This window comes from Bidens hawaiensis, unplaced genomic scaffold (assembly GCF_021521415.1).
Source record: "Bidens hawaiensis isolate Kalapana, Puna unplaced genomic scaffold, B.hawaiensis_p1.1 tig00001440_1, whole genome shotgun sequence".
NCBI classification, from domain to species: Eukaryota; Viridiplantae; Streptophyta; class Magnoliopsida; order Asterales; family Asteraceae; genus Bidens; species Bidens hawaiensis.
The window spans coordinates 1,720,814-1,792,902 of record NW_027491081.1 but is presented as its reverse complement, the minus strand read 5'-3'; the positions used below and the strand labels follow the sequence as shown (position 1 = coordinate 1,792,902).

Below are 72,089 nucleotides of genomic sequence, written 5' to 3'. Positions count from 1 at the left end.
GCGTCTGTCGCACCCCGTTTACGTTTCCGCTGCGGTTGCGGGGTGTTACAGAACTTGGTATCAGAGCCATTGGTTATAAAGAATTAGGATGTCTTTAAAAAGATACCTAAAATATAACCAGTAGCTCAAGTATTATAGGATCTGAATATCAACTAATAATTTATAGTGACGATATCTGGATGAACTTGGATGGACAAGTGAGTTATTATGGTCCGGAACATAATTACAGACTTGTCTGCACGAGAGAATTCAAGGGAAGTCACGGGGGACTTTAATAGGTAAAATTGGCAACATATGTGTAAATATATGATAATATTGTTATGTGGTAAAGTTGTATAAGTAAGTGTATATTAATTTGATTATGGTTTACACTATGGAAAGAACTATATGTTTGATTAACTTGTGTGCAGGTAAGAATGTCGAGAACTCATAGTTTATCGGTGGAGGAGGACCCGGAGGAAGTCAGCTCCGGGAACTCTGGGAGTCTACGCATATCATCCAGCTCTGAGCCTAGCGAGGCTAGTTGTAGGAGCTCTAGCCAGTCCTCCCCAGTCAGGATTGTCAGATCCCCCACCCCACCCGCACCACAGGCCACCCCTATCCCTCCCGGATACGGACCCCGCCTCACGGCGCGGATCAGTGTCCCGCATGTCCCACCTACCTCTCCCCCACCCAGACCTGCTACCCGTCGGGGCGAGTCCTCCCGCTCCCAGCCCGAGCCTGTGACTCCACCTGTGTGGGGTCTTCCTAGGCAGGAAAGGGACGCGGCGGCATGGCTTCGAGTGCTCACCGAGCAGGTGAATGAGCACTCCGCCGCCTTGACAGTGGGAGTGCAGAGGCGGATGTATCTGGGGGACTGCATACTAGACCACCAGTATGCGATTGCGCAGCTAAGGAGGGAGTGCTCATACTCCCAATTGATGATTGGTCGGTTAGAGGCGCGGGTCCGGGGTGTGTTGGCAGTGATGGTGGTGTTGGTGGCAATGATGGTGTGGTGGGTATACCACCGTGTTTAGTGATGTTAGGATGGTAGAAGTCATGGACCGCTTTTTGATACTCTGTGTAAGCAGTTAGTGGTGATGCTAACATAGAGTGAATCTTGGGTAGTTATAATACAACCACTGGCCCTTAGGGGGTCTCTTTTGGGGTATATCATTATAGATACTTTTGGGTATCATTCAAGCACTGACCCATTGCGGGTTATGTCGAGATGATGCCGACATAGGCCCTATGTATGAAAACTTAACCTATGTAATGATGACAGGAAAGTATGTGAACTGACGTTGATATAATATGTACTGATGTTTATTAATGAATGGAATGTGGGTTGTGTGTTATGATTGGAACTTGTATTAATTATATGTATTTTCTTGATGTTGTGTAGAATGGCACCAAAACGATCAGCTCAAATGTCGGAAGTAGATGTGAGCCGTTTGATTGCTCAACAGTTAGAGGCGGCGATACCGGATATAGTATCGCGCATCGCCGCCAGTATTAACAATTCGACCAATCCAACCCCTCCGAGCAATCAAACGACCACCAATAACGACGGGGAACAAAATGCTAATCCTCCACAGAACGATAACACGATTCCGAGTAATGACGCACCGCCTAGGGTGGTCGTTACGGACAGTAATGGCCCTATACCAACTGTAGAAACGAACCGCAATGGGCCGATTCCTGCATCCAGGGGTTGTTCAATCAAAGACTTTATGTTGTGCAAAGCCCTAGAGTTTAGCGGGTCTGAAGGACCAAATGGGTTGGTTAAGTGGATCGAGAAAATAGAATCCGTTGTGAATATCAGCAACTGCCCCGAGGATTGTGTTGTTAAGTATGCTACCTGTACATTCACGGACCATGCCTTGACATGGTGGAACACGATAGTGCAGACTCGCGGTCAGGCGGCGACAAACCGCATGACCTGGACAGAGCTCAAGGCTCTTGTACTGGGACATTTCTGCCCGAAAAATGAATTGCAGAAATTAGAAAACGAATTGTGGAACCTGGAGATGCAGGGGGCAGACCACTTGGGTTATACAAACCGGTTTAATGAGTTGTCGCGATTGGTACCATGGTTGGTCACCCCAGAGTCGAAGATGGTTGAGCGTTATATTTGGGGACTAACTCCAGTAGTGAGGAGTATAGTCAACGCTGGGGGACACCAGACGTTTGAGGGTGTGGTGACGCAAGCTGGTATCGTCACCTACGATTTCGTGAGGAGTGGGTCACTGAAGGTGGCAGGAGAGTCTGCTGGGGGAAAACGGGGTACGTATGACCATAGGATCCAGAAGAAGCAGCAAGGTAAACGTGCTAAGCCCGCTGCCCAGAACTACGCCATGACTAGTTCAGGCGGAAGGCAGGGACCGCAGACAAGGACGTTTCCTAGGTGTGGGAAATGTGGTAACCAGCATGGTGGCGAGTGCAGGGGGTAGTGTGCCATCGGTGTGGCAGGGAAGGGCACTACGCACCGAGATGTAGAACAGACCTGAACAATCTGAACCGACAACCTCAACCTATCCGTGCGCAACCAGTTAGGACCCAACCAGCCCGACAACAAAACCCACAAGGAAATCAAGTGATGACCACCAGCCGTGCTTGCTTTGAATGCGGCAGCACTGATCACTTCAAGAGAAACTGTCCGAAACTGAACCAGGGAGGAAATGGGAGGCAAACCGCTGGTCAGGCATCGTCGTCCAACCCGGCAAGAGGCCGAGCATTCGTGATGGGGGCGAGCGAGGCACGCCAAGACCCCAGCGTAGTGACAGGTACCTTCCTCGTCTCTGATCATTACGCTTCTGTATTATTTGATACGGGCGCCGATAGAAGTTTTGTCTCCGTTAAGTTCCTATCGATAGCAAACATTCCAATTGGTGAAACCATAGAACCTTATACCGTAGAAGTCGCTAACGGTAAAACCATGATAGTTAATCGAATAGTTCGGAATTGCCCTTTTATTCTAAACGATCAATCCCTTCCGATTGATTTGTTACCGGTAGAATTGGGTAGTTTTGACGTGATAGTGGGAATGGATTGGTTAGCACGTAGCAAAGTAGAAATAAACTGTGAAAAGAAAATCGTCAAGATCCGGGTGTCGGATGACGAAGAGGTATTAGTGCAAGGAGAAAAGTCAGGCAATATGATACCGTTTATATCCCACCTCAAGGTGTTAAAATATATACGCCAGGGATGTGTGGCGTATCTAGCGAGCTTGACTGCCACAGATTCTGAGGAGAAACGAGTGGATGATATACCAGTGGTGCGCGAATTTCCACAAGTTTTCCCAGAAGAACTTCCTGGATTACCGCCAACCCGACAGGTCGAATTCAGAATCGACTTATTACCTCAAGCTGGCCCTGTTGCTAAGGCACCCTACCGACTTGCACCATCCGAGATGCAAGAATTATCCAACCAGTTGCAAGAATTGTTGGATAAAGGATTTATACGTCCCAGTTATTCCCCGTGGGGTGCACCTGTACTATTCGTGAAAAAGAAGGACGGGAGCCTTAGAATGTGCATTGATTACAGGGAATTGAACAAGTTAACAATCAAAAATAGGTACCCTCTTCCCCGAATTGATGACCTGTTCGACCAACTACAAGGTGCGAGCTACTTCTCAAAAATAGATCTTAGATCGGGATACCATCAGGTTAGAATTCAGGATGAGGATATCCCAAAAACCGCATTCCGGACTCGCTACGGCCATTACGGGTTCTTAGTTATGCCTTTTGGGCTAACAAATGCGCCAGCAGTGTTCATGGATCTCATGAATCGAGTCTGTAAACCCTACCTCGACAAATTCGTCATCGTGTTTATTGACGATATTTTGATATACTCGAAGAGTAAAGAAGAGCACGAGCAACACTTAAGATTAATTTTAGAACTTCTTAATCAGGAGAAGTTATATGCAAAATTCTCCAAGTGTAACTTCTGGTTACAAGAGGTGCAATTCCTCGGTCACGTTATAAACCATCAAGGAATACACGTTGATCCGAGTAAGGTTGAAGCAATTAAGAATTGGCAAGCGCCTAAATCTCCAAAGGAAATCCGCCAATTCTTAGGCTTAGCTGGATATTATCGTCGATTTATAGAGAACTTTTCCAGCATCGCCCAACCTTTAACCCTTCTGACCCAAAAGGATCGAAAGTATGAGTGGAGTGAAGAGCAGGAAACGGCGTTTCAAACGCTAAAACAAAGATTGTGCCAAGCGCCGATCTTAAGTCTCCCCGACGGAGACGATGGTTTTTTCGTGTATTGTGACGCATCCCGTAGAGGGTTAGGATGCGTGTTGATGCAGAATAATAAGGTCATAGCCTATGCTTCCCGACAGTTAAAAGTACACGAGAAAAATTACACTACTCATGACTTAGAACTGGGAGCGGTTATCTTCGCACTTAAAATCTGGAGACATTATCTCTACGGTACAAAGTGCACCATCTTCACCGATCATAAAAGTTTGCAACACATATTCGATCAGAAAGAACTGAATATGAGGCAACGAAGATGGGTCGAGTTATTAAGCGACTATGACTGTGACATCCGTTATCACCCCGGCAAGGCTAACGTCGTAGCCGATGCCTTGAGTAGGAAGGATCGGGTTAAGCCATTGCGAGTGCGAGCGCTGGGGATGATAGTCCGGTCGAACCTTTCGGACCTGGTTCGAGTCGCTCAACGCGAGGCGTTGAAAGAGGAACAATTGGAAAAAGAGGGACTTTACGGTAACGAGAAGAATTTCGAACAGCGCGTGGACGAAATTCTCTATTTCAAAAATCGGATTTGGATCCCGACCCTCCATGACCTTCGTGAATTAATCATGGACGAAGCGCATAAATCGAAATATTCCATACATCCGGGATCGGATAAGATGTACAAGGATGTGAAGGAGTTCTACTGGTGGCCGGGTATGAAAAAGGATATAGCCACATACGTTGGCAAGTGTACGACGTGTGCGAGGGTTAAGGCGGAGCACCAGAAACCCTCGGGGATGTTACAACAACCGGAAATTCCCGAATGGAAATGGGAGCAAATCACGATGGATTTTGTGACACATCTCCCTAAGACGTCTCGTGGGCACGATGCAATTTGGGTAATCGTGGATCGATTAACCAAGTCGGCACATTTTATTCCGATTAGAAATAATTATAACACCGAGAGACTTGCGCAGATTTATATAAATGAAATTGTGTCTCGTCATGGGATACCCATCTCAATCATCTCCGATCAGGATAGCCATTTCACCTCCAAGCTTTGGCAAGCTGTGCAAGAAGCGCTGGGAACGCGCATTGATCTAAGCATAGCTTACCACCCTCAGACCGATGGTCAGTCTGAGAGGACCATCCAAACCCTGGAGGATTTGCTTCGTGCATGCATACTGGATTTTAAGGGAAATTGGGATCAACATCTCCCACTCGTTGAATTTTCCTATAATAACAGTTACCATAGCAGTATAAAGGAAGCGCCTTACGAAGCATTGTATGGACGGAGGTGCCGATCACCACTCTGTTGGACTGAAGTGGGCGACACGCAGGTTATTAGATCGGACCTGGTCCAGGAAACGACCAGCAAAATCCTTGAAATTAAGAACAATCTGAAGGCCGCACGGGATCGGCAGAAGAGTTATGCCGATACCCGTAGAAAACCGTTATCATTTGAGAAAGGTGATAAAGTGTTTTTAAAAGTATCACCTTGGAAAGGAGTAGTCAGATTTGGAAAGGCGGGGAAGTTAGCCCCTAGATACATTGGACCATTCGACATTACTGCAAAAATCGGTCCTGTAGCATACCGATTGGAACTGCCTGATGAACTGAGTGCAGTTCACAATGTGTTTCACGTGTCGAACTTGAAAAGGTGTCTGTCGGATGAGACATCGGTGTTACCCTTAGAGGGTGTCCAAATAAGTGATAAGCTTAATTTCGTAGAGGAACCCATAGAAATAGTGGCCGGGAAAATCAAGCAACTTAGACACAATAAGATCTCGTTGGTCAAAGTTAGATGGAATTCGCAACGAGGCTCAGAATATACATGGGAGCGAAAGGAGGAATTTCGGAAGAAATACCCCCATCTATTTCCTCAAAAAGAAGTAGTTGACGCGTAAAATTTCGAGGACGAAATTTTTGTAACGGGGGAGAATGTAACGATTCCGGCAAATTCAGGTATACCCTAGCCGGTATATACTATTTACGTGTTATTTAATACTGCATATATGAATTATAATGTGTATATACGAGTATGTATGATTCACGGTACGATTTTTACTCGATTATACCGTTAATCGTATTGGAAGTACGGTTAACCGATTGACGGTTATTGAAACCCGAATGAATCGGAGATTACATTATAGACGAAATATATAATGTTTAGTGATGTTTACGAAGTATTAAAGCTTCGGGATAAGTGAATTAAAGCACAGAAAAGAGATTTCGATTTAATGGTACGTCGGCACGTTAAACGAAACCTTTAATACCAAACCGAGCAAGAGACGATCGATCAAGCCGAAAAAGATGCACAATTATTAATACTATGATGTTTTAAGTAAATAAATGTCATGGTTTAAGTTTTTAAAGTTTTAAATCGGTTTTATATAAATTTTATTTTTAAGCCGAAAAACGACCGTTTTGGCCTCGTTTTGAGCGGAATTAAACGTTTAACCGAAAAACGAACTGAACCAGATTATCCACAACATTATCCAGATCACGTAATCCGAATGTGTGGCCAAGAATGAAGGAGTGGGCCCCACCCCACTCCTTAATAGTTCCGATCGGCTAGGGGTTTTCCCCCTTAGCCTTTTATTTTCTTTTTTCTTCATACATTCAAGCTCCAAACCTTTCCCTCTCTTCAAATCTCAGCCAAAACCTTGATCTTTAACCAGGAACCACAAGGTAAAAACATGTTGTAATGGTTGAATCTTGGTTTTTATTCCATAATCTTGAGTTATTGCAAGAAAATGAAGTTTCAAGTGAAAAATGGGTGAAAGCCCGAGATGAAACCGATTCTTGCATGATCAAGTGATGTATACAAGTTATACAAGGGATCTTGGTCCAAGAAAAGAGTTAAACGAGCTAAAAAAACCAATTTTTACGGTTAAAATCTTTGTTTCTTTATCATAACCGAAACCATGAAAGAAATGGCTTGATTGTGGGTGTAACTTGCTTGGTGTGGTGTTGTTGTGCTTGTAGGTGTTGTATCTAGTTGCTAGCAAAGGCTAGAAAGCAAGATCTTCGCGATCTAAAGCTAGAAACACAAGGTAGTTCGGTTTTTCATATGATTTTTATGATTTGGACAGATTGTGATAAACTTAGTGTTGGGTCATGAAATTTCACAGAGATGATCTACACATGAAAATATGAGATCTGTGAAAATTTGGTAATTTTTGGATAAAGGATGAATATTTGGTGAATTTAATGCTCGGTTTTGGCTAAAAATGATGAAAAATAGTTAAACATCATGAAAAATTCTGGAAAATTCCAGATAAGCTTTTTATAACATATAAAAGTCACACACAAAATTTCAGATCCGTTGGAGAAGTCTAAATAGGCTTTTCGGTAAAACGAGTTCTAGGGTTTTCTAGCTCGGTTTTGGTGAAAATGGCATGAAAAATGAGATTTTGGTTCTGGAAAAATTACAGGGAACTATGTGGATGGCAGGGGTCATCCCAGAAAAATTTGGGATTTTTCTAAGGTCGTTTGGTATTTTCGATATATTTGTTGTTTAAATGACGTTTAAAAAGAGATAAATAAATGTTAAATATAAAAATTAATTCTGGAAATATTTTTATAAAATTCCTTACTGTCACAAAGTGATTTGTGCAAAAATTCAAGATCCGAGACTAAACGGATAATTATTTGTGCTAAAAAGAACATAAAAACAAACTTTTAAAGCTTAAAACGCGTAAACCGGCAAAGTTCGCCTAAGCGAGCTGACTGGTGTATAAAAACCTTAAAAATGAACTATTTTCATGAAACTAAGTTAATCAAGTAAAAATAAATCATCCGAAAATAATTCGGATGATTTGGGTATTTTTATCCGAAATAACAGTTTCCGGCACCCTAAAGACGGAAACGGGTCCCGCGGCCAAACGGGGCGTCTAAACCGAGCTCTAAATTCACGGCTTTAACTAAAATATCAGTCAAACACTATTTTCGGGTCGTGTGTGACCAAACTCATTTTTGAAACATAAAAACGGATAACCGTGCTAGGCACGCAAAACGGGGAAAACATAATAATAATAATTTTGACGGTTAAACTCTAAGAAATATCACAATCTGAGTCCTGAGAAGTGTCTCTGGGTTAACATTGTTCCCGGATCGTGTACGGTACTGGGTTAACAGTGTCCCCAGACGTACCGGTTAACACGAATTTAAGTTATATTAATAGAAATTGTATAGTAACGACTTAGGGATCGTATTACAGATCCGGACCGGTAGCCGTGCACAGTGTTACATATTTGCTCACGAAAAGGTGAGTTTCACGAGCCCCTTTTTACTGAACTGTTTTAAATATTTTCCCGGGGCGGAAAGCATGTTTCTATCAAAATGTTTAGTACATGCTGATAGCATGGAAATGAATGTATTTATATAATGTTTATTGTACGGGAATCGTACGGTAATGTATTAAGATGGTAATTGTCTGAGTTGCTAACATTGTAAGGCCCGAAACAGTGTTCTGGGTTAACAGTGTCCCCAGAGGTTATTAGATGTGTTTCTGGGTTAACAGTGTCCCCAGAGGTTATTAAATGTGTTTCTGGGTTAACAGTGTCCCCAGAGGTTATTGGATGCGTCTCTGGGTTAACAGAAGTTTCACTTGTGGGCTCAGCATAATTTCATCGCTAATATATGATTTCTATAATGATTTGTCATGGTTTATTTAAATTAGTGAAACTCACCAACTATTCGTAGTTGACCCGTTTTCTTTACATGCTTTCTAGGTACACCCAAATTGGAATGAGTGATACGTGCTTGATGATGTGTGCTATTTTGTGGAAGCTTAAGGATCTTTATTTTGTATTAAATATGTTAACGTATTATCGGTAAAACTTATGTGTTAACGCCTAGACGGTAACGAAACTCGGAACAATGTAACACGATGTAAATTATTGTAGTGGTGTTTTCTTTATAAGCAATGCTGTTGATATCAGATGCGTCTGTCGCACCCCGTTTACGTTTCCGCTGCGGTTGCGGGGTGTTACAACTTCGCCTAAAGCCAAGTTCGCCTGATGACAACTTCGCCTAAAGCCAAGTTCGCCTGATGACAACTTCGCCTAAAGCCAAGTTCGCCTGATGACAACTTCGCCTAAAGCTAAGTTCGCCTAAGGTTTAACTTCGCCTAAAGCTAAGTTCGCCTAAGGTTTAACTTCGCCTAAAGTCAAGTTCGATTAGAGAATAGATTAAAACGATAAGTAAAAGTAACTAATACTAGGCCACCAGATTAGATCAGGCGAGTATTGATACGTGTAACTTATACAGTCAGCCGAGCTCAGTTAAAGAAGGGATTTACAACTATCAGAGGAAGAAGCAGAGTTCAGGTGAGTTTCTAGCCCCATTCCTTGTTATGTTTTCGGGGCTGTGTTCATACTCGATGTGTTGTTAATACATTTATCCTAAGTGATAAGTGTATGCCATATGTGATATATGTGATGGATATGAATGATTGCTTGTCGGTACGCGAACGATCTTCGGATATTGCGCGTACTGTCAGGTTAAAAATAAAGGTACGAATATTATATATCGAGGATGTATGAATATTACAAATGAATACTTGTCGGGGCGTGAACGATCTTCGGATATTGCACGTAACGACAAGGGGTATGGTTGTTAAATGAAGGATGTAAAGAACGCCTAGAATGTTTTTATGCTATGATGTAATTATTGTATATGTGAAGTATGTGTATACAGGTACACGAATGGTATGTGAGTTCTACGTTCGACATAGTAAGTTAGGATGGCAAATCCCTCTAACTTCTGTTGGACATAGACTTGGCAGGTGATGGCGTAGTTAAGGACCGCGTGCCTTATACGTGATGTAGATGATAGATGTAAACGTAGATAGAGACGGTAGGCCTTAGACGTGTTATAGGAGATAGACGCCAACGTAGATAAGGACGGCAGACCTTATACGTAACGTAGATAAGGACTGCGGACCTTATACGTAATGTAGATAGGCGTCAGCACAGGAAAGGACTGTGGACCTTATACGTGCTTTAGCATGGGGGAGGACTGCGGACCTCGTACGTGCTATGAATTTAGGAGATAGACGCCAACGTAGATAAGGACGGCGGACCTTATACGTAACGTATATAAGGACTGCGGACCTTATACGTAATATAGGTAGGCGTCAGCACACGAAAGGACAGTGGACCTTATACGTGCCTTAGCATGGGGGAGGACTGCGGACCTCGTACGTGCTATGAATTAGGTTGCAACATAGGGAAGGATCGTGGACCTTGTACGTGTTGTGGATGTATGATGGTATAGGGAAGGATCGCGGACCTTGTACGTACCATGAATGGTGAACATAGGTAAGGACGGCGGACCTTTTACGTGTTCACGACCTTGAGTACAGGTATAGACGGCGGACTATGAACGTACTCTCGGTAGACTGAGGTTAGTGATTGTAGATATGTATGTATGTATGGTAGTAAGTATGTATGTAGAACAGAAGGGTAATTGGTTATGTATGGATATGTATCTTCGGATATGTATGTATGTGTATGTATTGTGTGGCGTCCGATTATCTAGAACTCACTCAGCGTAGCTGACTTTTAGTATGCACGCAGGTGAGTAGGATGAGGCAGCTCGCTTGAGGGGACACGTGGCACTGAATAAGAGGCTGGCATCGGAAGACTCAAGACGTTTAAGTTAAATGTTTCGATTATTTTGAAAGACAAAATGATGTTTTAAGACAAGACGTGTTTTGTTATGAAATGTTTTATGAAAGTTTTTATATTCCGCGAAAGTTTTAATGAACTCTGATTTGTACGAACTGTGTTTATGAGTAAATCCGACGTTAAAGTAGGGCTACCGGGTTCGGGGCCTTACACGAAGGCGTGGCAACCGAATTAGTATGTTTTAGTATTAAACTTTTTAAATCATGTTAAAGTCAATTCATTGCCTTATATTGGTGTCAAAAAAACTTGAGTCTGTATAACTTATCTCAACACTTTATGTGGATACATAAGCGTGTTACAAGGTTATTAGAATATTTGTTTTCTTGTAGGTTCAGCATGAGGATCAGATCGCCTCCGGAGCCCTGGCACTTGAACCGTGCACAAATGCCGTCACCTTAGTGCTTGGCAAAGAGAAAGGTGGGTTTTTAAAAGGGATTGGGTACAGATTGTCAACAGGTAAATATTGGGGTGTGAGTCGGGTAAAAGGCTCGTTTAAGCAACGGATTGCCCAACTTGAGTATGAGGCGGTGCAGAGAGATGTAGTGGTGAACAGGTTGACGTCTCTACTTGAATCCACGAATGCTATGCTAGCAAGTCGTGAGAAGGAACGGTTCAGACATCTCAAAGGATTGTTGCCGGAAATGTCGGCAAGTCAAGTAAGTGACGTATGCTACATATTAATTAATGCATTCGACATACATAATTGGCACTGTTTTTGTCACAATTCGTAGGTAAATCATGTTCCCAACCAGGTTGGTTCTAACAAAAGTACTAGTGCTGTGACGCAAAATAAAATGCCAGGACCAGTAAGTATCTAACAGTTTCTTCGTTTTTTACAACTTTCCATGTGATTTTTCATTCTCCATAACCTAATTAATTGATTTGTAGGCCAGTTCTGTGGGAAATATCTTAACCTTAGGTGAGGCTGTGCAACAAGAATCCGCTTCTCAGGTAACCATTTGACAGTTTGATTGATTTGTTTTAATAATTAACTTTCCATGTGAGTGTGCTGATTTTGCATAAGTTAATTGTAGCCCAAGTCTGCGGATAAAATATTTGTCGAAACGGTACCCGCTACCCATATCGCGACATCAGTAAGTATTTGACAATTTCAGTACTTTTTATAATTCGTTTCCAATGTGAGTGTGCTCATTTTCTATTACCGAATTGCAGGCCAAGTCTGTGGAAAAAAGTGTTGACCAAACGGTACCCGCTCCCCGTATCGCGACATCAGTAAGTATTTGACAATTTCAGTAGTTTTTATAATTCGTTTCCAATGTGAGTGTGCTCATTTTCTATTTACCGAATTGCAGGCCAAGTCTGTGGAAAACAGTGTTGACCAAATGGTAGTCGATCCCCATAGCACGACATCAGTAAGTATTTGGCAGTTTCAGTTTTTATATTTTATAACCTAATAAGTCCTAACAATTCCAATTTCTGTTATATTACCAATGAAGCCTGTAGAGAACAATGTTGACCAAGCATCAACACAACTACACCACACTCCGGATAGTAACGGCTCGAAAAAACCATCAGTAAGTATTTGGCAATTTCAGTTTTTCCTTTAATTGTTGATTGATTCATTGAATGGTTTTTAGGTAAAACGGAGAAGCCGTAAAAGAAAAGTTGATGTATCTACGGATGAAGCTTCCCAACCTGCTGAAATAAAGGTATGTACTGCGCGAAACATTGTTAATTTCCCACCAACATGGGTATGTAGTTATATTGACTTCAACTAAGCCATCTTAATTTCACATGCTGGTTTATAGGTGTATGAGTGTCATTTGTGTGTGCATGACAAGCGTAACAAGGTGGCAAATGGTAAAGTTTATTGGTCACCGGTTCCACAACAGTTGCATGGAAAAGCAATCCCGGAGGGTTGCTATAAAGTTAGTATTGATGGAGCCATAAAGGAACAAGCAATTATTCCATGTGAGGCAGGTGAAATTACGATTGTTTGGCAACGCAATTGGTACTTTTGTTGCTTGGCCATAACACCTAATCGTATGTGACCAGGAGGTTTGTTCCCTTTTAACTTAACCGAACAAATATCTATGTTCTTTTTCATTTAGTTTAAAAAATGAACACTTGTGTTTGTTTATGTTCGTTTGTTTATAATCTAAACTAACGTAATTGAAAAAGATAAACGAACATAAACGAACTTCCCGCCGAAAGGTTCACGAACAGTTAAACGAACGTTCGGTATGTATGTATGCATACTATTTTGTTCTATTCAATTACAAAATACGACATTAATTATACATATTTGTTTTTCATATTCTGTTGTTCCAGCTACCACCACTCCCGTCCTCAAAAGAACCAGACAGAGCTGGCAAGAAGGCAAAGGCAAAGTACACAATGATAGACCGGGTGACCAAACAGAAGACAAGGAGCAGTGCCAAGAAAACCGACGCCTTAGCTAGTATATAAGTAGTCGTTATTTTTGTATTTTGTAAGATATTTTGCATATAGATTTTCTTAATTGAATATTATTGCTAATATAATAATTTTGTTTTGTTTCTTATAGCTGTTTTATATTACTGCACAAAAAATAAAAATAATTATATATTGCTTAATTACACACAATTTGGCCACATAGAACACATTAAATAGGTGTGGCCAAAAGTAAGACAATAGCCACACCTGAAATTACAAAAATTAGAGTCTATAAATGACCATTAGCCATAACATAAACATTTTTGTGTGATGAAAAGTATGATAATAGTCACACTTTATATTACAAAAGCATTATGTGTGACAAACGGTAAAGACAATGGCCACACCACAAACACAAACTACAAAAGAGTATTTGAGTAGCAACTTCACATTTTTAGCCACATTGACAACAACCTCCAGTGTCTATATGATATTATTAGCCACACAGTACCTCACTATGTGTGACGAAAAGTTTGACAATAGCCACACTTTAAATTAGGAAAAGCATTATGTGTGACAAACGGTAAGACAATGGCCACACCACAAACTACAAAAGAGTTTTTGACTAGCAAGTTCACATTTTTAGCCACATTGACAACACCCTCCAGTGTCTATATGATATTTTTAGCCACACAGTACCTCACTATGTGTAATGAAAAGTTTGACAATAGCCACACTTAAAATTAGGAAAAGCATTATGTGTGACAAACGGTAAGACAATGGCCATACCACAAACTACAAAAGAGTTTTTGACTAGCACTTTTACACTTTTAGCCACATTGACAACAGCCTCCAGTGTCTATATGATATTTTTAGCCACACAATAGATCACTATGTGTGACAAAAAGTTTGACAATAGCCACTCTTTAAATTAGGAAAAGCAATATGTGTGACAAACGGTAAGACAATGGCCACACCACAAACTACAAAAGAGTTTTTGACTAGCAAGTTCACATTTTTAGCCACGTTTACAATAACCTCCAGTGTCTATAAGATATTATTAGCCACACGGTGCTTCACTCTGTGTGACGAAAAGTTTTACAATAGCCACACTTTATATTAAGAAAAACATTTTTGTGTGACAAACAGTAAGACAATGGCCACACTATAATCTACAAAGGAGTTTTTGAGTGGCGTGTAAACATATTTAGCCACTTTTAAGGTAATAGCTAGTGTCTATATCATATAATTAGCCACCCTATTATTAAATTTAAGTGGCCGTTTCTTTGATATATTCACACGGTATATGTCACAATGTAAGCTTAACAAAACCCTATTGGCCACATTAATATAATTTCATGTGGCTGAAACATAAATTCATGTGGCTATATAGATGTAATGGTCACTCTTAGTAAATTGACATGTTGCCATTTTCTACCATTTAGCCACACTTATTGGAGAGTCTTCTTGATGGCCAGCAACTAATATCTGTACCCTTTAGCCACACGTATTACCACATAAGGCCACTAAAAACTCTGTGTGGCCATATCATATCCACGGTGTCGCGACCTTTGGCCACATATGTCCTGAACCAAATGTGTGTGGCTAAAGGCCTACGGCCACACTTTTTTCGTGTGGCCGAAGGTCAATTTTCACGTAGTGAGATTGCTCAAAACACATGTGACAACTTTTAAAGAGGCAATATTATCATTATCATATTAAATCTCAAGTACACAAGTTTGAAACAGAAATAACATCAAAACAAAACAAACTAACTATTACATCTTTTAATTTAAGTAACCTAAAGGCAATCTAATTGTCTTCGATCTTGGTAAATGTATCAAACTATTGTACCCGTAGCATATAAAAAAATGACTATGAATAGTTGGTGAATTTCCCACTAGTTTAACATAATATAATATAATATAATATAATATAATATAATATAATATAATATAATATAATATAATATAATATAATATAATATAAGGAAAACTCCATTCAATTCCGTGAGACAAGTATACGATAATTCTAGCATAGATGAAATATGTAAAAACAACAAATTAGGCCATTTTCTGTTTTACACTTAAGTCGAAATAGTAAATGGAGCATATGATCATACTTACTGAGGCTACTGCGGCTATGAAGCAACAAAAATAAATAAATAACACAAACTAATAATCATTCAATGAGGCATAAAACATCAAGCAAATAATTAACACACAAGTTCATGTATGAACTGTACTTTTGAGGAAATGAGGCTAAAATAAAGTGTTTTTCTGGTTATATATGATACCCCCAAAATATGTTAAAGAGTAAAAAGGGGGTGTAAGAAACTCACATTGATTGGTGAGTGAAATGAGTGAATGTTGGTATGACTTGGTCAATCCTAACCATGAAGCCCCAAACCAAAGTTTAGAAATATGTTTTATGCTAAGGATAAGGAATACTAAATCTAATTGAACAAATGATAAGATAAAAACTAGAAAAAGATCAAAAAGGAAGAAAAAATACAAAATCAGTTTTTGAACAACAAACTATTCTGTTTTGTTTTAGGTATTTAAAATATTAAAAAAAATTATTAGAAATCAAACCTTTCCATCCTACTAAATTAAAATGTTTATAACAACTTTTATTTAGAAAAACTCTAAAAATTGGACCCTAAATATGCCAAAACAGCCATGTAAATCAGAGGGTATGAATTTGTGCATTATTAATATTGATTGCTAATTTATACGAATGAATTAAAATGCGTAAAATAATGCATAGGACCCTATTTCAATGAAAGTTTATCATGGAATTAGGTATTGCACTTTTTCAGTTTGTAATGACAATATATGTCCTTTCATTGACCGCTAGATCTAATGTCAAAACTGAAAACTTGATAGAAGCATTGTTTTAACGATTTTATAAAGTATATCGATGAAATAAAATTATGGACTTTTAAGGATATTATAATATAACATTTATGAGAATATATCGTCAATAATCCTTGGGTCTTTTGAATAAAATATAACGACTTAAAACAGAAATATAAAGATGTAAGAACATTTCAAGTGTGATATTCGTGTAATCGATCATCTCCTTGTGTTCTTTGCCTCATCCACCCTATACACCATGGTTTATAGATTTTGTGGATTCCTAGACATGATTGTGTTATGGTCATATAAGCATTTGATTAACTAGTATGAACAATTATTGAAGTAAATAAAAATAAAATGAATGAGACTTGAATAATTAAAATCCTACCTTTGAAATGAAAAATAAAGAAATAATTATCTTTAACTTGTCAAAGATTGGTGCAAAAAATGAAAGGTGGGAGTAGTCTCTTATTTATACTAAAATGGGAATGTTACTCTTAAAAATGATTTAATGATAAAATTTATTAGGAGAGTGCTTTTGGGGAGGAGATTTGACCCTTTTAAAAGAGTTTAAAGTAATTGTAAGAGACTGTGTAGAATCGTATAACGAACATGTAATGGCATTCACAATGATATCTACTCTTCAATGTTACATGAGGAATCCATAACAAGGTGAAATACATAAGAAATCTCTTTATTCTTCTTATATTAATGATAACATTCAAAGAACAAAGGTGATATAACAATATTACAAAGCATGTACTTCTGGATCACTAACTTTCAACGTATAAGTCTTACCAATTATTTATAAACATGACTTACCACTTATAGGATGTGTTTATGTGTCATGTAACTACATACACGCCGTATAAGGCTTATCCATTCTAGACATTACAAAACACATCCAATGGTTATCTAAGACATACAAGACCTAAGCAATAGACATTTAATCAATAACAAACTCCCCCTTGAATGTTGTGTAGTCCTGATCTTCAAAACGATCTTAAAAATCTTCAAACATCTTGTTCAAAGACCCATTTACAATACTCCCTTCTAGTTCTTTCTTCACGTTCTGCTTTAAACTCTGTTTCCTCCTTATCTTGTTCGTCACCTAGTTTCCTCGACTTGCTCTCCCAAACTTTCCCATAATGGATCTTATAGAAAAAGCACACATTGATCACACGTTGGTATTGTTGTGCTTAATCCATATCTCTATCATTGTGAATCTGAATCTTATTGCATTGTAGCACTTCAATATCATTCTCTGAGCAATCCATCAGCCACATAGGATACAACACATTAGAGTATCACATATCTTGATATCATTATCATTCCCGGGAGAATCTTCATAGTCAACTTTCTCCTTATCATCTTCTTCTACCTCAATCACTTTTTCTTCAACTATCGATTCAATAACAGGTTCCTCAACTGTGTTAGACGTACCAACAATATCAAGCATAACAACAGGCATATCAAAATTTTCAACTATGCTTTTGCCTTTTCCTTCAGCTTTTCCTTATCAAATATTGTCTTAAATGCCAACTCCTCTAAAGAAGCAACACCCTGATCAAACTTATTATTAAGTCTTTTTTCAATACATTTTGATCCTTTCACAAAATCAATTTCCAATTTATCTTCAATAACCAAAAAATTCTTCATGTATTGATTTATCAAATCAGCTTGAACCTTCCTCCTCGCTTCACTTTCCTGAAACTTCTTTTGTGTTTCTGCATTCTCCGTACCTAAATGATCATTCTCCATTGTAATGCTTTCAATAAGCACATCTTGATCCTTCACCTTATTTTTCAACTCATCAAATTCTTTCTTCCTACGAAAATCTTCAAACACGTAGAACTTAATGTCAGAATGTTCCAAACAATGGTGATTTTTGTGGAACTTCTTTTTGTTGTTGAGATTGTGGGATATCCTGAACACTAGGAGTCTTCATAACATTATCATCCTTGCTTAAATCCACAACTGGTTCTTGATCAATGTTAAATTCTTGTACAAAAGGAAAATCAACAACTTCAGTCTCCCCCTTAACTTGTACAGGCTCATCTTTATCCACTAAACGTAACACGGGAGACCTCTTTCGTTTAGCCACATGTTTTTCCTGCTAATAGATTTCTTCTTTGGAGGAGCTTTCTTTACAACTTCTTGGGCACATAAGTTTTGTCAACACATCAACAAATTTCTTTTGCTTCTTTTGTTGTTTCAACTCGTACATGGCTCGAGGATCTTCAAGCAATTTCCTTCTTTCCTCATTGTCTAATTCAATATTGATGCAGCGTACTATAGAGAACAAAGGCTAATCACATTGATTCTATGAATACCCGTGATGATCCTTGCCCAAACCCCCAAATTCGACCCAAAAGGCATAAATTTGAAAAGCCAAAAGTTTTTTATTAATTCTGATGAATGATCAGTCATAATACATTCATAACATATTAATAGAGAATCCAAAATAGGCTTGGGCCAAAGCAAAAAACCATAGGCCCAACAACAGCCCAAAACAAACCCGAAAAGTAGACAAAAAACATAAAAATGCCTCAAAAGTGTATCTAGAAGGCTTATTTCTCAAAACTAAACAAAATAGCCCAAAACGTGGCCCATGTTCCAATGATCGTTTTAACTGATAGCACGCCTGAAATGGAGGAACGTAGCCCAAGTTAAGCCCATTTTCGTGCAGCCCCTTTTGAAGCACGATATTAGGCCTCCAAAAACATCATGACCCGGTCTTCTACACTTGGGCCCACATCATTCTCCCCTAGATAGAAAAAACTAGACCTCAAATCAGCAGCACCCTCATTATCAGAATTGTCTCCGTAATAAGGTAGTAAATGTTTCACATTAAGCACATCAGAACAACGAATGTGACTCGGCTGCTTTAGACGATAAGCATTTGAGTTTATCTTTTCCACAATTTCCACGGGTCCAATCTTCTTAGCTGATAATTTGTTGTATTCCCCAACAGAAATACGATATTTTGTCATAGCAGCCCAAACAAAATCACCTTAATCAAAATCAACATGACGTTGCATTTGATCAGCAACCTGCTTGTAATTTGAATTGGCTCGAACCAAGTTTTCATGCATATCTTTATGAATCTCATGTAGCTCTTCAAAAAATCTTTCACCTTCTTGGGGACAGAACTAGGAATAGGAAGCGACATCATGTCAAGGGGTCCCCGTGGCTGCGCAGAATAAACCACTAGAAATGGACTAAACCCAGTACTTCAATTGGCAGCATGATTATGAGCAAACTCGTACATGGCTCGAGGATCTTCAAGAAATTTCCTTCTTTCCTCATTTTCTAATTCAATATTGATGTAACGTTCTAATAGAGAACAAAGGCTAACCACAATACCCGTGATGATCCTTGCCCAAATCCCCAAAAGGCAGAAATTTGAAAAGCTAAAAGTTTTTTATTAATTCTGATAAATGATCAGTCACAATACATTCATAACATATTAATAGAGAATCCAAAATAGGCTTGGGCCGAAGCAAACAACCATAGGCCCAACAACAGTCCGAAACAAAACCCGAAAAGTAGACAAAAAACATAAAAATGCCTCAAAAGTGTATCTATAAGGCTTATTTTGCAAAACTAAACGAAATAACCCACAACGTGGCCCATGTTCCAACGATCGTTTTGACTGATAGCACGCCTGAAACGGAGGTCCGTAGCCCAAGTTAAGCCCATTTTCGTGCAGCCCCTTTTGAAGCAAGATATTGGGCCTCAGAAAACATCATGACCCAGTCTTCTACACTTGGGCCCACATCATTCTCCCCTGGATAGAAAAATTTAGACCTCAAATCAACAGCACCCTCATTATCAGAATTCTCCCCGTAATAAGGTAGTAAATGTTTCACATTAAGCACATCAGAACAACGAATGTGACTCGACAGCTTTAGACGATAAGCATTTGAGTTTATCTTTTCCACAATTTCCACGGGTCAAATCTTCTTAGCTGATAATTTGTTGTATTCCCCAACAGAACAACGATATTTTGTCATAGCAGCCCAAACAAAATCACCTTATTCAAAATCAACATGATGTCGCTTTTGATCAGCAACCTGCTTGTACTTTGAATTGGCTCGAACCAAGTTGTCATGCATATCTTTATGAATCTCATGTAGCCCTTTAAAAAAATCTTTCACCTTTTTGGGGACAGAACTAGGAACGGGAAGCGACATCAGGTCAAGGGGTCCCCGTGGCTGCGCAGAATAAACCACTTGAAATGGACTAAACCCGGTACTACGATTGGCAACATGACTATGAGCAAACTCAGCTTGACATAATTTTTTATCCCAGGCCCTCACATGTTCACCCACAAGGCACCGCGGTAAATTTCCAAGTGAACGAAAGTATTTAATTAACTTTGATATTTAGAAATGTGTTTATGAGTAAATCCAATGTCCAAAGTAGGGCACCGGGAACGGGGCCTTACAAGTTGGTATCAGAGTAAAATTAGAGAGATTTAAGCATCCTACATGCTTAGACTCAAACAGAGAATGAGATTTAAGTAAGAAAAGAAAGAAGTTGCCAGTTCAAGATAGCCATGTGTCACTCAAGCAAGCTAAGTAAAGGTAAAGTATGTGATTAACTTCACATGTAAAGTAGAATGATGTATGAATACCAGCTTAATTTCTAGGGAGAGGAGTATATGATGATAAGAATTGTTTGATTGTCAACTATTATAAGTAGAATTAGCACAAATAGACTCATAAGAGTAAGTGTATAGGACACGGAAAGTAACGTGATCAGCTAATCACAACAGGCCACTGTTATTACCTGTTAGTCTTACTATCCTTGTACTAAATAGTTCCTTGAATGATGACGTTTGTGTTTCCTTATAGAATACGTATGGCTGGAGCGAGAAGGGTTGTTGGTCAAGGAGGTCACATGGGGCGTCATGGTAGGCCACGAATTACCCGGGAACCTTCTGTAGAATCAGTTACTAACACGAGAGAGAAGATGAGTGAAACTCGGTGAGGACCAAGCAACAATGGAGGGTATCAACTGGATCCTGTGGTCCAAGCCACCATTGCTCAAGCTGTAGCTGCTACAGTGAAGAAATTACAACCTGGAAAGTCTGCTGAAAGCCATACAAGGACCACTGAGGGGGAAGGGGAGGATGGTAAGAAAGGTGATGATAATAAGGGGGAACGAAAGGAACCAAACGGTCTGTAGCAATGAAGGAAAAGAAGGAGAAGAAATGGGCTACCCCTTGCTAAGAGGACTGGCGATATGGTGACAACAATTGATGAGGGGAAGAATAAGGTTGGAAACATGGATGCATGTAAGATGTGTGGGCAAGTGCACCAGCGAGAGTGCAAGACTGGGACAGACAGGTGCTTCAGGTGTGGAAAAGCATGACATTTCTCTTGGGAATGCAAGGATTACCATAGGTTTCACAACTGTGGAGGACGTGGACACCTAACAAGGGACTGTAGGAAGCCGAAGGAAGGACATGAAGTAGAGAAGAATGCTTGAGGTTTAACAGTTCCCTGTGTATCCTTAGAAAAGACCGCTCAAGAAGGCTAGTTACTAGTCATATGTTTTAAATCAATGTGTAAATTATTACGTGTTTTTTATATTCAAGTTCAGACTGGTGTTTATTAATTATGATATGAATTGTCTTGAACGCTTGTTGGTTATGTGAATGATGTGTTATGATAAAGCGCCGTCTTAGGCGTTAGCGTTAATATAGTATAAAACAAAGCCCCTTGGAAAGATGAGACGAGACTTGGTGCATCGAGGGCCTCATGGGCAAGCTACCTTGAATAGCTAAAACACATGAACACCACTCGGTGACTGCAAGAAGGATAACCCAGAAAGCAAGGATGTTTCAATAAAGTATGTGAATATTAGAAGTGTTCCCTTTTACAAAGAGTGAGCTAGGTTTCGGGGACGAAACCTCTTTAAGGAGGGAAGACTTGTAACATCCCGAAATTTCCAAGAATAATATTTTATATATTATTTATTTATGAAGGAAAAGTTTACTTAAAGTAGTAGAGAATTAATAAAATAATAATTATGGAAGGATAAGTAGGATATTTGGTGGGGTTAATTATGGACCAAAAATGAAAGATGGGCCTTAGGTACATGGGCTTAAGGAAGTATAAATACCCATAAAACCCTAATCCTTTCCATTTATATCAATCTCTACACCATAGCCTCCCTACACACTCTAAAACATACACATACACCACCCTTCACGGCCGCAAGCTACAGAGAAATCCAAGAACGAAACCAAGCCTAGATCTTGTTATATCCTTGATATACAAGCAACATACAAGATTATTGTTCATAACCAAAGCTAACTGTAGACTAAAAATGCATAAAGGTATGTTCTTTACATATAAAGGTTATGTTTTTATGAACGGTTTGCCCTAAAACTACCCTAGAGTAGATCGGGTCTAGACGAATCATAAAGTTACAAACTTGATGTTTAAAATGGACTTAACAAACTTATGGTTATAAACGGCTCATAAATAAACCCTAGATTTAGCTTTGAACAATTTAGCAACAAAGTTCAAAGCTTTATGGTTGCACGAGTAAAGTTTTGGCCGAAAACGATTAGGGAAACATTTATGGGTTGATACCGAACCATAACAGGGTGTTAAGGCAAATGCAGTAATAATGGTGATAAACGTACCCTAACGATTCAGCTTGTTCGATTACATGAAGCTCATTCGAATACAAATGATAAACTCGATTACATGCCTTATGTTCGAATACATTGGACCCATTCGCATACAATCCTAAACTCGAATACATTGGACCCATTCGCATACAATCTTAAATTCGAATATATTGGACCCATTCGCATACAATCCTAAATTCGAATACATTGGACCCATTCGCATAAATCTTAAATTCGAATACATTTAACCCATTCGCATACAATCTTAAATTCGAATACATTGGACCCATTCGCATACAATCTTAAGTTCGAATACATTGGACCCATTCGCATACAATCTTAAATTCGAATAAATTAGACCCATTCACATACAATCTTAAACTCGAATAAATCTTAAATTCAATTACAATGACTCATTCAATTACAATGGATCATTCAATTACAATGACTCGTTCAATTACAATGGATCATTCAATTACAATGACTCATTCAATTACAATGGATTATTCTATTACAATGACTTATTCAATTACAATGAATCATTCATTTACTACGAACCATTCAATTACAATGGACTCATTAGAATACATTAAAGGATTATAATACAATGTGATCATTAGAATACAATATGATAATTAGAATACAATGTGATCATTAGAATACAATGTGATCATTTGAATAAAACATGATCATTCGAATACAATATGCCCATTAGAATTCAAATGTATGCTAACACAAATGTATTCTAATCACATTCCATTAGAATACAAATGTATTCTAAGCACATGCCATTTGTATGCTAACATAAATTTTTTCTAATAATATGTCATTCTAATACAAAGGTGTTCTAATACAAGTTGAATGCTAACACAAATGTATTCTAATCACATGCCATTAGAATACAAATGTATGCTAACACAAATGTATTCTAATACCATTCGAATACAAGGTACTCAAATACAATGCTATTAGAATATATCAGACTTAACCATTTCTAGTGAAACCTGAATAATGTGATTAGGAAAAGTATTGATACATGTAATTAATGTACAGTTAGCCGAGCACGGTTAAAGAGATGAATAACAATTAACGGAGAACGTAACAGAACCCAGGTGAGTTTCTAGCCCCATTTCCTTGTTATGTTTCTGGGGCTGTGTGCATACTCAATGCGATAGTTAATACACTTACCTTAAATGGTAAGTGTATGCCATGTATGATTTATATGATTGTTAATATATGTCTTGAATGTGAAAGGAAGCTTGTCGGTACGTGAACGATCTTCGGATATTGCACGTATGGATAAGGAAGGTAAGTATGTGAAATATGAATATCTATGAAAGGATATGCATGACATGTGAGTATGTATGAATGTTAAAGAAAGTGTGTGTGTGTGTGTGTGTGTGTGTGTATAAAGGTACAGTATGATATGGGTATGTAAAGAAAGTATGCACGAAGATGGAGAAGTAAGGGATCAAACCCTAATAATATCTGAGATAGAGAAGTAAGGGATCAGACCTTAATAATATCTGAGATAGACAAGTAAGGCATCAGACCCTAATAATATCTTAGATAGACAAGGGAAGAGGGTACAGACCCTAATAATATCTGAGATAGAAAAGGAAGGGATCAGACCCTAATAATATCTGAGATGGAAAGGACAGTAAGTATATAGTATAGTAGTAATAAAGTATGAACGTATGTATGAATGTATGAAATGAAAGTAATAAGTAAAGTACTTAATGTGTATCTTCGGATGCATATATGAAGATAAGTGTATGTATTGTTTGATGTATGATTTACTAGAACTCACTCAGCGTAGCTGACTTTTAGTTTGCACGCAAGTAAGTAGGATGAGGCAGCTAGCTTGAACGGGGCACATGGCAGTTAAATAAAGAAGCTGGCATCTGAAGAGTCAAGTTGTTTTTATGATTTGATGTTTCATTTGAATGACAAGAATGTTTGATTAAGACAAGTTATGAATTATTACATAATGTTTTCTGAAAATTTTGTATTCCACGAAAGTTTTTAATTAACTCTAATATTTAGAACTGTGTTTATGAGTAAATCTAACGTCCAAAGTAAGGCACAGGGAACGGGGCCTTACAGAGCCAAACACACTGAGGTTTACAAACATCATTTCCAAGAGAAGCTTGAAGCAAGAGTTATCAAAACTTCCATTTGTCCAATCCAAAGCTCAACTAGCAGATATACTAACCAAAGCCTTTACTGAAGATTCTTCAACCATTGTTTAAGCAAGTTAGGGCCTCATCACAGCTAATTCCTAAGCCAAAATTAGAGTATTTTTTCTTCTTTTACGCGAGTCTTTTTTCCTCTTTTATGCATTGTATCTTTACTATAAATTGTAGCTTGTATTTCATTTTAAATGTTTTCTTCATTTACGAGTCTTTTTCCTCTTTTATGCATTGTATCTTTACTATAAATTGTAGCTTGTATTTCGTTGTAAATGAAAACACACAAAAATAAAAACTCCAATACAATCCTTTTTTGTTCATCTCAAGAACAATGTGATTACCAATTTCAACAGGATACTCGTTGGTAATGTATTTTATAAACAGATTTCTAAGACGAGTTTCCGTTGATGATACTCATTTGCTTAGTAGTAGTTAGTAGTGTTATCTCATTCACTCTTACAACATTAAACGTTGGCTGGGAGTCACTCTATTTTCTTGACAGAATAGTGGTTGGGAGATTCTTTACTCACCAACACGAAAGGCGACTGGTATTTTCACGAGCCAGCATATGTTTTCCTGTAATAGTTGATGGATCAAACCATGTAACCAAGTTAATTAATTCTCACTTTTGCCATTTTTATTAACAAAATAATTTGTATAATTTGAATATTAAAGCAAAACGAAAACAAAACAACATTACAAGTCATAACAGATAATTCATTAAAGTCCCATTAGTTTCTCCACGGATGAAATATCCAATTCTAATTCAATATACAAAACAACAACAATTTAAACAGGAAACAATAAAACTACACAACAATGTTGTTTGGTGATGGACTTGCACTTGATGGTTCAATTTTTTGCATCTGAAACCCGGGTGGTGGGTGCGAACTATTATCTTCATCATGATATACATACGCGAATCCACCGTGTCGAGTCATATCCATTCCTTGCAGTTCATCTTCTTTTGAAACCCTCAACAACCTGAGTTTCTTCAAAATGTAGAAAAGTGGCCCCATGGTCGCGCTCACCCATCCGAATATCACCAGTATTTGGATGACCTGAGCTGCTAGTAACCTCCCACCACCACCCATGAACAGCCCGTAAGGCCGCCCTGAAGCGTACACCTCGTGAACGTATCGTTTCTTAGCAAACAAACCGGTAAATAATAAGCCCCATGCACCACACCCACCATGTAATTGAGCTGCCTCTAGTGGATCATCATACTTGCATTTTTCGGCCAGTTTGTTACATCCTGTTAAAACCCAAGATGCCACGAAGCCGCAAACAATTGCAGCCCATGGCTCCACCACAGCACAACCAGATGTAATGGCGGCAAAACCACCAAGCAAACCGTTACAAACGTCAGTCACATTCCAGTGCCCAACTAGTAACCGTTTGCTAAATAACGTGGTTAGGGCCGCAGTACATCCGGCAAGTGTGGTTGTGACTGCTGTCCTTCCAACCGCGCTCCATTGACCATAAAAAACATCAGAAGTATTATAGGATTTTGAGATTGTTAGAAAAGAACCCGGGTTGAAACCGTACCAACCAAACCATAAAAGGAATGTACCCAAAACTACAAGGGAACCATTGTGGCCCCGTAAGGCCACGGATCGACCAGACCGGTCAAACCGTCCAATTCTTGGGCCTTCTATTACCGCACCCCATAGACCGGCGATCCCACCCACCATGTGGACGACACCCGAGCCGGCAAAATCGATTTCGCCTGAATCAAACAGGAGGCTGCCGCTTGTTCTCGAGGCACTGGCCCAACCATCAGAAGACCAGACCCAATGTGACACTATTGGGTACACAAAACCTTTTAACAAATTTATAAAAGTATAAGTTAGCCCCATGCAATTTAGTTATATGTTATATATAACGTTTGTTTGTTTTTTCTAAAGCCAACTTATATATAAGAAGAGGAAGACGAAGACGAAGAAACATCTAAGCTCTAGCAAAAAGCCCATAGTACTGTATATTATATATATAACTAACACATGACCCAAAGTACTGTGTATATAAAATCACATATAACAAACAATTTTTTTGTTTTTTTAAACCATTAAAGATGGTGTATCTTAGTCTCATTAAACATGCAATATGTGTGGTTTGGGTTTTATCCGGAGAATATATACACAATATTCGTCTTAATAGGTGGATCGCTAGGGGCTCCGTCTGTCCGGACTCATGACCGGCTCAGGCTACATTTAGCCAATGGAGGCTGCGTACGAAGTACCTGACATTACTTAGTTGGTCGTTCCAAAAAAAACATGCAAAGTTAGCGTGTTTGCATATTTACATTTTAGTCAAAATATTATCTCCAACATGTTTTCTGAAACAAAATTAAAATAGGCCTACATTTTATGGATTTAGATCATTCTCATCCAACCCCTTATTTTATGTAAGAGGTGTTTTTATAATTTAGAGAGTGATATAGGATGTTGTGAGTGAAAAAGTTTTATATTTTAGAAAATTTCAGTAATTTTTCTGTATATTTGAAAAGTTACTATTTACACCATACAATTCTTTAATATATTTTAAAACTGGTTATGAGTGAATGATATAGAAATGGTAATTGTAAGGATATAGCAAATGTATTATTTAATTGAAAGAAAGGAGAATATAATAAATTTTAGTGTAGATTTGGATTTGAAGATTGGGCGTGTATGTGAATGCTCTTAGAGTATTCACATTCAACCCATCAGATTTCGTGAGGGAGGTTTTTTTTAATTTAGAGATTGGTTTAGGATGCTGTAAATGGATGAGAGAGAGAATGCAAAGATATTTCTATATATTTGAAAATTTTCTGTAGCATAATATAAATTTTTTAATATTTACTGAAATTGGTTGTGAGTGAAAGAGAGAGACCGTATATTGATAAAGGTATAAAAATATACAAAAATTATTTAATTGTAAAAAGAGAGATAATATAATGATTTTTAATGTAATTTTAAATTTAAAAATAAGGGTTTGAATGTGAATCATTACTATATATAATGCACCAAATATGGTCAAATTAAGACGCTAGAATTCTAAGGGATTTACATCACCCAAAGCTTTACTATATATAAAATTCAAATTGTTTTAAACAGTTACAATTTTGACCCTTAAACTTTACCAACTTTTTGTAAATTTACAAAATTGTTACAACTTTTACCTCTCATGTATTTGAAAAGTTTATATATTTTCTTGTATTCTTCTATATCTTTAAATATATTACATTTACAAGAAAACTGAGCTTACCAATGCATCGTACTTATTTTTTTCAACGTTTCGACATAAAATTTATACAATACCGAGCAACATATTATTATGTACAACTCACTAAAGCATTAATGTACAACTCAAATATGCAATTATAAATCAAAAAAATGTTTAAACACATAAACATCCATTAAAGTACAACCACCCATGTTCATTTTTAGTTTATAAATTCTGAATTTACAAATTCAGTCCTCCCACTACAAAATTTGTTCATCCGAAAATTTAAATTGTTAGAAAACAGTTACAATTTTGTCCCTCAAACTTTACTAATTTTTTGTAAATTTATAAAATTGTTACAACTTTAACCCGTCATGTATTTGAAAAGTTTATATATTTTCTTGTATTCTTCTATATATCTCTAAATATATTACGTTCAAAAGAAAACTGAGCTTACCAATGCACCGTACTTATTTTTGTTGAAGTTTCGACATAAAATTTATACAATACCGAGCAACATATTACAATGTACAGGTCACTAAAGCATTAATGTACAACTCAAATATGCAATTATAAATCAATAAAATGTTTAAACATATAAACATCCATTAAAGTACAACCACCCATGTTCATTTTTAGTTTACTAGACGGGTGCCCGCGCGATGCAGCGGGAAACCCAGACTTTGCTAATCTCATTACAAGTTTATGTGTGTTCATTGTTCGGTTTGAAACCGTTCAAACCGATCAGTTGTTTAATTTCACGATTGATTTTTTTCCTTTAACTTTTAGCCAACCGATTTCAAGTTTCAACGGGGTGGTTCGGTTTTCGACGACAAAAAGGTTACTTATAGTTTGGATTACAGTTTAATTTAAAAACCATCAAAACCATACCGCAAACACCCATACGTAAAATGTTGTTTTTTAACTGAAAAAAATTATAACAATATGATAATCAAATTAAAGATAATAAAATTGTGCAGTGCTTTATAAAAAATATTAACGTATAAAAAAGTTATGACCGTTTAAATTCAGTGGGTGAAGTTGGGTTAAAAGAAAATAGAAGTCAAACCAATGACCGATTTAAACGATTTCAAGGTTTTAACCGAACCATAAACACTTATATTTGTACGTGATTAACAGGTTCAAACACCCGCTGCATCGCGCGGACACCCGTCTAGTAATTTTATATGTAGTAGAGCATTCCCAATGGTTTCCATACTTTTCTTCATTTCTAAAATCTAGAAAAAACATATAAATAATCGCTTTAACTCATTCCTTATCTTCAAACTCCATCTCTAAATTTTAATGAAATAATATAGAAAGTCTCTAAATTTAAAGTGTCAACACAATACTTCATTTTCAACTATCATTTTATAAATATATATTAGAAATCAATTTATATTGAAAATGATAGTAATACAAAATAGTTAGAAGCTAATACTATAAATGAAAGAAAGAGAAAAATGGTATAGAGATGGTAATGAAGAATGAGTTGGAAAACGTTATTAAAAAATTATGTATAAATAAAAAAAATTATGTTTCTAGTTAATTTTAAAGATAAAGATAGAAAATCTATTAAAAATAATCTTAGAATGGTAAAAAGATTAAAGTCGATTCTCTCTGTCTTCTGGCGTATTATTAAATCAGAAATCTAGACCCCTCATGTATATATAATTTCAACTTGTCATGCAGACTTTATAGACTGAATTAATTATTTACGGGTCACGGATATGGATTCATTTCAGCTTCTCAATCTATTTATCTATATAAATAAAATCATATATCGTCATAAAGTCACCTTATCTCAAGTAATCATACTGTTTAATTTGTACTTTGAGGTTTTTCATATTTTTGACCTTAATTTATAAGTATGGGTGTTATCAAACTTTAATAGATTTTAAATGAGTTATAATATTTTATTTTTGTGAAACCATTTCAAAATCAAAAAATAATTATCATGCGTCGTGGGTTTCACCAAACTCGGATGCCTAAAGCAGGTTATAATATCTCATTAATTTGTGAAATGACATCATAATCATCAAACAATAATTTTCGATGGTCATGGTCTCACTAAACCCGTATAGCATTTAAACGAATTACAACACCTCATTTATTTGTTAGTTCTTTCATCAATAAACTCTAATTATCATCTTCGTGTTCGTTTATACTCGTTCTGTAAAAACCTTAAAAACCTGCGCATCTCAACTGACAAAGTCCAAACGTTAAAAAATATAATAAACATAAAAAACTAATAGATACATATTAAATCAAATCAAAACTATGATATAAATAAAACAAATCATTACAAAATATAAAATAGAAAAAGGATTAAAAAATAAATAAATCATCATCATCATCATCGCACTCAGTATATTCCACCAATAGCAAAGCTATGGTCTGAGTAGGATAAAAAAAACAAAACAAAACCTAAATACAACACGCAACTGGGGAAGCAAATTAGTTAATAAATAAATCTATAATATAGATAAACGAAAACATAAAAATCCTATGTGTCGTGATGTGGTCACTCCCCCTTTTTTTGGAGTCACCAGAGTTGCTTGATTTTTAAATGGAGGCGTCTCATGCATTTGACCCGAATTTACGGGTATGAGTCTAATCAAACCCAGATATTTATTAAACAGGTTATAACATCTATTTAAATTAAAAACTAATCTCACCAAATATTTGATATAAAAATTCTATAAAGTAGGGATATACTAAAAATTAATATATGATTTATTTAAAAAAAATATATATATATTATTTATAATTAAAAAATCAATTTTATAGTAAAAAATAAACGGGACTTGGGTCTCATCAAACCCATATAGCTTTTAAACCGGGTTATAACATCTCATTTATTTGTAAAACAATTTATCATCAAACCATAACTATTATTATTAATTTTCATACAATAAAAAAAAATCAAAAACTAAATAAATATTTAAAAAAATAATATAAAACAACCCCGTAATACTAGTAAATAAATATAACACAAATAAAAGTCAAGAATAATAATACACACTCTGTCTTTTAGCTAAAATTATACGGAGTATTAATTTTAGATTCCTACTGAAAACTAGATTTGCTGTTTATAATATCTTATTTTCATTGTTACTTTTTAGTAAGGAAGGATATATATTTTTCCATTATGATGTTGAAATTTATAACTCGTTAGCTTTTAGTACCTTTTTGGGGTCTGTAACCATAATTTTTTCTATAAATATAAATCCAAATAAGATAAAGAATTAAGTATAAACAGTGAAATAACCTGTCAAGAAGGAAGAGTAAATAAGGTAAGCCACAAACTGAGCCCTCTCAGCGATGGAACCACTAGTGATACCGGCAGCCGCGATAGCAAACGCCCACTGGTACAAGAAGAAACTATAATCATAAGTCGAAGACGGTATCGATTTCAATCCAAAGTAATGTTTCCCAATAAACCCATTCGACGGTCCACCAAACTCGAAAGCAAACCCGAAAACATAATAAGAGAGGCCTCCAGCCGCAGCGTCCAAGACGTTGGTTAGCTGATGTTCATCGTGTTTTTGGCACGAACCGAGCCCGCGCATAGCATGGCAAACCCGAGTTGCATGGCAAAGACTAGGTAGGCGGAGAATAAGAGGTAGGTGTTGTCAATGGCGAATGTGGTGTTGGTGAATTTGTCGGAAGTAGCGGTGAAGCGGTTGCATATGTAGTCGGCTGCGGCCGTGGCGTTGGCCGCGAAGCAGAGGAGCAGGTGGGGAAGGATGTCATTGTGATGGAAGAAAGGAAAACAATGGAAATGGTTATTGAATCCTCAAGTAATGTAACGTTTTATTTTATAGACCAAAGGGAGTGGATCTATTCTTGATGTAATTAAGTCAACGGTTTCGAATGACCACCGGATTTGTGACAAATTGTGTCTCATTTAATGTTGTGGATTTTGGGATGCTTGTGTTGAATATGTATAAACAAGATTTCAAAGACCCTGAAATAATAGTTTATATAAAGTTTATTACTTAAGGGAGTTAGAAATATAAGTAGTAAAATTAGTGGATTAGAAATATTTACGCGAGGATTTGGAAGAATGGGGTATGTATCTTTCTAATAATTTTGTACTTGACACGAATTTTTTTTAAAACTAATCATGTACCAGAATGTTCATTTAGAATATTTCAGTTTACCCATCATATTCAAGTTTGTTTTCCATCACTAATTAGAAGAAAATAAGTATCAAAATATGACAATAAAACACCTTGTATGAATCCATGTGAATGTTAGGAAGTAGGTTATGTTATACATTGCTTCTAAATATAAAACTCAATTAATATAATAAATATAATCTATTTAATGAAAATTAAATAAAAAAATATCTAACTTTTCTAAATGCATTCAAAACCTTTATTCTAATTTTTCATGTTTTTTTTTCTTCCCTTTTCATTACAACTCATGTAATCTTTAACTATACTTCTGAGTTACATATCAAATTTTCAATCTTAATGATTAGAAGCTACATCATCTTTGCAGCCACTAACACGTTATTGACTTATTGTATTCAACCTATGATCTGCCATTATATTAACTTTTCTTCTTACAATATTGTTGGTTTCATTATTATTGATGATATACCACCCAAATTGACAAACATGTAAATGAATTGATTGAAAGCGTTATTAAAAAATCGTAAGTCATAATATATAGTAAATCTTGACGGTGAAATTATACTATAGATTTTTTTGATGCGGATGAGCTGGCCCAAGCCTTTGATCATGGACTTGATCCATGAAACAGGTTGCAGGCCCAAGAGCAGCCCAAGTGGGAGTAATTTTGGAGTTAATTTATTTGCTTACGTATTTTATTTACTTATTTTTGGTTTGGGATTGTTTCCTTGTGTGTGGCTATCTTTTAGCTTTGAAACTCTTTATATTTGGTCTTTTATTTTGTGATGAACGGTGATTGAATTTTATAAAGTTTATGCACATTGTGCTTTGATCCTGCTTGCCTCTCTTGATACAACTTGATTTGCTAAGAATTTGCATAAGTTGGTATCAGAGCCCAGCAGTGGTTCTATGGCAGATCGTGGAGTTTTTCGTCGTCATCATCGTAGACACGCTGACCGAGGCAACGAGGATGAAGGAAGAGACCCACGTGATATCGCAGAGATTGCGAGGTTGCAACAACGGGTCCGGGGCCTAGAATTGCAACATGAAGGTCGTTCTGAGGAAACCGAAACCGATATCGGCATCTGGGATGACGAAGGAGGAATCGGTAACCCTTTTGGCAGGAGGAGGGCTGGACGCCGCCGTCCTGTTGAATCTGATCCCCTTCGTAATATGGGGGTGAAGATTGAAGTTCCAGAATTTGATGGAAGAGCACAACCAGATGCGTTTATTGACTGGATCAGTACAGTTGAACGCATCTTTAGATCTGAAACACATCCCCGAAAATTACAAGGTAAAACTAGTAGCTATTAAACTCCGTCATTATGCTTCGTTGTGGTGGAATCATGCAAAATAGAAAAGGGCTCAAGAGGGGAAATCCAAAGTTGTCACTTGGGAAAAGATGAAAAAGTTATTGTAAGAAAAATTTTTACCAGTTAATTATCGTCAAGAAGCTTTCCTAGAGTATCATAGTCTATCTCAACGGAACTCCTCCGTTGAGGAAGTGATTGCCGAATTTGACAGGATTAGGATGCGTTGCGGGGCGGATGAAGAAGAGAAGCAGGTGATTGCGCGGTTTTTAGGGGTCTTATGGGCCGACATCTCAGACATGGTTCAACTTCAGCCTTATTGGAACTTTAATGATGTTAGTCGACTAGCCTTGAAGATAGAAAAACAACTAAAAGTAAAAGCCAAGGTCACAACTCCAAAACCCGTTCCTAGCAGCCATCCACGTTTACACCTGGGGCTGGTTCGTCTTCGTTTACACCTGGGAACCAATTCGGCACAAGCAAAACCGAGACATCAGGGAGTCAGACTAACTCGTATACCACAACCCCAAAGGTATCTCAGTGTTATAAATGTCACGGCCTAGGTCATTATGCTCGAGAATGCCCGAATAAACATCTTGTCACGTTTACAGAAGATTCCCTGCCTATATACGACACCGAGAAAGAACCCGAAACAGAAACAACTGATGAAATCGTTTATCCCGATAAGGGGGAGGCGTTAGTCAGTCAACGAGTCCTTAACACAGCCGTTGATGAAACACGTTGGCTACGTAATAATATCTTTCGAACAAAGTGTACGTCAAAGGGGAAAGTGTGCACTATAATTATTGATGGCGGAAGTTGCGAGAACATGGTGGCCACAAGCATGGTAGAAAAGTTGGGTTTAAAAACAGAACCTCATCCTGACCCTTATCAACTAACATGGCTAAAAAAAGTTAATAAAATAATTATGGAAGGATAAGTAGGATATTTGGTGGGGTTAATTATGGACCAAAAATGAAAGATGGGCCTTAGGTACATGGGCTTAAGGAAGTATAAATACCCATAAAACCCTAATCCTTTCCATTTATATCAATCTCTACACCATAGCCTCCCTACACACTCTAAAACATACACATACACCACCCTTCACGGCCGCAAGCTACAGAGAAATCCAAGAACGAAACCAAGCCTAGATCTTGTTATATCCTTGATATACAAGCAACATACAAGATTATTGTTCATAACCAAAGCTAACTGTAGACTAAAAATGCATAAAGGTATGTTCTTTACATATAAAGGTTATGTTTTTATGAACGGTTTGCCCTAAAACTACCCTAGAGTAGATCGGGTCTAGACGAATCATAAAGTTACAAACTTGATGTTTAAAATGGACTTAACAAACTTATGGTTATAAACGGCTCATAAATAAACCCTAGATTTAGCTTTGAACAATTTAGCAACAAAGTTCAAAGCTTTATGGTTGCACGAGTAAAGTTTTGGCCGAAAACGATTAGGGAAACATTTATGGGTTGATACCGAACCATAACAGGGTGTTAAGGCAAATGCAGTAATAATGGTGATAAACGTACCCTAACGATTCAGCTTGTTCGATTACATGAAGCTCATTCGAATACAAATGATAAACTCGATTACATGCCTTATGTTCGAATACATTGGACCCATTCGCATACAATCCTAAACTCGAATACATTGGACCCATTCGCATACAATCTTAAATTCGAATATATTGGACCCATTCGCATACAATCCTAAATTCGAATACATTGGACCCATTCGCATAAATCTTAAATTCGAATACATTTAACCCATTCGCATACAATCTTAAATTCGAATACATTGGACCCATTCGCATACAATCTTAAGTTCGAATACATTGGACCCATTCGCATACAATCTTAAATTCGAATAAATTAGACCCATTCACATACAATCTTAAACTCGAATAAATCTTAAATTCAATTACAATGACTCATTCAATTACAATGGATCATTCAATTACAATGACTCGTTCAATTACAATGGATCATTCAATTACAATGACTCATTCAATTACAATGGATTATTCTATTACAATGACTTATTCAATTACAATGAATCATTCATTTACTACGAACCATTCAATTACAATGGACTCATTAGAATACATTAAAGGATTATAATACAATGTGATCATTAGAATACAATATGATAATTAGAATACAATGTGATCATTAGAATACAATGTGATCATTTGAATAAAACATGATCATTCGAATACAATATGCCCATTAGAATTCAAATGTATGCTAACACAAATGTATTCTAATCACATTCCATTAGAATACAAATGTATTCTAAGCACATGCCATTTGTATGCTAACATAAATTTTTTCTAATAATATGTCATTCTAATACAAAGGTGTTCTAATACAAGTTGAATGCTAACACAAATGTATTCTAATCACATGCCATTAGAATACAAATGTATGCTAACACAAATGTATTCTAATACCATTCGAATACAAGGTACTCAAATACAATGCTATTAGAATATATCAGACTTAACCATTTCTAGTGAAACCTGAATAATGTGATTAGGAAAAGTATTGATACATGTAATTAATGTACAGTTAGCCGAGCACGGTTAAAGAGATGAATAACAATTAACGGAGAACGTAACAGAACCCAGGTGAGTTTCTAGCCCCATTTCCTTGTTATGTTTCTGGGGCTGTGTGCATACTCAATGCGATAGTTAATACACTTACCTTAAATGGTAAGTGTATGCCATGTATGATTTATATGATTGTTAATATATGTCTTGAATGTGAAAGGAAGCTTGTCGGTACGTGAACGATCTTCGGATATTGCACGTATGGATAAGGAAGGTAAGTATGTGAAATATGAATATCTATGAAAGGATATGCATGACATGTGAGTATGTATGAATGTTAAAGAAAGTGTGTGTGTGTGTGTGTGTGTGTGTGTATAAAGGTACAGTATGATATGGGTATGTAAAGAAAGTATGCACGAAGATGGAGAAGTAAGGGATCAAACCCTAATAATATCTGAGATAGAGAAGTAAGGGATCAGACCTTAATAATATCTGAGATAGACAAGTAAGGCATCAGACCCTAATAATATCTTAGATAGACAAGGGAAGAGGGTACAGACCCTAATAATATCTGAGATAGAAAAGGAAGGGATCAGACCCTAATAATATCTGAGATGGAAAGGACAGTAAGTATATAGTATAGTAGTAATAAAGTATGAACGTATGTATGAATGTATGAAATGAAAGTAATAAGTAAAGTACTTAATGTGTATCTTCGGATGCATATATGAAGATAAGTGTATGTATTGTTTGATGTATGATTTACTAGAACTCACTCAGCGTAGCTGACTTTTAGTTTGCACGCAAGTAAGTAGGATGAGGCAGCTAGCTTGAACGGGGCACATGGCAGTTAAATAAAGAAGCTGGCATCTGAAGAGTCAAGTTGTTTTTATGATTTGATGTTTCATTTGAATGACAAGAATGTTTGATTAAGACAAGTTATGAATTATTACATAATGTTTTCTGAAAATTTTGTATTCCACGAAAGTTTTTAATTAACTCTAATATTTAGAACTGTGTTTATGAGTAAATCTAACGTCCAAAGTAAGGCACAGGGAACGGGGCCTTACAGAGCCAAACACACTGAGGTTTACAAACATCATTTCCAAGAGAAGCTTGAAGCAAGAGTTATCAAAACTTCCATTTGTCCAATCCAAAGCTCAACTAGCAGATATACTAACCAAAGCCTTTACTGAAGATTCTTCAACCATTGTTTAAGCAAGTTAGGGCCTCATCACAGCTAATTCCTAAGCCAAAATTAGAGTATTTTTTCTTCTTTTACGCGAGTCTTTTTTCCTCTTTTATGCATTGTATCTTTACTATAAATTGTAGCTTGTATTTCATTTTAAATGTTTTCTTCATTTACGAGTCTTTTTCCTCTTTTATGCATTGTATCTTTACTATAAATTGTAGCTTGTATTTCGTTGTAAATGAAAACACACAAAAATAAAAACTCCAATACAATCCTTTTTTGTTCATCTCAAGAACAATGTGATTACCAATTTCAACAGGATACTCGTTGGTAATGTATTTTATAAACAGATTTCTAAGACGAGTTTCCGTTGATGATACTCATTTGCTTAGTAGTAGTTAGTAGTGTTATCTCATTCACTCTTACAACATTAAACGTTGGCTGGGAGTCACTCTATTTTCTTGACAGAATAGTGGTTGGGAGATTCTTTACTCACCAACACGAAAGGCGACTGGTATTTTCACGAGCCAGCATATGTTTTCCTGTAATAGTTGATGGATCAAACCATGTAACCAAGTTAATTAATTCTCACTTTTGCCATTTTTATTAACAAAATAATTTGTATAATTTGAATATTAAAGCAAAACGAAAACAAAACAACATTACAAGTCATAACAGATAATTCATTAAAGTCCCATTAGTTTCTCCACGGATGAAATATCCAATTCTAATTCAATATACAAAACAACAACAATTTAAACAGGAAACAATAAAACTACACAACAATGTTGTTTGGTGATGGACTTGCACTTGATGGTTCAATTTTTTGCATCTGAAACCCGGGTGGTGGGTGCGAACTATTATCTTCATCATGATATACATACGCGAATCCACCGTGTCGAGTCATATCCATTCCTTGCAGTTCATCTTCTTTTGAAACCCTCAACAACCTGAGTTTCTTCAAAATGTAGAAAAGTGGCCCCATGGTCGCGCTCACCCATCCGAATATCACCAGTATTTGGATGACCTGAGCTGCTAGTAACCTCCCACCACCACCCATGAACAGCCCGTAAGGCCGCCCTGAAGCGTACACCTCGTGAACGTATCGTTTCTTAGCAAACAAACCGGTAAATAATAAGCCCCATGCACCACACCCACCATGTAATTGAGCTGCCTCTAGTGGATCATCATACTTGCATTTTTCGGCCAGTTTGTTACATCCTGTTAAAACCCAAGATGCCACGAAGCCGCAAACAATTGCAGCCCATGGCTCCACCACAGCACAACCAGATGTAATGGCGGCAAAACCACCAAGCAAACCGTTACAAACGTCAGTCACATTCCAGTGCCCAACTAGTAACCGTTTGCTAAATAACGTGGTTAGGGCCGCAGTACATCCGGCAAGTGTGGTTGTGACTGCTGTCCTTCCAACCGCGCTCCATTGACCATAAAAAACATCAGAAGTATTATAGGATTTTGAGATTGTTAGAAAAGAACCCGGGTTGAAACCGTACCAACCAAACCATAAAAGGAATGTACCCAAAACTACAAGGGAACCATTGTGGCCCCGTAAGGCCACGGATCGACCAGACCGGTCAAACCGTCCAATTCTTGGGCCTTCTATTACCGCACCCCATAGACCGGCGATCCCACCCACCATGTGGACGACACCCGAGCCGGCAAAATCGATTTCGCCTGAATCAAACAGGAGGCTGCCGCTTGTTCTCGAGGCACTGGCCCAACCATCAGAAGACCAGACCCAATGTGACACTATTGGGTACACAAAACCTTTTAACAAATTTATAAAAGTATAAGTTAGCCCCATGCAATTTAGTTATATGTTATATATAACGTTTGTTTGTTTTTTCTAAAGCCAACTTATATATAAGAAGAGGAAGACGAAGACGAAGACGAAGAAACATCTAAGCTCTAGCAAAAAGCCCATAGTACTGTATATTATATATATAACTAACACATGACCCAAAGTACTGTGTATATAAAATCACATATAACAAACAATTTTTTTGTTTTTTTAAACCATTAAAGATGGTGTATCTTAGTCTCATTAAACATGCAATATGTGTGGTTTGGGTTTTATCCGGAGAATATATACACAATATTCGTCTTAATAGGTGGATCGCTAGGGGCTCCGTCTGTCCGGACTCATGACCGGCTCAGGCTACATTTAGCCAATGGAGGCTGCGTACGAAGTACCTGACATTACTTAGTTGGTCGTTCCAAAAAAAACATGCAAAGTTAGCGTGTTTGCATATTTACATTTTAGTCAAAATATTATCTCCAACATGTTTTCTGAAACAAAATTAAAATAGGCCTACATTTTATGGATTTAGATCATTCTCATCCAACCCCTTATTTTATGTAAGAGGTGTTTTTATAATTTAGAGAGTGATATAGGATGTTGTGAGTGAAAAAGTTTTATATTTTAGAAAATTTCAGTAATTTTTCTGTATATTTGAAAAGTTACTATTTACACCATACAATTCTTTAATATATTTTAAAACTGGTTATGAGTGAATGATATAGAAATGGTAATTGTAAGGATATAGCAAATGTATTATTTAATTGAAAGAAAGGAGAATATAATAAATTTTAGTGTAGATTTGGATTTGAAGATTGGGCGTGTATGTGAATGCTCTTAGAGTATTCACATTCAACCCATCAGATTTCGTGAGGGAGGTTTTTTTTAATTTAGAGATTGGTTTAGGATGCTGTAAATGGATGAGAGAGAGAATGCAAAGATATTTCTATATATTTGAAAATTTTCTGTAGCATAATATAAATTTTTTAATATTTACTGAAATTGGTTGTGAGTGAAAGAGAGAGACCGTATATTGATAAAGGTATAAAAATATACAAAAATTATTTAATTGTAAAAAGAGAGATAATATAATGATTTTTAATGTAATTTTAAATTTAAAAATAAGGGTTTGAATGTGAATCATTACTATATATAATGCACCAAATATGGTCAAATTAAGACGCTAGAATTCTAAGGGATTTACATCACCCAAAGCTTTACTATATATAAAATTCAAATTGTTTTAAACAGTTACAATTTTGACCCTTAAACTTTACCAACTTTTTGTAAATTTACAAAATTGTTACAACTTTTACCTCTCATGTATTTGAAAAGTTTATATATTTTCTTGTATTCTTCTATATCTTTAAATATATTACATTTACAAGAAAACTGAGCTTACCAATGCATCGTACTTATTTTTTTCAACGTTTCGACATAAAATTTATACAATACCGAGCAACATATTATTATGTACAACTCACTAAAGCATTAATGTACAACTCAAATATGCAATTATAAATCAAAAAAATGTTTAAACACATAAACATCCATTAAAGTACAACCACCCATGTTCATTTTTAGTTTATAAATTCTGAATTTACAAATTCAGTCCTCCCACTACAAAATTTGTTCATCCGAAAATTTAAATTGTTAGAAAACAGTTACAATTTTGTCCCTCAAACTTTACTAATTTTTTGTAAATTTATAAAATTGTTACAACTTTAACCCGTCATGTATTTGAAAAGTTTATATATTTTCTTGTATTCTTCTATATATCTCTAAATATATTACGTTCAAAAGAAAACTGAGCTTACCAATGCACCGTACTTATTTTTGTTGAAGTTTCGACATAAAATTTATACAATACCGAGCAACATATTACAATGTACAGGTCACTAAAGCATTAATGTACAACTCAAATATGCAATTATAAATCAATAAAATGTTTAAACATATAAACATCCATTAAAGTACAACCACCCATGTTCATTTTTAGTTTACTAGACGGGTGCCCGCGCGATGCAGCGGGAAACCCAGACTTTGCTAATCTCATTACAAGTTTATGTGTGTTCATTGTTCGGTTTGAAACCGTTCAAACCGATCAGTTGTTTAATTTCACGATTGATTTTTTTCCTTTAACTTTTAGCCAACCGATTTCAAGTTTCAACGGGGTGGTTCGGTTTTCGACGACAAAAAGGTTACTTATAGTTTGGATTACAGTTTAATTTAAAAACCATCAAAACCATACCGCAAACACCCATACGTAAAATGTTGTTTTTTAACTGAAAAAAATTATAACAATATGATAATCAAATTAAAGATAATAAAATTGTGCAGTGCTTTATAAAAAATATTAACGTATAAAAAAGTTATGACCGTTTAAATTCAGTGGGTGAAGTTGGGTTAAAAGAAAATAGAAGTCAAACCAATGACCGATTTAAACGATTTCAAGGTTTTAACCGAACCATAAACACTTATATTTGTACGTGATTAACAGGTTCAAACACCCGCTGCATCGCGCGGACACCCGTCTAGTAATTTTATATGTAGTAGAGCATTCCCAATGGTTTCCATACTTTTCTTCATTTCTAAAATCTAGAAAAAACATATAAATAATCGCTTTAACTCATTCCTTATCTTCAAACTCCATCTCTAAATTTTAATGAAATAATATAGAAAGTCTCTAAATTTAAAGTGTCAACACAATACTTCATTTTCAACTATCATTTTATAAATATATATTAGAAATCAATTTATATTGAAAATGATAGTAATACAAAATAGTTAGAAGCTAATACTATAAATGAAAGAAAGAGAAAAATGGTATAGAGATGGTAATGAAGAATGAGTTGGAAAACGTTATTAAAAAATTATGTATAAATAAAAAAAATTATGTTTCTAGTTAATTTTAAAGATAAAGATAGAAAATCTATTAAAAATAATCTTAGAATGGTAAAAAGATTAAAGTCGATTCTCTCTGTCTTCTGGCGTATTATTAAATCAGAAATCTAGACCCCTCATGTATATATAATTTCAACTTGTCATGCAGACTTTATAGACTGAATTAATTATTTACGGGTCACGGATATGGATTCATTTCAGCTTCTCAATCTATTTATCTATATAAATAAAATCATATATCGTCATAAAGTCACCTTATCTCAAGTAATCATACTGTTTAATTTGTACTTTGAGGTTTTTCATATTTTTGACCTTAATTTATAAGTATGGGTGTTATCAAACTTTAATAGATTTTAAATGAGTTATAATATTTTATTTTTGTGAAACCATTTCAAAATCAAAAAATAATTATCATGCGTCGTGGGTTTCACCAAACTCGGATGCCTAAAGCAGGTTATAATATCTCATTAATTTGTGAAATGACATCATAATCATCAAACAATAATTTTCGATGGTCATGGTCTCACTAAACCCGTATAGCATTTAAACGAATTACAACACCTCATTTATTTGTTAGTTCTTTCATCAATAAACTCTAATTATCATCTTCGTGTTCGTTTATACTCGTTCTGTAAAAACCTTAAAAACCTGCGCATCTCAACTGACAAAGTCCAAACGTTAAAAAATATAATAAACATAAAAAACTAATAGATACATATTAAATCAAATCAAAACTATGATATAAATAAAACAAATCATTACAAAATATAAAATAGAAAAAGGATTAAAAAATAAATAAATCATCATCATCATCATCGCACTCAGTATATTCCACCAATAGCAAAGCTATGGTCTGAGTAGGATAAAAAAAACAAAACAAAACCTAAATACAACACGCAACTGGGGAAGCAAATTAGTTAATAAATAAATCTATAATATAGATAAACGAAAACATAAAAATCCTATGTGTCGTGATGTGGTCACTCCCCCTTTTTTTGGAGTCACCAGAGTTGCTTGATTTTTAAATGGAGGCGTCTCATGCATTTGACCCGAATTTACGGGTATGAGTCTAATCAAACCCAGATATTTATTAAACAGGTTATAACATCTATTTAAATTAAAAACTAATCTCACCAAATATTTGATATAAAAATTCTATAAAGTAGGGATATACTAAAAATTAATATATGATTTATTTAAAAAAAATATATATATATTATTTATAATTAAAAAATCAATTTTATAGTAAAAAATAAACGGGACTTGGGTCTCATCAAACCCATATAGCTTTTAAACCGGGTTATAACATCTCATTTATTTGTAAAACAATTTATCATCAAACCATAACTATTATTATTAATTTTCATACAATAAAAAAAAATCAAAAACTAAATAAATATTTAAAAAAATAATATAAAACAACCCCGTAATACTAGTAAATAAATATAACACAAATAAAAGTCAAGAATAATAATACACACTCTGTCTTTTAGCTAAAATTATACGGAGTATTAATTTTAGATTCCTACTGAAAACTAGATTTGCTGTTTATAATATCTTATTTTCATTGTTACTTTTTAGTAAGGAAGGATATATATTTTTCCATTATGATGTTGAAATTTATAACTCGTTAGCTTTTAGTACCTTTTTGGGGTCTGTAACCATAATTTTTTCTATAAATATAAATCCAAATAAGATAAAGAATTAAGTATAAACAGTGAAATAACCTGTCAAGAAGGAAGAGTAAATAAGGTAAGCCACAAACTGAGCCCTCTCAGCGATGGAACCACTAGTGATACCGGCAGCCGCGATAGCAAACGCCCACTGGTACAAGAAGAAACTATAATCATAAGTCGAAGACGGTATCGATTTCAATCCAAAGTAATGTTTCCCAATAAACCCATTCGACGGTCCACCAAACTCGAAAGCAAACCCGAAAACATAATAAGAGAGGCCTCCAGCCGCAGCGTCCAAGACGTTGGTTAGCTGATGTTCATCGTGTTTTTGGCACGAACCGAGCCCGCGCATAGCATGGCAAACCCGAGTTGCATGGCAAAGACTAGGTAGGCGGAGAATAAGAGGTAGGTGTTGTCAATGGCGAATGTGGTGTTGGTGAATTTGTCGGAAGTAGCGGTGAAGCGGTTGCATATGTAGTCGGCTGCGGCCGTGGCGTTGGCCGCGAAGCAGAGGAGCAGGTGGGGAAGGATGTCATTGTGATGGAAGAAAGGAAAACAATGGAAATGGTTATTGAATCCTCAAGTAATGTAACGTTTTATTTTATAGACCAAAGGGAGTGGATCTATTCTTGATGTAATTAAGTCAACGGTTTCGAATGACCACCGGATTTGTGACAAATTGTGTCTCATTTAATGTTGTGGATTTTGGGATGCTTGTGTTGAATATGTATAAACAAGATTTCAAAGACCCTGAAATAATAGTTTATATAAAGTTTATTACTTAAGGGAGTTAGAAATATAAGTAGTAAAATTAGTGGATTAGAAATATTTACGCGAGGATTTGGAAGAATGGGGTATGTATCTTTCTAATAATTTTGTACTTGACACGAATTTTTTTTAAAACTAATCATGTACCAGAATGTTCATTTAGAATATTTCAGTTTACCCATCATATTCAAGTTTGTTTTCCATCACTAATTAGAAGAAAATAAGTATCAAAATATGACAATAAAACACCTTGTATGAATCCATGTGAATGTTAGGAAGTAGGTTATGTTATACATTGCTTCTAAATATAAAACTCAATTAATATAATAAATATAATCTATTTAATGAAAATTAAATAAAAAAATATCTAACTTTTCTAAATGCATTCAAAACCTTTATTCTAATTTTTCATGTTTTTTTTTCTTCCCTTTTCATTACAACTCATGTAATCTTTAACTATACTTCTGAGTTACATATCAAATTTTCAATCTTAATGATTAGAAGCTACATCATCTTTGCAGCCACTAACACGTTATTGACTTATTGTATTCAACCTATGATCTGCCATTATATTAACTTTTCTTCTTACAATATTGTTGGTTTCATTATTATTGATGATATACCACCCAAATTGACAAACATGTAAATGAATTGATTGAAAGCGTTATTAAAAAATCGTAAGTCATAATATATAGTAAATCTTGACGGTGAAATTATACTATAGATTTTTTTGATGCGGATGAGCTGGCCCAAGCCTTTGATCATGGACTTGATCCATGAAACAGGTTGCAGGCCCAAGAGCAGCCCAAGTGGGAGTAATTTTGGAGTTAATTTATTTGCTTACGTATTTTATTTACTTATTTTTGGTTTGGGATTGTTTCCTTGTGTGTGGCTATCTTTTAGCTTTGAAACTCTTTATATTTGGTCTTTTATTTTGTGATGAACGGTGATTGAATTTTATAAAGTTTATGCACATTGTGCTTTGATCCTGCTTGCCTCTCTTGATACAACTTGATTTGCTAAGAATTTGCATAAGTTGGTATCAGAGCCCAGCAGTGGTTCTATGGCAGATCGTGGAGTTTTTCGTCGTCATCATCGTAGACACGCTGACCGAGGCAACGAGGATGAAGGAAGAGACCCACGTGATATCGCAGAGATTGCGAGGTTGCAACAACGGGTCCGGGGCCTAGAATTGCAACATGAAGGTCGTTCTGAGGAAACCGAAACCGATATCGGCATCTGGGATGACGAAGGAGGAATCGGTAACCCTTTTGGCAGGAGGAGGGCTGGACGCCGCCGTCCTGTTGAATCTGATCCCCTTCGTAATATGGGGGTGAAGATTGAAGTTCCAGAATTTGATGGAAGAGCACAACCAGATGCGTTTATTGACTGGATCAGTACAGTTGAACGCATCTTTAGATCTGAAACACATCCCCGAAAATTACAAGGTAAAACTAGTAGCTATTAAACTCCGTCATTATGCTTCGTTGTGGTGGAATCATGCAAAATAGAAAAGGGCTCAAGAGGGGAAATCCAAAGTTGTCACTTGGGAAAAGATGAAAAAGTTATTGTAAGAAAAATTTTTACCAGTTAATTATCGTCAAGAAGCTTTCCTAGAGTATCATAGTCTATCTCAACGGAACTCCTCCGTTGAGGAAGTGATTGCCGAATTTGACAGGATTAGGATGCGTTGCGGGGCGGATGAAGAAGAGAAGCAGGTGATTGCGCGGTTTTTAGGGGTCTTATGGGCCGACATCTCAGACATGGTTCAACTTCAGCCTTATTGGAACTTTAATGATGTTAGTCGACTAGCCTTGAAGATAGAAAAACAACTAAAAGTAAAAGCCAAGGTCACAACTCCAAAACCCGTTCCTAGCAGCCATCCACGTTTACACCTGGGGCTGGTTCGTCTTCGTTTACACCTGGGAACCAATTCGGCACAAGCAAAACCGAGACATCAGGGAGTCAGACTAACTCGTATACCACAACCCCAAAGGTATCTCAGTGTTATAAATGTCACGGCCTAGGTCATTATGCTCGAGAATGCCCGAATAAACATCTTGTCACGTTTACAGAAGATTCCCTGCCTATATACGACACCGAGAAAGAACCCGAAACAGAAACAACTGATGAAATCGTTTATCCCGATAAGGGGGAGGCGTTAGTCAGTCAACGAGTCCTTAACACAGCCGTTGATGAAACACGTTGGCTACGTAATAATATCTTTCGAACAAAGTGTACGTCAAAGGGGAAAGTGTGCACTATAATTATTGATGGCGGAAGTTGCGAGAACATGGTGGCCACAAGCATGGTAGAAAAGTTGGGTTTAAAAACAGAACCTCATCCTGACCCTTATCAACTAACATGGCTAAAAAAAGTTAATGTCGTCAAAGTTAACCAACGCTGCCTCGTTCAATTCTCGATTGGAAACCGTTATTCGGATGAGGTATGGTGTGAAGTCATCCCGATGGATGCTTGTCACCTTTTATTAGGGCGACCGTGGCAATACGACAGGAATACGAAACATGATGGGTTCACAAATACAACATTACTTTAGCACCACTTGACATCCGTGAAACAGGAACCGAGGCCTTTATCTTGACGAAATCAGCCTTCCTTGACTTCACAAAACATGCCACACCACCTTTTATGTATGCCCTAGTAATTGCCGAGCAGAACAGCCCACCCGGAGAGGCACCAACCGAAGCACAACCCCTCCTTCTTGAATTTGAGGATGTGTTTCCGGATGACATACCTGCCGGCTTACCTCTCATTCGAGAAGTTCAACATTGTATTGATTTTGTGCCAGGCTCAGTTATCCCAAATAAGCCTGCATACCGTATGAACCCTAAGGAATTTGAAGAATTACATCGACAAGTGACCGAACTTCTTGACAAGGGGCTTATCCGAGAGAGCATGAGCCCATGCGCTGTTCCCGCTTTGCTAGTACCAAAACCTGGGCGTGCTTATTGAATGTGTATTGACAGTCGAGCTGTCAGCAAAATTACCATAAAGTATCGATTCCCTATACCGCGGTTCGATGATCTACTTGATCAGCTACATGGGTCATCGATCTTTTCTAAAATTGATTTACGTAGTGGGTATCATCAGATACGGGTGCGACCAGGGGATGAATGGAAAACGACGTTTAAAACACACGAGACGGACTTTATGAGTGGATGATCATGCCGCTTGGTCTTTCGAATTCTCCGAGCACATTCATCCGTTTAATGAACCAAGTATTTAAACCACTTATTGGTCATTGTGTTGTCGTATATTTTGATGACATTTTGGTGTTCAGTCAAGACGTACAACAACATCTTCGCCACCTTCGACAGGTTTTCTCCATTCTTAGAGCTCAAAAATTATATGCTAATCGCACCAAGTGCCATTTCTTGTCACAGGAAGTTCTTTTTTGGGTTATCATATCTCAGTGGATGAATCCAAAGTGGCTGCAATCACCACTTGGCCTACTCCTGTGTCGATTCATGAAGTACGGAGTTTCCATGGTTTAGCTTCTTTTTATCGAAGATTTATTCGAATTTTTAGTTCGATTGTGGCCCCAATAACTGATTGTCTGAAAGGAAACACATTTGTTTGGACTCCCGCGGCTACTAACGCATTTGAGGAATTAAAAAAACGTGTTACCCAAGCGCCCGTGCTCGCATTACCTAACTTCCAGATTGCCTTTCAATTAGAATGTGATGCTTCTGGATTCGGAATTGGTGGTGTTCTTAGCCAAGATGGCAGGCCTGTTGCTTTCTTTAGCGAAATGTTAAGTGACACGAAACAAAAATACAGTACATACGATAAGGAGTTCTATGCAATTATCTGGAGTCTCGAATATTGGCGTCATTATTTATTACCGGGTGAGTTTATTTTGTATTCAGATCATCAGGCTATACGTTTTATTAATGGCCAGCATAAGTTGAACCCGCGTCATGCTAAGTGGGTCGAATATTTGCAAGATTTTTTGTTTGTAATCAAACATAAAGCAGGTTCAACTAATACCGTCGCTGACGCCTTGAGCAGACGGCGTGCACTCCTTACATCACTACAGGTGCAGGTCGAAGAATTTGACTCGTTTCGGGGCTTGTACCCCGATGATCCGGACTTTGCGGTGCTATGGGAATGTTGCAATACAGCTCCTACAAAGGAATATTCGATTCACGGTGAGTTTTTATTTAAAGGTAATAAAGTATGTGTCCCGAAGTGTTCGTTACGGGATGCTATTATTTTGGAAAGCCATCAAGGAGGATTAGCAGGTCATTTTGGGAGAGACAAAACACTTAAGATGGTACAGGAGCGTTTTTATTGGCCAAAAATAGTTGCTGATGTCGCACGCATTATTGATCATTGTAGAATCTGTCATGTCGCCAAAACTCACCACTCCAATGCCGGTCTTTATACTCCTCTTCCCGTTCCGGATGGGCCTTGGGAGGACGTTAGCCTCGACTTTGTTGTGGGTCTTCCCAGAATGCAACGTCAGAAAGACTCAATAATGCTGGTGGTTGACCGTTTTTCGAAGATGGCACATTTTGTTCCTTGTGCTAAAAATTATGACGCGAGTCAAATTGCTCGCCTTTATTTTGCTGAAATTGTTAAGTTACATGGAGTTCCCAAGTCTTTGACATCCGATCGGGATGTAAAATTTGTTGGTCACTTTTGGCGGACGTTGTCGAAACGGCTCGGTTCGCGTCTTCATTTTAGTAGTGCATCTGAAGAGTCAAGTTGTTTTTATGATTTGATGTTTCATTTGAATGACAAGAATGTTTGATTAAGACAAGTTATGAATTATTACATAATGTTTTCTGAAAATTTTGTATTCCACGAAAGTTTTTATTAACTCTAATATTTAGAACTGTGTTTATGAGTAAATCTAACGTCCAAAGTAAGGCACAGGGAACGGGGCCTTACAGAGCCAAACATACTGAGGTTTACAAACATCATTTCCAAGAGAAGCTTGAAGCAAGAGTTATCAAAACTTCCATTTGTCCAATCCAAAGCTCAACTAGCAGATATACTAACCAAAGCCTTTACTGAAGATTCTTCAACCATTGTTTAAGCAAGTTAGGGCCTCATCACAGCTAATTCCTAAGCCAAAATTAGAGTATTTTTTCTTCTTTTACGCGAGTCTTTTTTCCTCTTTTATGCATTGTATCTTTACTATAAATTGTAGCTTGTATTTCATTTTAAATGTTTTCTTCATTTACGAGTCAAGTTAGGGCCTCATCACATCACCCTCAGAGTGACGGTCAAACTGAAGTCACAAACAGGACCCTTGGAAACCATCTTAGGAGTCTTGTGGGAACTAATCCGCGACAGTGGGATTTGGTGCTTCCTCAGGCCGAGTTTGCATATAATCGGTCCTCACATCGGTCTACTGGTATGAGTCCTTTTTTGGTCGTTTATGGTCGTAATCCTTTCACGCCTCTAGATCTTACACCGTTGCCTACAACTGAGCATTTTAGTACCGAAGGGGAGGAAAGGTCAGCTCAAATCAAGTTAATTCATAAACAGGTGCGCGAACAAATTGAGAACAATAATATAGTTTATCAACGGCGCGCAGATGTTCGAAGAAAGAAAGTGGCTTTTAATGAGGGAGATCTAGTGTGGATTCATTTGAGTAAAGATCCCTTTCCTACAGGGCGTGCTGGTAAATTAAAACCCCGTGCTGATGGTCCGTTTCGAGTCTTGAAACGCATCATTGACAATGCGTATAAAATTGATTTGCCAGGCCACTACAAAGTGTCCGCGACATTCAATGTTGCTGATCTCTCACCTTTTGTTCCTGAAGACGATGACCCGTTTGATTCGAGGACGAGTCCTTTTGAAGAGGGAGAGAATGATGCGGATGAGCTGGCCCAAGCCTTTGATCATGGACCTGATCCATGAAACAGGTTGCAGGCCCAAGAGCAGCCCCAGTGGGAGTAATTTTGGAGTTAATTTATTTGCTTACGTATTTTATTTACTTATTTTTGGTTTGGGATTGTTTCCTTGTGTGTGGCTATCTTTTAGCTTTGAAACTCTTTATATTTGGTCTTTTATTTTGTGATGAACGGTGATTGAATTTTATAAAGTTTATGCACATTGTGCTTTGATCCTGCTTGTTCTCTCTTGATACAACTTGATTTGCTAAGAATTTGCATTATTTTTATAAGTTAAAAGGTTATGTGCATAATACTGAATTGTGAACTTTCAAAAGCATCCACAACCACTCCCCTTTTGTGGGAAGCAAGTAGTTTTTGACATGGCTTCTTGGTCTTTTAGCCGTACTAATAACAAAGCGTGATGGGTCGTTCTCCAATTATGGAGTCTTGGCCCATGTCGACCTTTGGAAACTTCAAACTTCCATCGTAATAATTGAACAGCAATCTAATTTATTTAGGGTGGAGGGTGTGATCACCTAAAATCATGGGATATATAAGTTTAAGCTTCTAAACTCCACGTAGGTATCACATCATCTATTTTATCACATTCCACTCCACCCATCCTAAGAAAATTGTTTAACCACCTTGGGTCAAGTTATTTTATATAGGGGAACAAAAATGAGAAGGATTTCTAGCCACACAAAAAAACCACTAAAATATTTAAAAATAAATAAATAAATAAATCATAACAAAAAATTTAATACAAAAACTAAAAATGTAAAAACACAAAAATGTTTCCACCGTCTTTCTCGTTCTCATAAAAAACACAATGGTAAGTGAAAAATGTCTTCGTGTCTTTTTGTATCATTGTGTTTTGTGTTTATATTCGTCATTGATTGTGTTTTTTTCTTTAACATTGTGTCTTTTTTCTTTATATTGTGTTATATTTTGTTCGCATTGTGTTATATTTTGCGATCTATTGTGTCGTATTTTAGTTATAATTTTCTATTTTGTTCATTTTCGTCATTGTGTCTTTGATATCACCATTGTGTCTTTTCGTTAATTTTTTTTATTTTGTTGTATTTATTGTTTGAACGGGAATGATGGCGGAAACATTTTAGTTTTTTTAATTCTTTTCGTTTTTTATTTGTTGAGTCAAGAATTTGACATGAAATGTCTTAAGGATGATTAAAGGAGATTGAAATATTCTCAACACTCCTTTGAAATGGCTAAGTATGGAAACCGAGCACACTTGAACATCCGAGCAGGGTTTTACTTGTCCTAGCAAGGTATTTTTCCTATCGTGCAAGGTTATCTTCTTGAAGTCTTCTTAAGTGTTAATCCATGTAGGGTTCACTTCATCTAGCAATGGTGTTCTTCAAGCCGAGCATTGTTTGCTAACTAGCAAACTCTTGGCTAAACCAAGCTTTTGAAGCCAAGTATTTGGAAGATCTAGCAAGGGTTGATTAATAAATAGTAGTCCGAGCATTATTGTTGAAAGTGATCAAGAAATATTCTAAGTACTTTCTCTAGCAAGGTTCAACCCCGAAAAAGCTACAGTGCCACCAGCACAGTTCAAAAAGTGTTACCAGCAAACTAGTGTTTGCTTAATAAGTTATCTTTTAACAAATGGTTGAAGGGATTCATGAAGAACAATTTGCTCGTAGGACCATATCGAGCAAAGTTTGCTATGGTCAAGAAGATTGAAGTCTGCTAGGTGAGTATTTTCTTAGGAAAATACTCTAAGTAAAGTCTACCCGGGGAACTGTTCACCAGCACACTTCAAGGTTACCAGGTCTACTCGTAAAAGACAAAAGGCACAAAGCCTACTCGGAGAAGACAACTGACATAAAGTCTACCCGAAAGACCTATTTTTACACTTAGGATATTTTTGAATATGTAATTTGATTATGTACCAATCATTAGGGTTTCTAGAAGGAATGACAGCTGTCAGGTGGTGGCAGGCCTATAAATAGAATAATTTAGGGCACTCCTCAAAAGACACGGGACGACAGACAAGTTACTCTTTTCAGACCTAAGAGAATATTTTCTGATATTGAGTGTGTTGGCTGTCATAAGATTAGTACGGACAATACATTCCTTACAAGAAACCCTAATCGATTAACATTTGTATGAATCTTTTCTATATATGGAAATATTTTTAGTTATTGTTGGTGTTTGTTACATTTATTGATTCTTAAGAAACAACTCTGTTTGTTTTTGATTCCGCCGTTAACAAACATTGTTCTTACCCAAAATAGCAACCGTCATTAACCCTCTTGTCGACACATTTATTGTGTGGGTTATGACTTTATTGTGAGTGTGAGCGATCAATCCGGGACAGACAAGTGGTACCAAAGCTTGTTCGTTGCTGTTCGGGTGAAGAAATTGTTGCTATTTGTAGATTTCGAAGAAGAAAGATGACGTAAGCAGAACACTGTTTCATTGAAGTATGACGTCAGGTGCTCTGTTCTTCATTTCCTTCTAGATCTACAAATTTTCGGTGTCTTATTTTACTTATTTCAATTAAAGTTTGCATCTTTATTACTTAATCTTGCTCCAATCGAACCAGATACATCAAATCTGAAGATTCGATTATCAGATCTGATTATTTTCAAAACTCGATTTTTACTCTGTTTTAGTTATTCTCCGTTTCTGTTTTTTAAAATACCAAAATGTCTGGTTTTGAAGAGCAAGAGGTTTCCATTAACAAATTCCTAGACTGTACGGACAGGAAAATTTCACCAAGTGGAAGGTATTGTTTAAGGCTGCTGTATGCTATAACGATGTTGACATGTGGAACTCAATCAAGAATGGTCCACAAGCAGCTGATGGTGCAAACCCTAACACTGCCATGCGTGATAGGATGAGGAAGGTGGATGACATGGCCTTAGTTATGATCAAGCTGGGGCTGTATTGGGAAATCTTAAACAAGGTTGCACATCACACAACAACTAAGTCTATGTATGATGCAATCTTGAGATGTTTGAAGGTAACACTGAGCTGAAAAATATCAAGAAACAAAGACTAAAGCAACAGGTTGTGAGATTCAAGTACAAGGATGGAGAAAGATTGAAATCAATTCTTGAGAGATTTCTAGCAATTGTAAATTACCTGAGAACAACTGATTATGTGATGACAGTCTTTGATCTGACCACAAAGTTACTGAATTCAATGCCAAAGGAGTGGTATACGGCCAGCAAATTCATCCTTCAAAAACCAAATTTTGAACAACTCAAGTTGGATGATGTAATTTGCTTTCTACAAGCTGCTGAGATAGAGATGATTGAGAACGAAATGATCAAGGAAGAGAAGTCATGTTTCCAGGTGTCCAATGCCCTTATTGCACCTATGGGAAACTTGTCCACCAAGAACCAACAACAGATTCCCATAATAGAGGAACCAAATGAACATGGTGTTGATACACCTAAAGCATTTGTTGGTGGTAGTACAAGTAACCAAGGAAACCAGTCAAGGTTTAATCTTCAACTCATAAATGACAATGACTATGTCTCTATGGCAAGTGGACATTTGCCTTATTCTGGTGGAAACAGTGGTCATGGGAGTGAAACTCAAGCATTTCTCTCTATGTTCACAGAGTCATACAATGCATTTGTAGCCAAAAATATGATCCACACAAGTGTTATTCAAGATGATTTGGAACAAATAGATGCTGATGATCTTGAAGATATGTACTTGAAGTGGCGGGTTGCAATGCTTGCACTTAGAAGCAAATGGCTGTTCAACAGGACTGGAAGGTCTCTAGTATCTGGTCCAAATGAGAGGATAGGCTTTGATAAGTTCAAGGCAATCTGTTACAATTGCCAACAACCTGGACACTTTGCTAGAGAATGCACCCAGCCTAGAAATTTTCAGGTAAATCAGTTCCAGAACCAACAAACAAGGAATCAGCTGCAATACTAACAGAACCAGCCAAGAAACAACAACCTTAACAACAATCCCAACTTCAACAACTATCAACAGCTCTGTTTTGGATAAAAATAAGCTAAGGATAATGTATCCAAATCTGTAAAAGTGAGGTCTAGTGCTATGCTAATAACAATGATTGTATTAACGAAAATGGAATGAACACCGAGATTTGTTGCGAGGAAAAACCCTTTGATCTTGTTCAGATCAAAAGAAAAAGCCCTGGGTGATGTTAAATCGTTGATCACCAATTTATTAATAACGAAAAAAGGGTTACAATGGTTTGGAGATAATGATCGATGTTACAAAGTAGGCTAGTGAGTAGAGAGAGTTATTGATTATGCTCTAGTGTGTGTGTGAGTACAAGTGATTTTCTAATCGATCATATCTCGATGTTTATAAAGAAAATACATATAACAAAAAGTCCTAAATATCCTCCACTATTCCACTACTCTTCCAACGTTCATTGACCAAGCGACGCATCAGGTATCCATCTCTCCTTCTTGATTTTCTTTGTCTTTATAATAATGTCTACTGTTTCGTCTTCTTCTTCCCCTTCACACCGTTCTGATCAAACATCCGACGAGTCTGAGATGCAACCACAAAACCTAATAGCAAACCCTTCTATTGAAATCTTCAAGTTAACAGACCCCGAAATAGACGAGCTTCGTGCACTGTTTCCATCGGGAACGGAGTTCCGTCCATACGATGCCGGAATCCGATGCGACGCTTATTCTTAGATCTGGGTTTGTATGCCGGCTTGTCCTTTCTTGATCGGTTATCGCTATCCATTCCCTGCCTTTACCCAAAGCTTCTTTGAATCCACGGGCATATCCTACATTCAGGCTATGCCTATGGTGTGGCGAGTTCTCAGCACTATAGAAAGATCATCGAGGAACAAAAGATCGACTTCGGTCTTCCAGAGCTTTCACATCTGTACACACTTACTACCGACGGTCCGGCCCGATTCATCTTAAAGTCCAAACCCCGACAACCCCATCCGATTTTGAAAGTCCTTTAAACAATTCCTTCTAGAGGAATCAGTTTTTCTTCGTAAAACATGACTCCATACCCGGAAGGAATGACCTTCCTTCAAAATGGGTCCGAAAGGGTAGGATATTAGGTCTTTAATAGCGGTAGGATCCTTGATTGTTAGCTTTAACCTTGATTCTTCTTTTTATTTGTAGTTGACAACTTTGCTTCTTTGGGTAAGATACCTGGTACAGAAGAGAAAACAAAACAGTTCCTTGCACTAGATACCGAGGTTAGAACCTTTCAAGCCCATTTTATCGAAGCTTTATGTGAAATCTCCTCGGGGTTCCAGTATGTCAAGTAAGTTTGTTACGATAATCTTAAAGTAAATAAAATTGGATAGAATACTTATCTGTTAGCTTATCTTTGTAGGTGCTAAGAAATCTCATAAATCTGCTAGCAAGTTTTCCTTAGAAGACATCGATTGTATGGTCACCTCTCCAGACATCAAGAAAAAAGCTTTAAAGGCAGCAACCAGTTCCGAGCCCAAGACTGCAACGACTAGAGCTAAGTCCGCTACTTCTAAAAGAAAGAGGTCCTCCGATCCCGAAACCCATTATGACACAGTCCTCTCTGTAAGTATACTGCATTCTGATATTTTGAATTTAAGGATCCAATATCCTTCTAATCCTGATTACATGGTTGGTTATAGGCTATGAATGCCTTCAAAGAGCATTATGAAAAGATTATCAGCCAGATGAGTGAGAAGCTGTCTAGGTTAGGGAAACCCGTGGTTGCCAAAGATAAAGCTATGATTCAACTTTCCAAGGACAAAAAGCAGTTGGAGGATCAACTATCCTTAGCAGAAACCCAACACCAAGAGGAAGTGAAACAAGCTACAGACGAGGCTAAGATGTGGGCCGCTAGGTCGGTGTTTCAAGCGCGAATTAAGATGGCAAAGGAGGCCGGTGATCCTGCTTTTGATAAGACGACCTGCGATGGGAAAAAGTGGAAGACTGCCGTGGTGGCTCTTGGTGGCGAGGATGATGAGGAGATGGCTGAGGAAAACGAGGCTGGAACCAGTGGTGTCAAGGAGGTGGCTGAAGCCGGTGAAGGAGAAGGTGCTGCATAGGGTGAAGATGCAGCTTAAGTGGGCAATGAAGGATATAAAAGGCAAGGCCCGAGCACACTTTTTTGTTTATGTTGATGTATTTTAATGTAGGTTCCCAGCCGGATCTACACAGGAGTATCTCGTAACACGAGGGTGCGGAATCCCCTACGTATACGATACGAGTGCTAAGACGATGAACAACGTAAATCACATGCAACACACAAGTATATAAGAGCATACTAGTTATATTGCCAAGGGAAATAATCAAAAGCCAAACATGTGACACCGAGAATCACACAAAAGCTATCCGTCTAAAAGGTTATTACAAAGGAGCCGAAGTTAGGGTTTATATAACACGACAACTTCGCCTAACATACTAGGCGAAGTTGTCCTAACTTCGCTCAACCCAAGTTCGCTAAAACACAAAGCGAACATAAAAGAACAAGTTCAACAAAATATGAACAATGTAAATGATTACAGACACAAATAAACACGAGATACTGAATTACTGGCATTATGCACCAACATTTAAGGATAATTTGGATTGTAATAAAACAATAGTAAGTAGGGTTTAAGGATCATTGATCCTCAAGACAATTTTCAGGGGTACCGAAGGTGGATGGATCCTCTGTTTGTGGGGATGAAGCCTTTGGTGCCTCTGACGTTTATTTTCAAGCACTTAAGAATAATTAGTAACACCTGTTTAACCCGGGTGGATGGTCCATCTTTTGTATGGTGAAATCCGGGTTAAAGATTTTGGTAAGTCCAGGTGACTTATGCTTAATAATATAAAACTTTTAACTATCTGCTTGTTATTTGTTATTTTGAAAGTTTGTTTGATATAGCTTTAGCTTCATTGAAAGTTTTGAGAAATAATCTTGAGTAAAACATTTTAGGATAAAATATCCTTATGATAAATATTTAGGATAGAATATTCTCAAAGAACAAACTGTAGGATAGAGTATACTTAAAAATTGATAAAAGTTTTTATAACAGAATATCCTTAAAAGGATAACCCTTTAAACTAAAACGTTTAAAATTATTGCAGCTAAGACAATGTAAATTCATTAATAGAAACCATACCAGAAGGTCTAGGTAGACCTAAGTTATCATAAGTATAGAACCTTCAATGATCCTTGAAGAAGTAACCTTAGGATTTTGAATCCATAGGACTTTGTCTTCGTGATGAACTTAGAAAATCTGTTGCATACAAATCATAACGTTAACTGGGATCAAACCCATTAAGCTGGGGACAAGCCCAAATAATAAACTGGGGACAAGCCCGTGTACTGGGGACAAGCCCGTGAAACTAGGGACAAGCCTGTGTACTGGGGACAAGCCCGTGAACTGGGGACAAGCCCAAAACTGGGGACAAGCCCAAAAACTGGGGACAAGCCCATTAACTGGGAACAAGCCCAAACTGGGGACTGGCCCAAGATACGGATGTCAACGGGGGACTCGCCCAAACCGATATTTAGCCCAAACGTGAGATAACGTGAAAACATTATAAACCGTCGGTATGGTACGTCTACCATAAATCGTAGAATCCTCCATATAGCCGAAGACAATGAAATTATCAGCCACTAAGCGTGTACTGGTCCCGCTGCCCCGAACTACATGTTGGATAACGTGCGCTACAGGAGAGATTGTAGAAACTCTAATTCATAAAAAGGTGAAAACCTTTAAACCTTAGGGGATATGACCATCGGGGATCATATCCAATCGTGGGCTAGGCCAAGGGAAATAGTAAAGTACCTTGAATGTAAAGGAGAGGTGGCCAACCTCTTGATCATTATATATCTTATTAATATCCTGCATTGTTACTTAAAACTTGGAAGAAACAAATCGTTAAGAATATATTATCCTTAAATTAAAAATTAAGAAATTTAAAATAACACGATTGATTTTACCAATTTTGGGGATCCTTGATCCTATAAGGATAATAGATCCTCACAGGATACTAGATTCTGATCAGAACAAGTATTTCTTGAGGTGGATAGCATTCCATGCTCTTGGTAACCTGTTGCCTTCCATAGTGAGCAAATGATATGCCCCATTTCCTGCCTCCGACTCGATCAGATAAGGACCTTCCCATTTGGGTGCTAACTTCCCATCAGCCAGATTGGTCGTATTTTGGAAGGCTTTCCTCAAAAGTAAATCTCCTTCTTGAAATCTTATGATCCTGATATTCTTGTTGTATGCCCCAGCTACCCTTTGTTGATATGCTGCCATTCTGATTTTGGCTAGGTCTCTAAGTTCTTCAACAGTATCCAAGTCTTCAAGAAGGATTTCTTCATTGGCCTCAGGATCACGGATGCTTGTTCTAGCTGTAGGAACCACCATTTCTGTAGGAATTACCGCCTCTAAGCCAAACACCAATAAGAACGGTGTTTGGCTTGTTGCACTCTTGGGTGTTGTCCTGTCGGCCCAAAGAACATAAGGTAGCTCCTCGGCCCACTTTCCCTTCTTGGATCCTAACTTCTTCTTTAGATTGTTGATGATCATTTTGTTACTAGACTCTACTTGACCATTAGCTTGAGGATGCACTGGAGTAGAGGTAATCATCTTGATGCCCCGGTTGTCACAAAAGTTAGTGGTTCTTTTCCCGATAAACTGGGAACCATTGTCACAAATAATTTCTGAAGGGATACCAAATATAGTAATAATATTTCTTTTAATGAAAGATATCACCTCTTTTTCACGTACTAGAACAAAAGCTTCTTCTTCTATCCAATTTGAAAAGTAATCCGTCATTGCAAGTATGAATACTTTTCCTCCTGGTGCCTTAGGTAGTTTGCCTACAATATTCATACTCCATTTCATGAAAGGCCATGAAGAGGATATAGGATGCATAGGTTCTGCTGGCTGGTGAAGGATGTTTGTATGTCTTTGAGAAGCATCACATCCCTTCGAATATTCCATTGCATCTCTCTTCATTGTTGGCCAGAAGTATCCTGTTCTTAGAATCCTAGAAAACAGGGCTCTACCTCTAGTGTGATTACCACAATCACCTTCGTGAAAAATTTTAAGCACCTCTTGGATTTCAGTATCCTCGATGCACCTCAAGTATGGACCTGTAAGAGATTTCCTGTATATCATATCATCTAATAAAATGTATTGATACCTTGAGTTTGAAGGATTTGGGATTCTTAGTGTTTGGAATCTCTCCAGTTTGAATGCACTTCTTGATTTGTAGGATCCATGATTCTTGATTATTCGAGGATAATGGATCCCAAAGTGCAATTTCTTTGTCATTCATTATCTCCCCAACTTCTTGTTCTCCTATTGCTGGTGAGAGAACATGAATGATTGGAATCTTCGCGTCTTCTAGAATTTTCAAAGATGAGGCCAAATTTTCCAGAGCATCTGCCCCAGCATTTTCTTCCCTTGGTACCTGTACAATACTAAACAGTTCGAAGGGTTTTGCTAATTCCTTCACAACATCTAGATATTTGATTAGTTTTTCTCCTTTAACAGCATATGAGCCATTAATGTGGTTAGCAATCAATAATGAATCTATATATACTTGAAGACACCTGATCCTCATGCACTTAGCTAATTGCAAACCTGCGATCAAAGCCTCATATTCTGCCTCATTGTTCGTTGCTTGAAACTCACAGGCTCTAGACTGGGGTAATATGTCCCCGTATGGCGATTTCAGTATCCCCAATCCTGTTCCTGTTACGTTGTAAGCGCCATCTGTGAAGAGTATCCAAGGATCCTTAGTCTCTTCTAGTTGTTGCACCACCAAGTCAGCTTCTTTCTGCATGTCGCTACTGTAATCAGCCACAAAGTCTGCGAGTCCTTGTGACTTGATGGCTGTTCTTGGCTCGTACTGAATATCATATGCACTCAGTTTCATAGCCCACTTGGCCATTCTACCTGACAACTCTGGCTTTCTAAGGACAGTCTCAACAGGATAATTAGTTCTCAAATAATAGTATGAGTTTCAAAGTAATGTCTCAATTTAGTAGAAGCCATAATAAGTGCAAGAATTAACTTTTCTAAATGAGAATACCTGGCTTCTGCATCTAGAAGAATTTTACTTACATAATAAACGGGATGTTGTTCACCTTCATGATCCTTCACAAGGATAGAACTTACAGCATTTCCTGAAACAACTAGGTACAGATATAAGGATTCTCCATCCACAGGCTTCATTAGAGCTGCAGCTGAGGATAAGTAATCCTTCAAGGCTTTGAGCGCAGCCTCATGCTTTTCCGTCCACTCAAACTTCTTATTCTTTCTAAGAATGTCGTAGAAATCTTTGCATTTCTCGGAGGATCTTGAGATGAATCTGTTGAGAGCGGCTATTCTTCCCGTGAGCCTTTGGACATCTTTAGCATTTGCAAGCGACTTCAGGTTGATAATTGCTTCAATCTATGCAGGGCTTGCTTCTATCCCTCTTTTGGTCACCATATATCCTAGAAACTTTCCAGCCTTAACACCAAAATGGCATTTTGACGAATTCAGTTTCATGTTATATTGGTCGAGGATATTGAATGCTTCTTCAAGGTTTTTAAGGTGATCCTCAGCTTTCCTTGACTTTACCACCATGTCGTCTACGTATACTTCCATAGTCTTGCCCAACTGATCCCTGAACATCATGTTGACTAGTCTTTGGTATGTTGCCCCCCTGAATTTCTTAGTACAAACGGCATAGCAATATAACAGTATATGTCGGTTGGAGTCATGAATGTTGTATCCTCTTGATCAGATGGTTCCATCTGAATTTGTTGAAATCCAGAGGAAGCATCCATAAAGGTAAGCATTTCATGTCCTACCGTTGCATCCACCATGGAGTCTATATGTGGTAACGGGAAAGGATCCTTGGGGCATGCCTTATTTAAATCTGTAAAATCGACACACACCCTCCACTTTCCATTCTTTTTTGAAACAACAACCACATTAGCCAACCAGCGAGGAAACTTAACCTCTCTGATCATACCGGCCTTAAGATGTTTTTCAACTTCTTCTTGTATGATCTTGTTCCTCTCAGGAGCGAATTTTCTTCTCTTCTGATGGACGGGTTTAATAGATAGATCAATGCCTAATTTATGAGTGATTAAATCCTTTGAAATACCTGTCATGTATGAATGTTTAAAGGCAAAGGTAGATTTTCTTCGTCTTAAAAAGGATACCAAATCCTCCTCGATCTTGCTGGGGATATTGGATCCTAGGAACACCTTTACATCTGGATCCTCGGGGTCCAAGGATATTTCTTTAATATCTTTCTCCCGAGCTTCTAGAACGTCCCTAGGATGTTGCTGTGGTTGCTGTGCTACAGATTACTTATCTGTTGGATTCATTGATGATGAGTAATAGTTCTTGGCCTCCACTTGATCACCGTCTATCCTTACTACTCCCCACGGGGTAGGGAGTTTAATGCATTGTTGGTTTGTAGAAGCCACTGCTTTCATTCCATGTAGCCAAGGCCTGCCTAAAATAACATTGCAATAAGAAAGGTTATCAATAACACAAAATCTTTGATAAGAATTTAACCCTTCGATGTATATCGGGAGGTTGATGTCTCCCAATGTCTTCTTGGGCTCTCCACTAAAACCAACTAGCACCAATGTTCTTGGGATGATCTCTGAATCCGGTATGTTCATCTTCTGAAGGACATCATGTTGGATGATATTGACCGAGCTACCACCGTCTACCAGGATCCTGCGTACATAATGGTTAGAAATAAATAGAGTAACAATCAAACCGTCATGGTAAGGATCCTGAATGCTTGATTTATCTTCTTCATCGAAGAAGATCCTTTTATCATTGGTCAAGGTGGTGGATATAACTGTTCGGTCCCCGCCATCCAATTTGATTTCCTTGGCGAGCTTCTTAGCTGCGGAGAAAGAAGTTCAGCATATGTCTGACCCTCCGGAGATGAAATTGACCATGCACGTGTTTCGATGAGGATCATGGATCCTTGTGTTGCCCTCTTGTTCAAAGAAGATTCTCTTGTCAGTTATTGAAGTAGTGGGGACAAGTGGTCTTCTTTCATCATCCAACTTGGCTTCTTCGGTGGGATTCTTCTTTGCAGAACAAGAAGTTTAAAATATGTCGTAGTCTTTGGAGACGAAGTTGATCATGTGAGCATCTGGTGGTGGTGGTGTACCTTTTTGTGGAAGATCTTCAGGATCCTGAATTTTGGATATCTTCCTTCCCAAGAGCTATTTAAAGTGGCCCTTGCTCAAGAGGTATCCAATTTCTCTTCTTAAGCCAATGCAATCGTTCGTCATATGGCCAAAATCTTCGTGGAAGGCACACCACTTAGACTTGTCTTTGGAGGTGGTTGTCTTCTCGTTCTTTCGGGGACATCTTGCTTTCTCTCCTAGGTCCTTCATGGCACAAATTAAGCCATGGGTATCTACGGAGAAGAAATACTCAGAGATGCATGGATAGTCTTCATCATCGTCTCCTTCTTCGACTCCTCGAGTTTTGATTGTTGAGCTTGGTGTACGACTTTGATTTGTTGTTCCTGTATGAGGATCCTTTATTCTTATCAGGGGATTCTTGTTTTTTCTGAGCCCCCAATCGTTCTTGGATCCTTTTGTCATCTTCCAGCCGTATAAACCTTATTGCTCTATTCCTTAATTCATCTAGATACATGCAAAGAGTCATCACAAGATCATCATAAAAGGGGGGCTCCCTCTGAAGTCCCATCTTGAAGGATTCAACAGCAGTAGCCATCTCAAGATTAGGGATTTCCAGAGCTTCCCTGCCGAACCTCGTAACAAAATCCCTAACGGATTCATCACCAGGTTGGATAACTCGGTATAAATCACTAGTTAACTTCTCAAATTTTCTGCTATAGGAAAATTGACTGCTGAACAAGTTAATTAAATGAGAAAAATAAGTAGCTGAAAATGGAGGAAGACTTAGCAGCCATTTTAACGCTGATCCTGTCAGTGTGGATCCGAAGCCCTTGCACAGGCAGGCTTCCTTGAGTCTCTCAGGAATAGGATTGATCTCCATCCTTTCTCTGTATTGAGCCACATGTTCCTCAGGATCAGTGGTCCTATCAGAAGTCTTCATGTTGGGGGTCTGGAATCGATTCAGGATTTCAGCATTACTGATAGGTGGAGCAAATCTGGATAACTTGTGGCTTCCCTCTGGTATCTTGAGGATTGGACGTATCACCCCGGGAACACTGGATATCATATCCTTGAGCTTTTGTAGTTACTTAGCCATAGCTTGGTCGATACCTGCATCCTGCATGAAACCACGGTTAGCATCTAAGGGTATATGATCATATAAGTTACCTATTTGCTGGGTGAAGGTCGGCATCCCGGATGAGTAGCTGGGATAAGAAGAGTCTGCTACAAGAGTTGGTCCTCCAGAAGCTATGGTCTGCATGGGGATTATATCTCCCTCATGGACTTCGGAGGATCATTGATGTTGAACTCCTAAGGATCCTTGTTTCTGAAAGAAGGATCCTTTAGGTTGGGAATTATAGGATCCTTGGTGATATAACCTAGAGGATCCTAGTGGAAGGATGGATGATCCTTGTTAGAAGTATGGGGATCCTTGAGTTTGCTGACCCAGGGACCCTTTGAAGGTTAGATGATCCTGGCTGAACCAACGAGAATCCTTGAGTCTGTTGACCCATGGATCCCCGTTGAAAGATAGATGATCCTGGCTAGAACAACGAGGATCCTTGAGTCTGTTGACCCATGGAACCCTGTTGAAGGATAGATGATCCTTGTGTGAACTAAGCCATGGATCCTGGACTGGTGAAATCCATCATCCTGGGCATCAGAGGAGTGTGATCCTCCACTGGCCTCTTAGTCTTTTTGAGATCTTCTATCTCATGAAGGATCCTCTGGTTGGTCTTGTTCTGATGCTCCATATATGCTTTAACCTATGAAAACATAGGTGAAACATCATTGTTAGTATTAACCACCGGCGCAGCAGCAACGGTTTTTGAGCTTTGGAAGACTGGTAGTTGCATCTTGCTTCCAGCAGGTGCAGGCCGTTGTGCTCCCGTGATTGGCGGAGGCATCGGTGGCAAAGTCCTTGATAAGAGAGGAACCGATGATGGCATGGTTGACGAAGCAGAGGTTGATTGACATGCCATTGATAGTGATATGGGTATGAAAGGTTGAAAATTGGTAGGAAATAATCTGGATTATAGCACCAATTGCCCCACGGTGGGCGCCAAATTTTTTTGGATAAAAATCAGCTAAGGATAATGTATCCAAATCCGTAAAAGTGAGGTCTAGTTCTATGCTAATAAAAATGATTGTATGAACGAAAATGGAATCAACACCGAGATTTGTTGCGAGGAAAAACCCTTTGATCTTGTTCAGATCAAAAGAAAAAAACCCCGGGTGATGACAACTCGTCGATCACCAATTTATTAATAACGAAAAAAGGGTTACAATGGTTTGGAGATAATGATCGATGTTACAAAGTAGGCTAGTGAGTAGAGAGAGTTATTGATTCTGCTCTAGTGTGTGTGAGAGTACAAGTGATTTTCTAATCGATCATATCTCGATGTTTATAAAGAAAATACATATAACAAAAAGTCCTAACTATCCGCCACTATTCCACTACTCTTCCAACGTTCATTGACCACGTGCTGGTAGCTTCCAGTAGCGAAATTTAAGGTATACCAAGTCACAAAGCCGTTACTTCTGTTGAACAATAACCTACACACGTGAAACAATTGTTAATAATATTAACCTCTGAGGATCCTTGATCTGTGACATGGTTCTGGAGCGCTTCGGGAGGATAACTGATCCAGACATATCTTCAAAGATAATATATCTTCAGTAGAGAAAATATCAGTCCTAACAAGCTCCAAATGAATGACCGACAAGTTGTACCTCAGAATCAAAACTACCAAAGAAATCAATACCCTCAAACTGCTCCATCTAACCTCAACTGAAACAATCAAAATCAACCCATAAATCAAGGTAATGTAGCCGTTCCTGCATAACAAAAATGGATTTTTGATTGGAGTGATCATGTATATGACATCACAAAGGCTAATGTTGCTTTGATGAAAAAGATTTAAAATGAGGCTGAATCTTCTACTTCACAAGAACAGTCCACTCCACTGAATGAAGTATAGTATATGGATAGTGGATGTTCTAGACACATGACTTGTGAAAAAAATGTCACTTGTTAACTATGAAGAGAAGTTTGAAGGTCCAGTGGCATTTGGTAGTGATGAGAATGGAGGTAAAATTGTTGGAAATGGTATCTTGAAAAATGGTAAAGTCTCATTTGACAATGTGTTCTATGTAGAAGGACTACAGTATAACCTTTTGAGCATATCACAGATGTGTGATAAGGGTTATAAAGTTGGTTTTGATGACTCACACTGTTTCATCTCAAGACCTGACTTTGTGATCCCACCTGATATGATCATGATGATGGCCCCAAGGAATGGAAATTTATATGAAATTAACATGAAAGAAACTGTTTCAAGGGGTGGTACATGTTTTGTTTCTAAAGCCACTGAAAATGAGTCAAAATTGTGGCATAGAAAGTTGTGTCTTGTCAATCTCAAGAATATGAACAAACTAGTCAAGGGTGAGCACGTCATTGGCTTACCTTCTAGAGAGTTCAAGTTGGATGAAAAATGTAACTCATGTCAAAAGGGAAAGCATCACAAAGCTTCTCATAAGACTAAACTCATCAACTCATTTGATCAAGTGCTTGAGATGCTTCACATGGATCTCTTTGGTCCTGCGAGTGTACCAAGAATTGGGAAGAAAAGATATTGTCTGGTGATCATTGATGATTTCTCAAGATATACTTGGGTTTATTTCCTAAGTACAAAGGATGAGACTGCTGAACTGGTTATGAAATGTATAAACAAGATTGAGAATCAACTGGATAAAAGGGTTAAAGTGATGAGAAGTGACAATGGTACTGAGTTCAAAAATGGAGTTATTGAAGAATTTTGCAACAACAAAGGAATACTTCAACATTTCTCAGCTCCTAGAACTCCTGAACAGAATGGTGTTGCAGAAAGAAGAAACATGACACTCATTGAAGCTGCAAGAACCATGCTAGCAGATGCTAAACGACCTGTTACTTTTTGGGCAGAAGCCATTAACACAGCTTGCTATGTTCAGAACAGGGTACTTTTTAACAAAAGTCACAACAAGACTCCTTATGATTTCTTCTTTAATAGAAAGCCCTACATCAAGTTTCTCAAGCCTTTTGGATGAAATGTTCACTCTTGAACACCAAGGATTATTTAATCAAGTTTTAAGCTAAACCTTGGATTGCTTCTTTGTTGGCTACTCTACACACTCAAAGGCCCACATGGTATATGTGAAAGATCATTTGAGTGTGATTGAATCACCTGATGTAGTCTTTAATGAAAATCAATTCAACACTGTTGATGGTGCAGCATGGCTGTTTAATCTTGAGAAATTGATCAAGTCTTTCAAGATCTATCCTGAAGATTTTGATGAATCATTTTACAAAACCAGTGTGATTGAAGAGTCAAATCAGAAAACATTGGATTTGGAAAAATTGTGGAAAAAGGTGTAAAGAGAGTGAATATACATTCATAAAGTGTCCCTCAAGTGCAAATGTTGAGCAAGTTCAAGAACAAGATTAGGCAGATAATAATCAAGTCAATTAAACTATGCAAGATGATCAAGTTCAAAATGAGGAAGATCCAAGCAACCAAACTGATGAAGAAGAAACTAACACAGGGGAAAGGTTTTAAGATTTATTTGGCAGATTAAATTTAGGAAACAGTGGTGCATCTACCTCAGGACAGAACAATGAGGAAGCACCTGAATTTGATAATGCAACAACTGATTTGGTCATTGAAGAACTAGATATAAATGAATCAAATCTTGACACTACTATGTCTACAGATATGATAGTTCAAACCCCTTATGTTGAAAAGAATCATCCTTCTGAAAACATCATTTGAGGAATATATGAAAGAGTTACAAGAAGTCATTCTGAATCTGCAAACATTTGTTTGTACTCCGGCTTTCTATCCCAAATAGAACCAAAGAACATTGTTCAAGCACTAAAGGACAACAGTTGGGTAGAAACAATGCAAGAGGAGTTGGCTCAATTCAGAGATCTACATGTTTGGGAACTTATGGACAGGCCAAGAAACAGATATGCAATTGGAACCAAATGGGTTTTCAGGAATAAAAGGGATGAAAGGGGCATTGTGATTAAGAACAAAGCTAGACTTGTGGCTTTGGGATGCCTACAAGAAGAAAGGATTGACTTTGAGGAAGTCTTTGCACCAGTTGCAAGACTTGAAGCAATAAGAATTTTCCTAGCTTATGCTGCCTCAAAGAATATATGGGTATTCCAACTTGATGTCAAATCTGCTTTCCTAAATGGAAAAATAGAAGAGGAGGTGTATGTGACTCAACCACCAGGATTTGAGGATCCAGTGTATCCTAACAGGGTGTATAAGTTAAAAAAAGCCTTGTATGGACTGCATCAAGCTCCTAGAGCTTGGTATGATGAGTTATCAAATCATCTTATTGAAATGGTTTCCAAAGGGAAGCTATTGACAAGACCCTATTTTACAAAAAGAAAGGAAAAGATTTACTCTTGTAACAAGTTTATGTGGATGACAATATTTTTGGGTCAACCAATGAACAGATGTGTATGGAGTTTGAAGGGGTAATGAAATCCAAGTACAGTATGAGCTCAATGGGAGAAATGAACTTCTTCCTTGGATTGCAAGTTCAGCAGAAGGCTGATGGAATTTTCATTTACCAGTCTAAGTATGTGCAGGACATACTAGACAAATTCAAGTGTAATGATCTTAAGACAGCTTCAACTCCTATGGATCAAAAAGAAAAGATGATAGCTGATGAAAAAGGGGAGTCTGTGGATGAGCATGAATACAGAGCAAAAATTGGATCACTGATGTATCTTACCGCTTCAAGGCCTGATATCATGTTTGCTGTGTGTATCTGTGCAAGATTCCAGTCAAGTCCTAAGGTTTCTCACATGAATGCAGTCAAGAGAATCTTTAGATATTTGAAGGGAAGACCTAATATGGGAATTTGGTATCCAAAGAACCAGTCATTTAATCTGATTGCCTATACAGATAGTGACTATGATGGGTGCAATATGAGCAGGAAGTCCACTTCTGGAGGTTGTCAATTTTTGGGTGATAGATTGGTGTCATGGCAATGCAAGAAGCAGACCACAGTGTCCTCTAGATTCAGAATCAGATGCTGGATGATGGTCTGAATTTCTTAAACACCCCTATTTACATTGATAACATTGCTACATCTTTTATTGGTAAGAATCCTGCGCAACATTCCAAGACTAAGCACATTGAAATCATACATCACTTTATAAGGGATTGTAGTGAAATATTTAATTTAGGTTAAAATAGTTGATACATGTGATAATTTGGCTGACCTATTCACAAAACCACTTGATAGAACCAGGTTCAACTTACTTTTGAAAACCCTGGGATGATCAACTATAATGAAGTCTAATTCATGATGTGTGCTTGTTGAGCAAACTGACTATCTTTTCAAAAATCTCAGTGAATGTTGTGTATATGCTTGATTATAATACTTTTAGATGTTAACTGATATGTGCATAACTGATCATCTGTGCAAATTTTGGTATCTTTGATGCTTATGCTTGTTTATCAGTTGATATGTGTGTGATATTATGATAAGTTATTTTGATTTGCAATACTTGATTATATGCTTATCTGATGTCATATTTGAATATGTGAGTAATCTGATCTGATGATACTGTTAGGATAAATTAGACTATACATGATGTGAAGTCTGCTTGTTTTAATGATGTCATTGATGATCATGATTTGAATATGTTGCTTGTCTTTGTGTCAAAATGTGTTTTCATGTCAAAATGTTATGCTAAATTGAAAATGCTAAGAAAAACTTTTGATCAAAAATTTTTTTTGATAACATAGAGCAAGTTATTAATGGTGTAGAGATATGATAATACTATTCAGTTCAAGTTTTAAAGAAGCTTAAAAGTATTTTCCATGAAAAGTCTCAAAAGAATTACTTTTGCAGAAAATTATGTCATTTTCCCAAGTCTGAGGAGCATATACTTGTATATGTTAGGTCCTGTAATCTACTTGTAGATTTGAAAGGATAACCATTAGTCCAAAGACTGAAATCATTTGGGGCAATAGAAATTTATTCTTTCACTTAAAATTATGGCATTGACTCTTAGCCAAAAGGACATGTACTTATTTATATGTTTGGTCCTGCTGACTACTTGTAGACAGACATGATAGCCATTAACCTGGAAGCTAAGAATACTTGAGGTGATTGAATCTATTAAAATAGGAAATGATAGTACATTTACTACCTAGGCAATCATATGGATTTAATACGCTAAAAAGGCACTTAGTACAGTCATTAACATGTATGGTTGCTTTCCCATGATGTGTAAAATCTAAGGTGATATAAAGATAAAAAAACTGCTAAGCTTTCTGTGGAGTTACATTGGTGTCTATGAATGTTCCAAGATAAATCTTTCCGAATGATAGGCAGAAAAGTGATTTTCCAGTCACACACGAGCCCGTTGGTATTTGGTTCTCAAAATGAAGTATTTATATGAAAATGAAGAACAATTGATGAGAAAAAAGTACAGTATAAACAACACAATGTTGTTATGTGCTCACAGTTAAAAAAAATGTTCTGTCATTAAAAGTTTTTAAACCAAAACCAGGGGTTAAAAGTCAAATCGGGGTGATCTGGAGAAAGCTAAATAAGCCTTGAGAATAGATATGGAGCATCAGAAAACAATATGTGTTATCCATTAAGTATTATGCATCTTAATTGAACAATAATCATATCACCAAGGAAATGAAATTCATACTAAGTCTAGACCTGCTGTTAACCTGTCTATACTGTCATAAGAATGCTGATAATGAAATATTGAGAAAGCTACTTAGTCAATATGATCCCATTCTTGAGATCTTTTCGGAAAAAGAAAGAAACTGATTTGAAAGGAAACATGACTGAAATGTGATCTCTAAATGCACCATTTGCTTTTAAACAATGATCTTTAATGAAAAATATGTTTGATAATCAGTTTAAGTCAAAAACAGTTGCATTTTACCATCAAAGGGTTGAATATGTGTTTTCAAGTATGATCTATAACCTTTTCGAGCATACTTAGACATTTTGGTCTAAGTTTTTAATTTTCGAGCATGCTTTGAAGTATTCATACTTTTCGGGTAGAGTTTACTATTTTATCTGAAATTTCAACCTTCCGAGCAGACTTGATATTTGATTATGTTTGAATATGTTTACTAGCAAGCTTTTATATAGATAAGACTTTCGGGCATACTTAGTGTTTTGATTGAAAGTATAACTGTTTCTATCAAGCTATTTCATATACAATGTTTACTAGCAAGCTTTGTGATCTTTAAACTTTCTAGAAAACGTAACTATTTTATAGGTTATTTTTAAGTCATTCTAGAAAACTCTGTGAATGAATATGTTACTTCCAGCAAGCTTTAATGTTTTAAAACTATCTAGCACACTTATGTGATTGTTTGACTGTTTGAATTTATTCTAGCAAGCTTTGTGATTTTGAGTGCGTTTTTGAGTTTGTCTTATTATTTTCAGTAAACTTTAAATTCTAGCACACTTAATGATTATGTGGATATAAATAGGTTTCATAGAAATTACAAGTGTTTTCGGGCAAACATACTTTCTCGGACACACTTTATGTTTCGAGCACACTTTGAAATCCTCGAGTGTTCTCTTAACATATTTGGTAATTATTCAAATTTTTGCATTACGAGTACACTTTGTAAATAGAACTCAATTCTAGCACACTTTACTTATTCAACAGTGTCTCAGGCAAACTATGTATAACAGTGTACCTGACTGATTATCTGTTAACTGTTTATTCATTTTTCGGGTAAGATTTGAGGTTGTAAGACATTCGAGCAAAGTTGACAATTAGGAATATGTCTGAGAGATTATTTTAGGATTCTTAATTGATTCCTATTAAGGTTGCCTATTTGACATGTATACTTGATTATTAGTCCTGTGATTTATTTCTCAAGCAATCTTGTATTTCGAGTAAGCTTCCTTCATTTTACTTAGATTAATTTCTAAAATTACTTTATGTTCTGAAACAACTCTGAAATGAGTAAGCTTTGTGAAAGTGGAATATACCTAGCAAGCTTTGTAAAAACTGAGTTTTCCGAGCAAGGTTTGCTAAATGAAAACGAATATCAAACAAGGTTTTAAATGTGAATATATTTAATGGATAATGTTATCTGTGTGATAGCTATTAACTCACTACATGACAAAATGAATTTAAAACCCACTTTCAAAAGAGTATAAGAGAGGGAGTTAGAGAAATTTTTCACACTTCATTTCTCTCTCTCCTTCCACTTTCCCTCTCGTTTCATAAAACCCAACCGACTTATCGCTTTTATCTAATAATCCAAAACCCTAGTTTGTCAGCCCACATAATCCGACTCGGTAAGCATCAATTAAGTCTTTTCCGACCATGATTATGTGATAATGGGCTTTGATTATGCATTTTACTAACTCTCTGTTTCGTGTGTAGGTTATTAATTTGTCGAAGATCAGGTTCAAAAGACATTTCTTTACTCTTTCTTCAAATTATTAACCTAAATCGTTTAAAGTTATGAACTTTATAACTAATGATTACTTTGAATTTTTTCT

General features: G+C 37.1%; 2 pseudogenes; both read right to left on the bottom strand.

The window, feature by feature from the left end:
• Positions 1–25,674: 25,674 nt before the first annotated feature.
• Positions 25,675–32,246, bottom strand: LOC143576319 (ammonium transporter 1 member 2-like; annotated as a pseudogene).
• A 5,817-nt stretch (positions 32,247–38,063) lies between these two features.
• On the bottom strand, positions 38,064–44,641 carry LOC143576308 (ammonium transporter 1 member 2-like; annotated as a pseudogene).
• Positions 44,642–72,089: the final 27,448 nt, after the last annotated feature.